Source organism: Doryrhamphus excisus, linkage group LG18, assembly GCF_037039965.1.
Source record: "Doryrhamphus excisus strain RoL-2023G ecotype Guam linkage group LG18, RoL_Dexc_Guam_v1.1, whole genome shotgun sequence".
Taxonomy (NCBI): domain Eukaryota; kingdom Metazoa; phylum Chordata; class Actinopteri; order Syngnathiformes; family Syngnathidae; genus Doryrhamphus; species Doryrhamphus excisus.
In genome coordinates, this window is record NC_136374.1 from 9,193,557 (window position 1) to 9,253,545 (window position 59,989).

The window sequence follows — 59,989 nt, forward strand, 5'->3', positions numbered from 1 at the left end:
AACACAAATGCACCGTTCCTCCTGTTGAGCGACTAAACATTCGGAATGGCTGACTCGCTCTATTACTCAATACTGCGCAACTGCAGAGGAGAGTCTCACTTCTGCTATTTTTGAGGCGATGTGCAGTTCAACTTGCTTTGCAATTTCAGCCTCTTCTAATGAGACTTGAGTTGTATTTTGCACAATTTTCTACCTGAAAATTCAAACCGCCTTTACGCAATAATCACTAAATATTGGATTTTGTGTCAAAATAATCATGTGCATGAATCAACATTATGAGCACAACAGCATAACAGACTGGTTAGTTTGTCATACTGACTGGTTAAGGTTATGTAAACAAAAAAGCAGCTCATGTTTTCATGTTAGCATGTTAGCATGTTAGCAGTCAGCAGGCAGGCACATGTCTGAGCTTCTTTTTACACTTGATCTTAATGAATACAGAGCCTGTACATTTAATTGATATATGGTGGTGACAGTTTGACTCTGGAACAGATTATTTTTATTTCCATTATTCTCTGTAAGAAAAAAATATTTCATTTATTTAAATATATTGTTACATTTTTAGTTTATTTTTGTGCAAATGCAAAGATTTTAAATGAAATGTAATTGTAATTTTTTAAATTAATTTACTTGTTTATTTTTATTAACTTTTAATTATCAATAACAGACTTACTGACAGTTGCCATTGGAACTCATGTTTTTCCCCTATTATTGTCAATTGGAAACATTTATTTAAGTTATTTTAATGTCTTTACAGAAATTTTATTAAATTTAATTGTATTTTCATTAAATGAAATGTAATTAAGGGCAGCACGGCGGTCGAGTGGTTAGTGCGCAGACCTCACAGCTAGGAGACCAGGGTTCAATTCCACCCTCAGACATCTCTGTGTGGAGTTTGCATGTTCTCCCCTTGCATGCGTGGGTTTTCTCCAGGTATTCCGGTTTCCTCCCACATTCCAAAAACATGCTAGGTTAATTGGTGACTCCAAATTATCCATAGGTATGAATGTGAGTGTGAATGGTTGTTTGTCTATATGTGCCCTGTGATTGGCTGGCGACCAGTCCAGGGTGTACCCCTCTCGGCTGGGATAGGCTCCAGCACCCATGAGACCCTCGTGAGTAAAAAGCGGTAGAAAATGAATGAATGAATGAAATGTAATTAAAACCTGTACAATTAATAAAGGTTCGACTTTATAATTTAAGAACTGATTCTGTCCATTGTCCTTGATTTAAAAAAAAAGTGTTTTAATTGACTTTGCGACCAACGAATGTTATTTCACCAACTACGTGTCCAGTTCATAAAAGTGTTACCATAATGACAGTTTGACCATGGAACTGATTATTTTTATTTCCATGATGATTTACAGCCACATCATTCCCAATGTATCGCCTGTGACTTATTGGCAAAGATGCAAAGATAATTGCACTGTTCTTTGCTGTGAAATGGGCCGTGATGTGATATCAGGGAGGCAATATTGCAGTCTAATAAACAAACCAAATGTGGATGTGCTTGTGTAATGCGTGTGGAGAATCATTTTAAATATAAATAATAAATAAGAGAGCGAGAGCAGCTTAGACAGCATGGAGACCTTCATATTCTGTAATTGAATTAGTACTCCTCTTGGGAATACTCACTGCCTGTGTGTGTGTGAGTGTGTGTGCTTTGGGGTACACGTTGTCAAGATCATTTAATTGAGAACAGCACGTTCAGGAAAAATGTCACTTGTGACTTGAACAGAGTCTCCTAGGTAGTTTGCACAATAAATAAACACATCCGCTTAAATTAGGGTTGCAATTCACCTAAGCTCGTGAGGACTTTTTATTCATCTTGATTATTTTCTACTTGAGTAGCACATACTCTCTCAGGAAATGGCATCAGGTATTCATAGTGGTCATTAGCACATGATGGAGAAAGATAAGAAATAATGCATGTGTAGCTCAATGTGTGATGGAGTGAGCACAGTGGAAGAGGCTGCTGCAGAGTGAAGCGGAGAGGCTCAGATGATCAAAACGAGGGGGCTCTAAATATAGGATGCTGCTGCTGCTGCACGATTTCTTCTGCTTGAGCTAGGATTCACCCAGCCACAGCTGAGGATGGGAGGAGAAGAAGATAAAGGCTACACAAATGATAGGTGGCAAGGTAGACGCAGGAGGGGTCAAAACATTAGGTAAACCTGCTACCTTAGTACGCAATCATTTATGTTTTACTTAAATCCCTTTCAGTAATACATTCATTCATTCATTATCCTCACAAGGGTCGTGGGGGTGCTGGAGCCTATCCCAGCTGTCTTTGGGCAAAGGGCGGGGTATACCCTGGACTGGTTGCCATCCAATCATGGGGCACATATGGACAAACAACCATTCACACTCACATACATAATGATGCAATTTGGAGTCACCAATTAACCTAGCATGTTTTTGGAATGTGGGAGTCCCCAGAGAATACCCACGCATGCATGGGGAGAACATGCAAACTCCACACAGAGATGGCCGAGGGTGGGTGGGATTGAAGTCAGGTCTCCTACCTTTGAGGTCTGCGCACTATCCACTAGACCACCGTGCAGCCCGGATATAACACTTGTTTCATTAAAAAAAAAGATATAATTTACAAACACACTAATGTTCCCTTTATTGTTATAATGTGCAATAGTTTCCAACTGTACTGCGTCATACTGACTGTTTCTAATATTTTGTCCCCTCTTGTACCTAAAACAAAGTAATCAAAATAAATATTAAATTAAATGTTAAATATATATTAAATTTTTCTAAATATAAATATTTAATTCAAATCAATAATATTAAAGTAATGTTACAAAAATGACAGAATAGTACAGTAATGCGAACGCACAGTGACATCTAGTGGTTGGCCTGGATGCTTTACTTCCTCTTATCCACCCATAGAGGGCGGTGTCATGATTCCTAACAGACATCTCTTCCTCCCTGGATGCAGTTTTATTTACTTCCGGATTTAGCCTTCTTTCTCTTCCGGTTGTCGTCTGTTCGTGTGGCAGGTACTCTTTAAGTTTATGTCGATGCACTTTTGAAATCTTCAACCATCTATTTATATTACTGAAGTTTACATATGTTTAATAACTGGCACTGATAGGGAACGTTACAAAGCACACAACCAGTAGTTTATTTTGTCGATACCAACCTTATGGAAGGGAGGAATGAGTAGTTTGTGTGTAGTAGTTGTGTTAGCGCGTCTAGCATAGCTGACGTTTAACGCTAAAATACTAATGTCATTCAACTGATGACCAAATACGTGTTATAATCATTATACATCCTACCCTGTTTACGAGTGTGTAAAATGTACCACATTAACAGTAAATTTGTGTATTTTCCGGTCTAGTTCGATAGCAATGCTAAAACACGTCAGTACATGGCTGCTGGTGCTCTGATTATTTATGTTCTTTTTTTTTTTTTTACAAGATACACCACAGTCAAAATGGCAAAGTCGAAGAACCACACAACCCACAACCAGTGTAAGCATGCATTTGCGATCATTTGTATGAAAGCATGTATTTATTGTGGTGTTATGTATGACGTGTTTGTCTCCTGTGTGTTTACAGCTCGTAAAGCCCACAGAAATGGAATCAAGAAACCCAGAACTCATCGTTATGAGTCATTGAAGGGGGTATGTATATGTGCAATGCTGTTTGCATGTAATGTTAGGTTAAGTGTTTCATTCAAGGCTAGCATAGTATAGCTTGATTGGATCATGAAGTAGCAGGGTTTCCGCTACATGTAAATAGATCTTGGTACACCGCCATGCTTTAATGTAAGGAACGTTTTACAATGTCTGGTGAAGATGTGCAGATTCGACAAGAACATTGATTTTTGAATGCAACTCATCATTTATTCTCCACACACACTTCCGTGACTGCCATTCAAAATAAGGGTGTCGTTTGCCCCATGTCCGCGTAAACAAAACAAGAGTGTCATAAATATCTTCCATCTGCAGTTGAATTTGCATGGGTGACTCAGTCGTCCTTAATCACGAGCACAGGCATTAGTTTGTTGAAGATTTAGATGTGTGTATAGGCTGACATGCGCCAAGTTTGTTGCCAAAAAATAATTTAGTAACATTCATTTTCTACAGCTTGTAGAGCTTTAAAATTTGAGACAAGTGTTTGTAGGTTTTTATAAAAGACCCTGCCGAATTAAAATTTTATATCATATCGTGATTCTTCCCATAAATATTGTGATATATGCTAAGGTCCATATCGCCCAACCATAGTTACACTTGTCATTTAAAAAAAAAAGGCATGTACAAACACCCGAATGCTCCTTTCTATTGTTGTGGTTATAGTTTGCAATGGTGTCCAACTGTTTCTCATATGTTGCCCCTTCTGTACATACACACACAATTCATGGTTCGATACGTTTGTGTTACGGTTTATTTTTTCAATTCAACAATTAAAAATAGTTTTCCTGTACAGACTTGGCACCATATAAGACCATAAAAAGCACCATGTAATATAAAACAAATGTATCTGAGATTCATGTGGCGCATTCTCATCAGCAGAGTATGTATTAGAAAAATTACAAACAAAATTTTGTTTGAGCGTGCTGGCTATATGCAAAAATGAGGAAAATTGCAAGAAACACTACATTGACCAACCACAGCAGTGGCTCATCCCACAGCAGACGCCATAGCCCTCCAGCTGTACACTCAGGTTCTCCCCGCCTTTGTGACACGGTGAATAGTGTATCTGACCTTAATGTGCCTTGCCTGGCCACAGGATGATGAAGCCTATCTATGCCACTGTGAATAATCGCTTACCTTTGTACCTTTACATAGTATGTTCCTAACTCGTAGGGGTAATGGCTTTGGATCCGTGTATTGTGCTGCTTTGATGTGATACAATGTACATTTTAAGACTGCACTGGAGGCCACATACTCAAAGTGTGGATTTTGAGGTAAATTCTTTCTAAGCTTCTTTTTCATTGTGTACAGGTGGACCCCAAGTTCCTGAGGAATATGCGCTTTGCCAAGAAGCACAACAAGAAAGGCTTGAAGGCAGTGAGGAAAGCAAAGGCAGCAGCGGCCGCTGCAGCACCAGTCGCAGCAGCACCAGCCCCAGCCGCACCATGAGCCGCTTTCTTGTCACACCCCCACACCTCTGTGTTACCATCACAATAAAGCGATGCTTTAACGAACATCTGTTTTTCTCATTTCTTTAATTATATTCAGTACACATAATCTTGCTGTCAAGTTGAATCTTTTCAGTCTTGTGCCTGAATTTAAATTGAGGTAGTAAATTATTTGTATACATCTCAATGACAATATTGACCAGAGCATTTTCACAATGTCATTTTTATGAATTTGGTCTCTGTATTAGCTGCAAACAAAATAATTTTAGTGAATCTCTTTATAATATCTAAGATGCACCTCTATGATAAGTAATTAGAATTTACTTCTGCAACGTTATCTATATAGAGAATGGTAAGTAACATCCAGTAATGGTGGAACTTAACCATATTTGCCTCATGAGTCCTCTGGAGTAACTTTTCCTACAGTACTCTTGCTTTTTCTTTCGTGTCCGGCATAAACAGTTACACGAGCAATCCTTGACAAAGCATTGTATTTTTAAAGTAGAGCACTTTAGGTGCATATGTTGTAACTGCTTGTACATACAAATAGCAAAACATTCGTAATGATATGTGGCCGAGTGGGTTTGGAGCACCTCGGTTATCGAGGCTTCACTACTGCAATTAAAAACATAATCTATGCATAGCAACAGATCGAAAGACACGTGTTGGGATACGTGAATGTAACCGATTTTATGACTCCAAAATTTATCAGTAAGGTCGACGGGTAACGTTTTCCCACTTGGAATCTACAAAATTCCCACTTCGCTTGTAGTTCTTGAAGTTACCAATCACGATGACGGAAACGTCATTTCCGCTTACGCTGACAACGACTTGCATCATTTCTTGTCTTCCCTTGTCAGCCGGCTGTCGCACACATGTGAGTACATCTATTCACGTCGGTAAAACTTCAAAGAACGCACAGACAGCGCCTTACTTCTCACCAAATCCGCGACTATGCACGGCTTTTGAAACGCTTTCACTCACAAACGCCTCGGTGTTTTTTCTTTCGTGCAAGCTAACTCTAAACAGTAAGCGGCTAACTTAGCATGCTAGCTTGGTACTGTAGAAGGAGGCGTCATTGCCATCTGAGTGACTTCAGTAAACATGTAATTAAATTGTTTTTGTGCATGTATAGAAGCGTTTGATTTAATATGTCATGTTAAAGTGATCTCAGGACTGAACAGCTGTTTTATACTTGTTAGTCCAAAACTCGAGCGATTACTTGTATTTTAGGTGATCAAATCTGATAAATCTGTGTTTGTTCATGTGTTAACCCATGGCATTCCGGGATTTTTTAGTACTCAAAAAGTCACACTCAAAGCAAATGTAAAGTTGTCATGGCATGTCATTGTTTTGGGCTCTTTTGAAAGCTAACAAGCTTAATTTTTATCCCCACCAGTTACAGTCTAACTACTATTTCACTGTGCAATACGAGTTTGAATGCACTGAGATTAAGGGTTGTTTTCCATGAAAATCTGCACAACTCAGTGGGGCTTTAATTTACATAATCCCATTTTAAATTTGACAGTGATGCCACGAAAATGTGTTTTACACATATTTTTGTAAATATTGCATCAGGCATCCTTAAGGTGTCCCATTTGTAGAACAGTGGTCTAACTCCATGAAAAGCCAGCTCCATGACTTCCTGACACAGCTTTTCATTCAAGAGCAAAGCACCTTTGATGATCAAATTTGTGTGATGATGTAGTGATGTATACCAGTCAGCTTTTCAATGATGTCTAATTTGTATTGGTATGTAAATGGGGGGCACTGTAGAACCCGATTTAAACAGGTGAAATGAGTACATGAGATATGTAGAACTTGAAGAAACATGCAATTTCCTTGTCTTGTGTTGATGGCCAGACACCATGGTGGAGCCGGTGCCTGAATTCATCAACTTTCCCTCAGAGGAGGAGAGGATCCTGCAGCTCTGGAAGGATAAGGACTGTTTTTACGAGTGTCTCAAACAGTCCAAGAACCGGCCCAGGTCAGTAAATGAATGAGTGATTGAATGAAAGCTGGCAGTAAAGCATCTGACGTTCTTCTTGTCTAACCAGTTGCTGCTACCAGACATGATTGACATTGCTTTGTTAAAAGTGAACACAGCCTTAAGAAAGACATGTCACTCTTGTTTTTCATGTATAACTAACCTAATTAATAAAAAGTATTGTCTCCCGTTTCTACGCCAGGTACACCTTCTATGATGGCCCACCTTTTGCCACGGGCTTACCCCACTACGGTCACATCCTCGCGGGCACCATCAAGGACATTGTCACCCGCTTTGCCCACCAGAGTGGCTTCCATGTGGACCGGCGCTTTGGCTGGGACTGCCATGGCTTGCCAGTGGTAAACATACTAGCATTATTACGATATGAGGCAAAAATCCCACACTTTCCTGTGTTTGTTTTTTTTTATAGGAGTATGAGATCGATAAAACTTTAGGCATCACTGGTCCTGAAGATGTGGCCAAGATGGGCATTGCAGAGTACAACAAGCAGTGTCGTAGCATCGTGATGAGATATTCAACCGAGTGGGAGGTGAGCATGTAGATATATAATAATGACTGTGGGAGCCATACTTTAGAAAAGTTTTGACAACACGTTTGCTACTTTTGGTTGTTTTCAGACCTCAGTGAATCGAATGGGCAGATGGATCGATTTTAAACACGACTACAAGACACTCTACCCATGGTTCATGGAGACTGTCTGGTATGTGTGGCTTAAGAAAAAACTGCACTTTTTGGGGGAAATTTTGCCCCCACAATAGTGTGTATTGTAGATCACCGCCTCATGTGGACAGGCAACAATGCACGTAATGAAGATTCACCCATTTCACTTATAAAGTCCTCTCACAAAACCTTAAATATGCCGTGACCTGCATATTAACCAAGCCATAGCACAGCTAGCACAGAGGAACCGCCTTTCTGGTGTAGATGGACTGAGCATTAAGTGCTTCATTTATCACAATCAATATCATGTTGACTTACTCTATGGACAGTCTGTCTGGTTCAGCTGAGCTGGGGCATATTTTTCAGTTGATTTTGGGTACGTGGGAAAAAAAAAAGTTTCTACCAAGGTTTAACGGTAACAATTACTTTTTGGTTGTGATACAGTCTCTTGGGGCATCAGATACAGAGTCTTTCAATTGATGGTGACAATGTGTGCAGCTCAGTGCAGCAGAAACACCCGATTTGTGCTGCTGCTGTTGACGGAAATAGCATTAGTTCCTATGGGCTCTGTGAAATCTATGCCTGTAGGAAAGAAGTTCCGGTACAGCGTAAAATGACCAAAATACTGTTACATGTTATTTCAATGTGCCTCTTACATGGTCATGGCATGTTTATAAAACACTGTTAGAGATTCGTCCTCCGTATGACGTTTTGTGGTTGAAAACACGATGAACACGCTCCCATAAATTAATTATAAACATAATCTGTGTCTATAAAAATGAGACTCGCTCGAGAAGTAGTTACAGCGTGCCCCGCACGGCCACAATACAGTGTGTGCCTCAAGCATGCCTGTCTGACAGCTTTGGATCGATGAGTGCGAGCTGGATTTCTTTTGGAACCAAAGCGTCACCATGGCAACCGCCAACCACAGCTAAAATCCACTCTCAGCTCACTGTGATTTTTTTTTGAAGGATTTAACCTTTCACCTTAAATGTTCTTTTACAACAGAAAGTAAACTTTGCAATGTTTACCATCAATTAATTCAGTTACTAAAGTAGAACCTCTCAGATTAAACGCAATAGATTGTGAAATATCGGACAGCCTCTGATTTTGTTTGGATTTGGAAACCGTTTTTCCCTATAGGAAATAATGGAAACAGAATTCATCTGTTCCCAAACTGTCATTGTGTCAAACTGTTGACACAATGCCATAATAAAATATTACAGACGCTACAGGCAATGGTTTAAGTCAGTGTTTTGCACCCTTTATTGAGTACATATTTTACATTAGAAAAAGCGACTTATAGCAACTGGATAATTTCCACGCCACAACTGATGATATCCCAGCACGCTGAGGTGCTTTAAGTCACATTTGAAATGTCATACAAGTACATAAATATTAAAGAAGAAACTCTACATCATGGAAATCAGGAACCAATTAACAGATAAACGAGGGGTTACTTCACTTCTCGTAAAAGCATATGCAGTCATACACAATTTTGTGCTGCGTTTTGTAATTGAGTGCCTATTTAATTCTTTCAGGTGGGTGTTCAAGCAGCTCTATGACAAGGGTCTGGTGTATCGTGGTGTCAAGGTCATGCCTTTTTCCACAGCCTGCAACACCCCGCTGTCCAACTTTGAGTCCCACCAGAACTACAAGGTCCAAAAAACCCACTTGAGCCATCTTTAGACATCAAATGAGTGACAGAAATTCACATTTTCCAACATTTGCAGGACGTTCAAGACCCTTCGGTGATTGTGAATTTTCCACTGCTTGAGAATGAGGACGTGTGTCTTATCGCTTGGACCACCACTCCATGGACGCTGCCCAGCAACTTGGCCCTGTGTGTCAACCCTGAGTTAACTTATGTCAAGGTCACAGGTGAGAAACCTGACACAAACGTCTGCCTAGAAGACTATTCCATGCAGTATATTCTGGTTCTTGAATGCACCAGTGTACTCTCTTTAGAGCAATTGAATAAGGAAGTATGACATCACTTACATTCTGCCTGCAAACATGTTTGTTCTCAGCATCAGCCATTTTTGTCAAGCAATGTTGTTAAGTGCAGAGTCCTGGGGCCATTGGAAATCCTGTTTGTGTCTGTGCTTGATTGTTGTTGTGCACTTCAGCTGAGTGCTTTCATTTTTTTTTTATTATTCAGACCAAATTAACAAAGGAGAATCTTAGAAGGGCTCTGCCACAACAAAAGTAACTTCATGTTGTGTATGACTTTTTAGCCTTAACACATGTTTTCGCTGATGGATGCTGACAGTGGCAGAAAGAAGCCCCTCTCTCACACACACACACACACAGAGTTCCCATTAAGCATTAAGCGCATTAACTGTAGATGCTGGATTTATTTACCCGAGCCCTGGGCACAGAATAGTTTTAGGGGTGCATAAAAAATTGCTATTTGTATTCACACAAACAATCTAAACAGTCTAAATGCTGCACTGATGTTGCTGTGACGGCCAACACGTTCTCCTCACTCTCCCCTTCCTCTGGTGCATTCAGGGCAGGTTGGTTCCATTGCCCTGGTTCTACCTGCTGACGGCAGATGCCCACCAGCAAGTCTTGCAAACTACCATTATTTAGTTAGCGGCAGGAGCAATTGCATTAATTAGTTGACTTATCTTTTGACATGTATTTGTTAAATGCATTAATTTATTGTCGAGGTGGATATTTTTAACATGCAGTAATGCGTAGCGACCTCCAGATGTTTAAAGTGCTCAAGAATTTCACGTGGACTATTAAAATTATAGGCTTTAAAATGTAACCGAATATGGCCTGTGAGTCAAAAAGTTCGCCCACCCCTGGGCTTGCAGCCAGTCAGATTTCAAGGGCTTTTATTTTTTTTTTCCCTCTCTCATACTGCAGGGGGCACTGTTGAAGCACTATCTTAGCTCATGACTTGCACCGCCTGTGCTGTGCTGCATGAGAGAGCGCCTTGGAATACCAATGATTTTTTTTGGGGGGGCTTTGCATCAGTTCAGCCTCTTTCTCCACCCCCCCCTCCCTTCCATCTCTCATCCTCTCTCGTTTCATCTCCATCCAAAATGTTCTGCCCATTTGACTTCCACCATCCACCTGTTTTTGACCCGACGTTGCTCTGATTTTCGCTGTGTCTGTTTTTATTTCTCGGGGGGGTTGGGAGGGGGGCTGTCAGCTCCTGCAGGTCTAAGCTTCGCAGCCATTTGTCACACCAACCAGACGAGAAAACGTCTTTGAACTGTGCTGCTCCAATCTCTTTTATTTTTTGGCCTTTATGATTGCATAATGCAACTTTATTTTCCTGCTTGACCGTTTTTGTGTTTTGGGACCATCGTGGTTACCCCTGATGGCAACTTCTTCGCCTGAGCAGCCTCATTGCTCCGCCGTGGAATCCTTACCTGACCTTGACATAAATGGCTGGAGCCATTGTTACTTGAGCAGGCTTCTACACCCCTGTTAAAGGCGTCGCAAATCCCAGTTACCAGTTACATGGAGCAGAATGTGTTTTTTTTCCCCGTCGCTGTTTATCATACATGATGCTGGGATCAATAAACATAAATCAGTCTGTCAGGGCCATTTGTTACAGCCTTCAAAAATTAAGCAGAGCATAAGAAAAATCATTATTCACGTTGCTGTGAACACAGACAGCTTAGAAGACACTAACGATGAGAAATTGATTTGAAATGGCCGCTAAGCATTATATGTCACACTAGATGCGGGATAATCATTCTTTGGTGTGTATCCCTATCGCTCTCCTTTTTGGTTTTATGCTTTTCTAATGCACAGATTTGTCTTGGCGAGTACAGTCAAACCTTCAAAGTGGAACACATTTGCTTTAGCGACACAAGTTCACATGCAAACAGTTATTCCCTTAGGAAATAATGGAAATATATTTGTTACTCGGTCATAAAACCTTTTATTAACAGGCTTTATTTCTTCCTACTCCTTTTAGACACGTGGAACTGTGAATTGGCATATATAATGCATTCCAATGTAACTTTTACATATGTTCAAATAAATTAAACTAGAACTATATGAAGTAACATTTTGACGTTCCTAACAGCCATACCTGTCGCCATATCTGTCATTTCGGTCTTGGTGGGTTTCTTTTTTTATGTCACAAGCATGATGGAGCCCTCTGAGTACTGCTCGTTGAGAAAAGCGATATGTGCTGTCATGACAGACTCTAAAAGTGTCCAATTATACCAGAAAAAGTCGCTAGATGGGTCTCGCTAAGTTGGCAACACTGATCCCTCCTGCTATGTCTTTTTATTCTCTGGCAGAACATCCTCATTTATAGGAAAGTGCAAGGATTGCAGCGCAAAACATTTGTATGCTCATAAATCCCAGAATCTGTGTACTAGGGGTCCAACTGTACAGGTATCTTACGGTATGGTCTGTATCCCGGTATTTGGACTACAGTTTTGGTTCACTTTTTACACAATGAGGGCATTTTTTCATGACCAAATGTCTCTGTTATTAGGACTAATAGGATCTTAATCATTGGACATGGTTATAGATTAGTTTGTGGTGTAATTTACAATGCAGTACATGACAATGTTTGGTTAAAAACTCTTCAAAGCACTACTAAATTTGTGATGGTCCCTTGTATAAACAACCAGTGGTTACAGTGGCGTTTCCCATGCAATCGCCCCGCACCATGACACAGCAGTCGTATACAGTGAGGGGGAGCTACCGCTCTACCTAAGGAGCTTAATGTCCAACGTGAAACTAACTAACCACCAAGTAACCACCTTGGGCATGTCTGCATGGTGGTGTTGCGTTTTCTTCTTGTGAAAACCAGATTTGAAGTAAATTATCGTACCTACATGTTAGAGTGTTACCCGGCAACCAGATTGGGCCATTCTCGTGGTGGAAGCCGACATTTTACGATCTTCAAAATACAGCTGATCGTCAGCCGATCCCCATCCTGAATATTGGTTTGGGACATTCCTAGTTTGCACAGTGTTACCTAGTTTTGTGTGTATGTAACTTTTTCTTTCCTGTTCTGTGGTTATCACACTTTTGCTTCGCCATCACTGATATGCTTTGCAAAAAAAGCCAAAGAAAAAACACAACACTCTTGTGCAATTCATACTTACATGCTCACTGAGCTGAGGTTTTAAGACTCCCATGGTGATTGATTTGTTTGATTACTATTTTTATATTTTCCATTGGTTGAATTTACACAGTGAAAAGCTCTGTCTTCTGCATTTTCATTTCCTCAGATAACACCACAGGCAAGACATACATCATGATGGAGTCTCGGCTGGGTGCTTTATTTAAGTCGGAGAGCGAGTACACGCTCATGGACAAGTGAGTGCTAAAGAACCTCTTCTTTTTTCCAACATGCATGAGACAGTCATCATCCCTCCCTTTTTAGATGGGGATAATTAAACACGAGTCTCACTCTCTAAGCTGCTGGCCAGACCAGAAATAACACCACAGTGCATTTATATCATGTTATATTAAAATTGCAAATCTTTTTTTGACCGATTGAAACATTTTGGTTACAACTTTGTGATCCACAAAAGCTGCGATTGAGCATAAATGCTAATATGACCCACAGAATACTATATAATTATGTGTAACTTGAGGTAAAACTTGATGTAACTTGATACAGTGGAACCTTGGTTTGTGTTATATGTTCCAGAAGGTCAGTCACAGCTGAAACGTGCTCTATCTCTTCCATAAGAAATAACGTAAATCAAAATTAATCTGTTCCAGAAGTCCAAAAATGTTCACACAAAGCAATCAATTTACCAAATTGGCTGTGCACAGTGGTGTAGTGGACCAAAATCACCAGTGTGTGGGTTATATACACAATGTTGTCTTCATTGGAGGTAACCTCACTGGCGGCATATGCTAATTGAGGTTTCACTGTATAATACATAAAAGTCTTCGAAGATATGCATATATAAGGTCTTCTGCTGGATTTTGTTTTGTAAGTTTGGCTTCCTCCAACTTCTTCCTTTAAATTGTTTTCTGCAAAGTTTTTATTACGCTCTGTGCAAATCCAGGACATCCACTTAAAGTGTGTTCCTTGCTTTTCCAGATTTCCTGGCAAAACACTGAGCGGAAAGAAATACAAACCTCTTTTCAATTACTTTGCTAAGGTTTGTAAACTTTGTGGCTTTTTCAAGCTTGTATTTTCTCCCTTTCCTCCACTTAACTTACCTGTCCCATTGCAAATTGGCATTTATATTTACGATTCTTTCCATATCTGGTTCTTTATGCACTGTTTGCACTCTTCCTTGTTTAGTGTGGCGAAAAAGGAGCATTCCAGGTGGTGACAGATAACTATGTGAAGGAGGAGGAGGGCACAGGAGTGGTCCATCAGGCACCTTACTTTGGAGCTGTAAGTATGGATTTAGATCTGTACGGAAATGTATAGCTGTGCAGTCTTCAATACTTGTATTGAATACGCTCCCAGAGTGGAGAAGCCATGCTATCAGAGGTATTGGGTCATTGCTAATGGAGTTAGATGACCTTGTTGGGGGGCTTGGTTGGGCAGCTGTGAAAACTACACGTTGTCTTTTAAGCCATCACCACCACAGCCACCTCCAAGCCATGTCTCTGCCTATTTACCCACCTGACTGTCAAACACAAGGCTTAACAATCCTTTTCTAAAATGTTTTATACATGCCACAATTTACATATTTAGAGATGGCACATACAGCGATGGAATTCTGTGAAAATGACAATGCAAACACCAGTTAATTTATTTCCCTTTTGCTCTGAAGAAGCAGAAATGCAACACAGATTTACATTTTTACACGCTCATGTGCTGGTGACAAGATGCGAAACGACCCCGTTAGCCATCTCTCTTGGCCGCTGACAGGCTCTTTGAATAAAGAACGCATTTACAGTTGGACCGCAGTCAGTTCCTTCACTCTGAGTTGTCACATAGCAGCAATATTTGTTTCAGAGGATCCAGCCAAACAGGGAATTCAATATGGAGTCATAGCCTATCTTTATGGTTTCAGAAACAGCCTGCTACAGAGCTTGGGTAATGATTTATTTGGAGTTGAATCTATTTAGTGGCAATTATTACAGGGGGGTGGGCGCTTATAATGTAAAAGATTGCTGTTACTGTTGAGGTAATGTAACTATAGAGACACAACCGTACGTTGATGAAAGCAGTCTTTAGCAGTCCATGCTGTTTTTTGCAGTGATGAACAATATAAAAGAAATTAATCATAATCAATGCTTTTTCCGTCTAGGATGATTACAGGGTGTGCACCGAATACAACATCATCCAAAGGGACCAGGCTCCTATCTGTCCTGTGGATGCTTCCGGCTGCTTCACTTCAGAGGTCCCCGACTTTGCAGGACAGTATGTCAAAGTGAGTGACAAGTCAGACAACTATTAATTCCTTAACAGTATTGAGAGTCATTTCAACATTTATTTATCTGCACGAAATAACACCCCAATTGTCACCTTTTACACTTGGATTAGCCAGTATAGTAGACATTATAAGTGAAAATAAGCCATTTAAGACATGAATAAGACTCATGCTAGTATGTTGCTGTGCTGTGTGTTCCAATGCTAGGTAGTTAAAGCATAGAAAACCTGTTTATGAGTTCTAGATATTTAGTTTTGACACCCCAATAGTCACCTTTTACTCTCCTATTCTTTGTTTACAATTGCTAATTCGCTATTGACGGGATCACAAGTTAACCAGTTAGCCTCCAGTTTATTCATTCTGATGTTAAGAAATTGTTTCAAACCAAGTGGGGAAGAAGAACAAAGAAGCCAACAAGTTACCACTTCCACACGAAATGGGAGTACAACTGACTCCATGCACTATTAACGTAATGCAATGTAATGTCCTGTCTCATCAATATTACTAACACCTAATGACCACAATACTACATATGACTAGTCTGTCAATATTTGTTGACTTATTATGGGAATAATAATGTAACTTTTCTGTGTATTCTTGCGTTAGAAACCTAGTCAATATGAGCTAGCTAGGAATGGACATCATGGGAAGTATGTACTGTATTTTGTGCCTAAAGCTCCCTAAAACGGCAACAATGTTCCATTCACATAATTCTATAATTCACTTCTATATTGACCAAGGTACAGCAATATTGTTATTTTAGCAGCTAACATGAAAAAACATATTTATCTGGCGGATTAACACAACGCCTCGCTAGTTGCTCATGTCAGCCTCACTCACAGACGAAAGAATGGACCAGCTCTGTATTTCGCTATGAAGACTCAACAAGATGCTTGTTTGCTGTTAGCGGTTTTTACCTGAGGACCGGAGCACACATCTTGTGCTAAAAGATACAGCCAGAGGGGACATCGTAAGTGTTGTTGCTGTAGCTATGCTGCTGTTATTGACGGAAGTAGCGTGAGCTTTATGCGCAATGTGAAATCAATGTGACTCAGAAAGAAGTTTCTGTAATGTTTTAAATAATCAAAATACGGAAAGAATTTGTATTATTAGAAGTATTATGGGTTATCGTCAGACCTGTTCTGGGTAGAGGGCTTCGTATTCCCAATGACGTGCATTGTTAGCTAGCTCATATTAACTTTTTTTTAATGTGTTCATGCACAGAAAAGGGAAATAAATATGAGGAAATATTATTAATTGTGAAGGATGGGCAAAATTCCCCCCAAAAGTGCAGGTCCCCTTGAAATATGTTACTGAGCGCTGATGAACCGGGCTGCAGAGTATCACACATACCTAAAAGAACTTTTTCATAAACTAATTTTACTTGGATGTTTGAGTTGACTCACTGTATTGACACTAGTATAATTTGTTTGCCATCTCAATGTTGGCATGAGACACCTGATTCTTGCTGGTTCCCACCAATGCTTGAAACGTGATGACCAAACATAGAAACAAACATAATGACTTAAAGTAATCTGAAAAGTCAAGACAGTTGCAGGATTTTGATGTTGTGTTATCAAGCAATGGCACAACGAAACATGCCCAATGACCACAGTGTGAGTGCTCAAGCAGGCCTAACCTTAAAGTTGCGTGAGAACCTGTTGCCATAGCACAGTTGCTTGCTGTTATTGACTTAATAATATAGACATTGACTTTGTGATTTAACTATTTCACATCCTGCCGCAAAAACATCAGGGAGTGGACTCTTGACTGACGCTAACAGTCAGATGTTAGCTAATAACTTTTACACAGCCGCAGCCCTCTGAAAGTCCGGTGTGAGTTTAAAGGCTGTCTGAGACATTCTTGGCTGGTTTATAAAATCACTGCTGAAATTCCGGACTACATCAGCCCCATTGAGGACCTCAAGAAGAGAAGTCACAAGGAAAGCGGTCGCTGCCAACATGAGGAGTGGATCTTGCGACCAGAAGAGCCTGCGGGTCAGCAGCGGGAGAGTCAGGGTCCAGAGCCCATCGCTGATCCGAGTCAGTGGATCAATTAGGGACGGACTCTGCGGGGCTGCCGTGAGAACAGAGCACCACCAACACCTCGCCAACGAGAAAGAAGAGATGCAGGAGTTGAATGTCATGTTTGCTGGATACATTTCGAAGGTGCAGGCACTGGAGCAGAAGAATGCCGTGCTTCAGGAGGAACTGGCTACGCTGCAAGGTGGTGGCAAGGGGGTCTATGCGGGCATCACAGAAGAGTACAATATGAAGTTTAAAGAGGTGCGTGATCTGATTGAGGCCCTGACGAATGAGAAGGGGGCAGCTGATATTGAACAAGGCTACATTGACGAGGAGGTGCAGATGTGGAAGCTGAAGCTGGACGAGGAAGTGGCTCTGAAAGAAGATGCAGAACTTATCCTGAGTGAGTTTCAGCAGGATATTGACAATGCCACGCTGCAGAAGGCAGAGTTGGAGAAGCGCATCGAGCAACTTGTGGCAGAGCTGGAGTTCCTAAAGAAGCTGCATGATGAAGAGGTGGCCGGCCTATTGAAGCAGATACAGGACTCAAAGGTCACTGTCGAGCTGGATGAAGAGCGCCCCCATCTCACCGCCTACCTGCGTAACATGCGGGCGGAGATGGATGCTGTCGCAGCTCGCAACGTCCAGGAGGCTGAGAAGTGGTACAAGAGCAAGTTCGACACACTCAAGGAGCACGCCGGCAAGAACGAGGAGCAAACAAAAGGCATGAAGGAAGAGATCACAACCTTGTACAGCCGGCTGACAGACCTCCAGAGCCAGATTGACGTCCTGAGGGCGAGCAACGCTGGCCTTGAGCAGCAGCTGGAGGATATGGAGATGTCCCATATGGAGAAGGCGGACAGCCTGGATGATGTCATTGCTCAGTTGGAGACCCAGCTCTGCGAGACCAGACTGGAGATGACCAAGTATCTTCAGGACTACCAGGAACTTCTTCACACTAAGCTCAAGCTGGATGCAGAGATTACCACCTACAGGGAGCTGCTAGAAGGGGAGGAAGTGAGGTTGGGAGTCACCATAGATGTGTAATTTTTTTAGATTAGTGCTTCTTCAAATACATGCAATTCAAAAGAAAACCTACAGAGCTGCGTAGTGGGGAGAGAGAGCACCACCGATTGTCCTTCCCTACTTCACCCTGCATACTCTATCTAGGAAGGATGCAAATGCATATAGACAAGCAGTTCCATGTTGTTCATTATGTAAATGAAGGTAGGCATGATGCCCAGGCCCACCTACTCACCTTCACTTACACATTGACCTCATTTCCAAAAACAGGTCCCCTTGCTTCCCAACCTGTCCTCCCTGCGTCATATTTGACACTGCTTCCAAAAATAACCCCTCTTCCATTTAGTTGCCTCTTCGGTCCCCCACCCCTCCTTCCATTTGTCATCTTTGGCAGCCCTACTGGCTCCTTCGTCCCACCTGATACTGTTTCTTTCCGATGGTGGTCGCACTCCTCACGCTTCCTTCAGCTTCTGTGTCATTCTTTTGCAGTTAGCGCTTTGTTTGATCCAGGTTTATGATTTAACTTTCTGAAAACACTGCTGAGCAGCTGTTATCTAATAAAGATTGACGTGAGAGCATACCAAATCACTGTATTGATTCTTTTTGTTGTGTTGCCCTCTCTCCTGGTGAGTCTATCTATCCTCTTCAGGTCCACTGTCCATATCCTTACGGCTTCATCTGCCTTTAAGTTATCATCAATGTGTAAATTCATCTTGGTGGGTTAACTCAAATTATTAACCCTTCAATCCCAGCTGTTTTTCCAAAGCCATCCCTCTTGGTGCTGGCCATTTTTGATGATTTTGACTGATTTTTCAAGGCACACAGGATATTGTGTTCTAGGGCTATATACCAAACCAAAGGTTAGATTTTAGTTTTTCATCAGAAATACAGTATTTGTTCTACCTTTTTCCTTCCTTTAGTAATCACCAGTAGAACATAGGTAAGTTTCATATATATATATATATATATATATATATATATATATATATATAAGCATAACTTTCAATTTGACACAAATTTAGCCATATATATTGACCCAAAATATGTAAATAAATACGCCACAACAACACAAAATGTTTTTTTTTTTTTTTTTTACATGTATGCTCTAGCATACCCCTGCAACCATAGTCAGGATAAGCATAATAGAAAATGGATGGGATGGATTGATCACTGAGTCGAGGCTGCATATGTCCAGGCCATGCGTGTGCGCACAGGAAGAAAAAGCTTTGACTCGCTTGGGGAAAAGTTGTTTAGCTGCGAGTGATCAAACACGCTGGAATCAGTTGGCGTAGCCTCAGTCCATGAGGTTTTATAGACTAGTTTTGAGTCTCGCTGCAGTATGGGACAATGTGCGTCCGTTGTCTGCTCAATACAAGTGTTGGCAACCCAATGTGACGTAGCACACATGTAGTGTTTACCGCCACACAGTAATCAGTGTTTGTGATGATCTTTGAGTTTCTTGGATTATTTTAACATCTTTTATGGATCTTTCATAGTTTTTGCATAAAAAAGGTGTGTACCATTATTGACCACTTTGCTTCCATTTATGTGTCTTTTTTAATCCATGTTTCCCACATGAATTTGCATATTTTTTTGTCTTTTTTGGTTATTACAGGATGCTGACAAGAATATCATGAAGTGGCTGAAGGAGAATGGTCGCCTGGTCAACGCCAGCACTTTCAAACATAGCTACCCCTTCTGTTGGAGGTAAGACACAGCTCATATACTAATGTGAATATACATACACATACATGGTTTAAATAATTAAAAAATCCCAATCGGTTTTTAAAAGGCTATCCTTTAATTTATACCCTCTCAGCTATTTTTGGTAACATACCAATGTTACAATACCAATGAATGTGATTGTGTAAGATAATCATTGGACACATACATGTAGTAGTATTTAAGTATGTACTTTACCATACTGTAATGTTTGTTCGTCAGCCTCATGTTTATTCATTTATGTGCAGGTCAGACACTCCCCTGATCTACAAAGCGGTGCCCAGTTGGTTTGTCCGGGTGGAACACATGGTCCAGAAACTACTGGACAACAATGGACAGTGTTACTGGTGAGACGAGTTCTATAGAGTATATGCTGCTGATCAATGAGTACATTGCTGATGCCTTCCATATTGAAATACTTGAACTATACTACTAGCACAATGCTAAATAGGGATAGCAGAATGTGGACTCTGTCTGCATGATGGCTCACCAACCAAGTAGTATTACCACAGGTGCTCCCAGTGCTCTTTTCTGAGCTGCTGGTAATGGGACTGTCAAACTGAGATGAATGACTAGCCGCTAGGAACGTGAAGACGCACACACACACGCATACACACATATATATATATATATATATATATATATATATATATATATATATACATATATACACACAAATGCCAAGACTGATGCAGACACATAGCTACTGTAAAGGATGATTTTTTTTTCCTGTGGGGTGGGTAATTTCACAGCAGCCAACCATCTCTAACTGTATGTTATACAAATTGACAACATTGAAAGACTTGTGTTGTGCTCCAGAAAGCAGCTAGTCAAGCTCAGACAGACATACTTTATTAATCCCTTTGGGAATCATGTAAATACAATGCATTAATATGGACATTTTTATACTCCTCCATTTCTTAACCAATTCAAACAAATCTAACGTCAAAATATTCAGTTCATGTGCTACCAATTCATTCATTCATTTTCTACCGCTTATCCTCATGAGGTTTGCGGGTGTGCTGGAGCCTATCCCAGCTGTCTTCGGGTACACCCTGGACTGATCGCCAGCCAATCACAGGCCACACATAGAGAAACAACCATTCACACTCGCATTCAAATTCACACTAGCATGTTTTTGGAATGTGGCAGGAAACCGGAGTACCTGGAGAAAACACACGTATGCACAGGGAGAACAGAAAAAGTTTTTGGTTTTTTTCTTGTTTCTTGTTCTTTCTTGGTTTGTTTTTCATGTTTATTGCTCACCATTTCTCTCTCCCACAGTGTCCATAAAAATTACATGCACATTTGCTTATTAGGGTGTATTTATCTCACAGCCAGTTATGCAGGTTACAGCTTAGTTATGCGGATCCCCCAAGCCCCTGAACTCAATACACAGTAATCAGTAACACATTTACATCAATACTAGCATGAGTCTTATTTTTTATTATGTCTACTATGTTGAGTAATACGGGCGTAAAGGTGACAATAGGGCTGTTATTTCATGTGTAGAGGGTTCTAATGTTCAAAACCGTATTTAGAAGGTTTTACACAGGCTTTCTATAGTCTAAATACAGTGTTTGATTTCTAAATAAGTACAACTTGGTGGAAATTCACTCAGCACGGTGGGGTCTGGAACCAATTAACCGTCATAAACGAGGGATTACTGGGTCTGAAGAGTCACAAAAAAACAAATGTTTCAATTATGAATTCAGCTGACATGCTCAAGAAATTTTAACACACACGTTTTTGCAACTTTCCAATTAAAAACTTTCCTCCAGCGCCTGTTAAATGATTTGAAAAGTCTCATTTTGATTAGACCACTTTTGGTCCCATTGAAGATTTTCATTGTGGAAAGATTGTCGAGCGTTGCCCAGTTCATCAGCATCCTTATAGTATGTTTAAAAAAAAAAAAAACTCTTGCAGAGGACACTGTGCTCTGTGCTTCCAAATTACATTCGCACTCGTTGATCAGAGGCTAAAAAGAAAAAGAACCCCCTTCAGAAACGCAAAGTGCTTGTTACCATATCTCTGAAGTGATTTGCTCTGCTTGTCTCTCTTTTCCCGCATTGGTGCATTGGGCAGGCGAGGACTAAGTATTTATTAAGACCTTATTCTGGTACATGTCTGAGTAAATCAGTGGGAAACCCATGCTTGGCCATACATTGCTGAATATCATGACAAAATTTCCGAATCAGTTCACTCCTCCTTGACAAAATATGTTTTCTATCTTTTAGCATGACTAAAATGCACAGTTGTGGTGGTTATACAAATATATATTAGGTATGTCCCATTCAGGATCGGGACTGGCGGCCGATATGCTGTAGTTTTGAAGATTGGATAATATCGGCTTCCGCCACTAGATCGGGCAGATGCGGTTGCCGTATCATGTTCATAACAGGCCCCTCAACTGGGCCACCTGCATGAAGAAGAAAACACAACACCATCATGCAGACATGTCCGCGGTGTACTTTCGGTAGAGCAGTCGTTCCACTCACTGTGCGTGGACTGCTGTCACATGTCGCTCTAACCGCTGATTAATACTTCAAGTCGTCAATAAATTACTATTACGTTGAAGAGACTAGTTTAATAAAAAAAAAAAGTGATTATCACTTTTTCACACAAGGCTGTAGGTTTGGATTTTTTGTTTCATTTAAAAACTGCATTTTCTGTTCAGGTGTTTTTGCACTGACTAATATTTACATTTGTTTGATGTTCCACTGTACTTTTTCATGCCACTGTATATTTTTATTGTGTTCATCTGTTAAGATGGCTTTGGCACATTCCTATTCTGAATAGTGTCAGGCAATGCTTGTCATTCATTGCTGCTTCACTCGCCGAGCAATTTAAGTGTATTTAAAATCGTTTTACGCCTGTTAAAGCAACCTCCGAGTCCCCTCTGTCTTATCTCTCCCGTTTGCATGCAGCCCCAGCATCTCTGCCTTATCTGTCACGGTAGTGCATCCTTTAATGGCACTTCTATAAGTCTTCAGGACAAGACAACACACTTATACAATTCTACATTTAGATTAAGCAATGAAAAGTGGAGGGTATGAGGGATAGGAGGGGATCGGGGATAGGTGAGTAGCAAAAAAATCATTAAATTGATATATTGGGGCCTAAATAGAAATGCCTCCTACAAATGGGAATTGATGAACTCGTTGCTTAGCACGTGAGGGGGAGGGTGCTGAAGACAATTTATTCCCTTCCACCAGCATCTCGGATTGTGCTCCTGAGCAGCACTGCATGGCACAGTGGAGAGGATAAAATAAAAGGAAGAGGAAGGAAAAGTAACTAGCTAGCAGAAATAAAACTTGCACATATTCAAGCACAGAGCCTATTATGGTCCCCATATTGCACCTCAAGTTATATGCTCTTCTCTGTGGTGATTTGTGTTGGATGTTTTTAAAGGCCAACATTTCATTTTGGTAGCTTTTTGTCCCATTATTTCCGCATCCCCATGCAAAACCACATTGCTCTTAAAATGAATAATGACATGCAGCTTCTGCTCACCACAAACTTCCAAATTGCACCACGTTTTGTGCCTTTGATCGCTTGCAACGAAGGAAGTTAAGACTGCATAGAAGCGTAATCTAGTCATAACCCTTTAAACTCAAAATTACGACAAGGAACATTGCTGAATTTAACAAGCCATTTCAGCAAGTATAGTATCAATAGCAGTTGATGCTTTACACCAGAAGATGGTGGACATATGTAACAGTAATCTAAACTACATTTGTGGGCATGGTTTTATTCATAGTGTAGACGTCAATATGCTTTCAACTACCATGTACTTTCTGCCATCACAGTCCACAAGCAGCATATACTTTCGCCGATGCTTTGCATGACCGTGTTTGGGTTGGCAGGAGGGGTGTTTGGTCTGTCACACGGAACATCGGCATAGGTAATTAAGTGCTGCAGATGTTGACAAGAAAGCCAATCTCGAGCACCTTTAATGATAATGAAAGATGATCTATTGGAGAACAGATGGAACCTTGATGAAGGCGTTTCCACATACCTACATAATAAGCGTCTTTGAGTACTTTATATATACATATAAAAATAAATAAATGTATTATTATAATCCACACTTTTTCTGCCTGTTGTAATTCTATTGATGATTTTTGATCATATATTAACTTGTGTTCACCCCGCTACAGGTTTTGAGACAAGATATGAATTGACTGTCCAATCTAGTGCTGCTGCAGCCACTGAGGCCCATACATAGTGAGACACTTATAAGCTGTGCATTTTGTGTTGGTAACACTTTTAACACTTTTTGCGAATATGTGGGGATCAACTCTCATAGCATTGACCCATCCCAGAAGTAGGTCTCTGGCTTCCTCACAGAAAATCACGACACAAGAACACTCATCACGCTTTTTCCCCATGTCTTGCAGGGTTCCAGATTTTGTGCGCGAGAAGCGTTTTGGCAACTGGCTGAGGGACGCTCGTGATTGGGCCATTTCGAGGAACCGCTACTGGGGCACGCCAATCCCCATGTGGGTCAGCGAAGACTATGAGGAGGTCAGAAGAATGCACAAAACTGCCAAGATATGACTTGGAGCTTAAAGGGATAGTTCCTATATTTTGACATGAGGTTGTATGACATCCCCATCACCAGTGTCGTCCATTAGCAGCGACTTGGTGATGGAGTTCTGCTTAGTTGCTGGAGACATTTAAGTTGTAAAAAATATCCATACAAAAGAATAATACATTTGCGTCATAAAAATGCCTTCCAAAAAATCACACCTCACAAAACACTCGGCGTTATGTATGCCTCCTGCCCTATCCCTGTGTCCTATCCTAACCCTAACCCTAACCCTGTCGCCCATGCATTCGTTAGAATATTTCATGAACACACTCGAATCTTCTTCCGAGATGACTGCGGCACTTTGTGATGGAAGAAGTGTGGTATTACCTCGGGTGTCTTCAGCAGACTGACCATGACACATCATTTTTATTAATCACTTGATATAGTAAATATTGTATTGCCCCTAAAACATTTTTTGTTCCATTAACCTGCATCATTTCATCACCAATTAGAATTTTAATAGTATAGTATCCAAACTTATATCCAAGTTACACCCTACTGATAACTCATGGCATCTCAAATGAAGCTATGTTTGTGGAGATGGTTAAAAAAAAGGGGTTTTCATACAGCCACAGCAGTTAATGGATATTTTTGACCCAGCACTCTATGGTTTTGTAGAGCACGTGCTGTAGTAAGTACTGTGTAGGTGTAAAGGCAAGTACAACCACCCAATGTGCAAATGTGAAATGTCAAATCCAGCTGACGCCATGAAATGGACTGGACTGGATAGAGCTCTCAGAATTGGGTTGTTTGAGGTTTTTATTAAAAAAAAAAAAAGGAAGGAAGAGCTTGTCCCTGGGCTGAAAGAGGGACAGCTCGCAACCTGCTTGCTGGAAATAGCACTGTGACTGTTTCCAGAACACTGCTGCTCCCTGGTGCCTCCCTTGCACACACCCCCGAATAACGTATGATCTTTGTGGTCACCTGTATTATTTCTATTACACCAGTATCTGTTACTCTGAGGTCCAATGTGAGCCTGCCGCATGTTTCTCTTCTGGAGGTTTGGTAGTGCCAGATGAGCTTTAGCAGTGTCTATCTGGGCCATCGTACTGTGTGCTTCCAAAAGTAGAGCAGAGCCCATAGGTCAGCTCTCTGCGGAGACCTGATTAGACACTTTACCTTACTTCATAAAGTCACTCTGAAGGTGTGTTAAAATGGGCCTAATTTTAAATATGTTTCAGGACAATGACAGAAACAATAAACGGTATGTGCTAGCTACTGAAAATGATCTGAATAATGCCTCTATTTCTTTGAGCTTGTAGTCACTGGGTGTATGATCTTCAAAAGCAAATAACCACCGGGTGTTGTAATTAATCCATAAGCCAAAAACACTTGTTACAGGTAATCCTTTGGTTACAAATGAAATCTGTTTGTTCTGTCTGTGATCTAAGTCGAGTAAAACTCTGTCACTCACACTACACACAGAACACATGAAGGCACTGCAAAATGCATTAATAAAAAGTTGAAATACATGAAGTAAATGGAACTGTACTAATAGAACAACCTTTACATTTATTCTTGTGGCTGTCTTGTAGACCTTTTTAAATATTCCTTGGGTAGTCTGGAAGCAAACATAACCTACTACTTTTCTCCCAGATCTTCCTGTAAACATGCATGGACTCCATGTTCCCTCTCATTCATTCATTCATTTTCTACCAAATTTTCCCCACTCACAAGTTTTGCGGGGGTGCTGGAGCCTATCCCAGCTATTTTCGGGTGACAGGTGTGGTACACCCTGAACTGGTCGCCAGCCAGTCACAGGGCACATATAGACAAACAACCATTCACACTCACATTCATACCTACGGAGTTGCCAATTAACCTAGCATGTTTTTGGAATGTGGGAGGAAACCGGCGTACCCGGAGAAAACCCACGCATGCACAGGGAGCACATGCAAACAACACATAGAGATGGCCAAGGGTGGAATCAAACTCAGGTCTCCTAGCTGCGTGGCCTGTGCAGTAACCACTCGGTCGCCGTGCAGCTTCCTATTCATTAACAATCAATATTCATCCCTAAAGAGGACCTGTTATGCTTTTTCCACTTTTCTTACCTATGAATGTTGTTAGAATGTTGTATTCTTGTGTTAAACGATGCCAAAGTTTCACATAATGTGGTTTGCGCATTTGGAAAGGAGACCTGAAAGAAGTTTGAGATGGCTCAAAACGTTGTTGTTTGAGTAAATAAAGTGATTTAAATGATTCACAGTGCTGTTTCCAATCACATCTCAGTTCCTGTATTTAATCCTCTCATCAGGTGGTTTGTGTCGGGTCCATTGCCGAATTGGAGGAGCTGACTGGCATCCATGTAACTGATCTCCATCGGGAGAGGTGAGTGTAATTTACTTCACACAGGAATGTGTTGGTAAAATAACCAAAACCGTTCTAGTCTTTGTACACTGGTTATTTCATGGCTCATGCACTTATGCCCCCCTCTAGCATTGACCACCTGACCATTCCCTCGCGCACTGGCAAAGGCGTCCTGCGTAGGATCACTGAGGTGTTTGACTGCTGGTTCGAGAGTGGCAGCATGCCCTATGCCCAGGTCCACTACCCCTTTGAAAACAGGAGGGAGTTTGAGGACTCTTTCCCGGCAGACTTCATCGCTGAGGGCATCGACCAGACCAGGGGATGGTATGACGGGGGAGTGAAATGTTGATGACTGTTTAGCTTGTATGCTAGCATTGAAATTTAAGATAGTATATATCTAGCACAAAATTTGGATTTACCTACCCTGGTAGCCATGAATACACATAAAGAAAGTGGCATTGTCACAACAATAATAACATTAGTTAATATTGTGTTTTGAGCCATGTGATATGTTCTACTGGCAGTGATAGCTACACCAGCTTAGCCGCCTGGCTTTCGTGTCAGTTTGAAATGATCACTACATTAGGGCCAGCAGTAGGCTGGTTACCATGGAGAGTCTCAGCAGGAGAAATGTCACAGTCGAATGTCTTGTGGGTTTTTGACTTTTTTTTTTTTTTCCATCTGTGGGGCAATAACGTGCCACATTTTGCCGATCTGATGAGTTGAATGGTATCTTTAAGTTAACAAGCTTACTCTGTCTCCTCGAGTCTTCCAACAAAATACAACGAGCTGACATAATATCATAAAATATAGAACAGAAATTAATCCAGAATAGCATAGGAATTGACGTAAAGGACTGCCTAGGACCGTCTGGTAGAGAAGTTACGTGCGCCACTACTCTCCGGAAGAACTTCCGGTGCATTTCAAAATAACAGTCTGAAAACGCTTTATTATGTCTTTTTTTATTGGATACAGAAAAAAAAATCCATGACATCACAGCTGCACAGTCTCTTTGTGTCAGTGGGTGGAGACACGGCTGTTAGCATACATAGGCTGCAGAAAAATATAACATAGTAGAAATTAAATTAATTCAGTTTACCTTTCATAAAAGTATTGTTAAAATCCCATCTCCTAACATCTAGTCTCATGAACTGAGAACCTGATTCCCTTCACGGGTCGCCACAGCAAACCAATGTCCTCCATCCAACCCTGTCTTCTGCATCTGTCTCTCTCACACCAACTTCTCTCATGTCCCCCTATCTCTCCTCTGGACATGTCCCAACCATCTCAGTCTGGCCTCTCTGACTTTATCTCCAAGGCCTCTAACATGTAATGTCGCTGATCCTATCCATTCTGGTCACTCCCAATGAGAACCTCAGCATCCTCATCTCTGCTACCTCCAGTTCAGCTTGTTGTCTTTTCCTCAGTGGCACTGTCTGTAGACCAAATGTTGGTGACAAACATATTGGTCAACTAAATTAGAGAGCAACATTTACTGTACCACAATAAGTGGCAAGTTGTATAAATAAATAAAAGCCAATAGTGTAATGAAAGACAACTTTAATTTGTTTTCAGAGGACATTGTTGTGTTTTATTCTTGCTGTGACCTTTTAATGTTTCTCTGTAGGTTTTACACGCTGCTGGTGCTCTCTACAGCCCTATTTGGCAAACCACCCTTCAAGAATGTCATCGTTAATGGCTTGGTGCTGGCAAGGTCAGTAGTCTGACTAGTGTAAAATGTTTTTTGTTCTTGCAAACATTGTTATTCTTGTAGTCGTCACCTGCCTGTTCATCTGCTGCTGCTGCTTCAGATAATGCTTGTACTGTATGTGTGCTGGTATATTTTACTAGTTGTTAGAGTTGTCAGTAGAGCTTCTCCTCCTCCTCCTCCTCCTCCTCCTTCGCTTCAGCCCAGGGCCCTAAAACGCTGCACAGCGCTCACAGGCCTGCTGACCTGGAAGGGCTTGGCTAATTTGAATACCAAGTGCACGGTTGCAAGATGCATTCTAATGCCTGCATGTGTGTGCGTGTGTGTATGTGCATTAATGCCTTTGTCTTACCTCCCCCCCTGCAGCGATGGACAGAAGATGAGCAAGCGCAAGAAGAACTACCCGGACCCGGGCCTCATAGTGCAGAACTATGGCGCCGATGCCCTCAGGTCAGCTCTGCGCTTGATTGTGAGCAAGTGTGATTGTGCGTTTCTGAAGCATGAAAGCCTGCGTGCCGGTGGCAGAGTGGTGTGTGTGTGTACGCGCGCATGTGCGTGTGTGAGAGAGAGAAAGAACCTACCTTATGTCATTCATTGGCATGGTTTTGAAAGAATCACTAGCTACAACTCCAAACTGTCAAAGTCCTACATACTGTATTCACACATGCACGCAAGCGGCTCATACATTCTCACGTGCACATTCTTACATTTGCCCTGAGCGGTAGAAGCGCCGTGGCCATATGGCCTAATGAATAAAGCACCACACAGTTGCACCATATGTTCATTTACACTGAAAAAAAGAGTTTCAAAGCGAAACATCACCGCTTGTTTTACTCTGGTGCTGCCATTTTGAATAAATGTATTTTTTTCTTAATGCAGTACATTCTTAAATCAGACACAAATTGCGACTGTCATGTACAGACTGTGATGTCTTGTAAAAATGCTAGCCTAAATCATCTTCTGTCCTCATTTCAAGTGCCAAAATGGATTTGACCGCATCATGGTGACACTTACTTGCCATAAAAGTTGGTTATTACGTAAAATTGCATCACCTCACCTCTAGAATCCTCTAAAGCTCACATTATTATTTAAATTATATTTTTTCATTTCATGCCTATCATTGAGTAACCAACTGTCCCTGCTTTTAAATGCAAAGGGGTATAATACAGCCTGCGAGCATTTGCACAGTAAATATTGAAGGGCAACATATAGCTTCAACTCTTATCAATAACCAACTAGGATGTCTTTGATGGCACAATACATAAACAACACATTTACTGTATGTCCATCCGTACACTGTATTGTTTAACATTTTGTATTTGTATTACCACCATGATCCATTACATATAGTGGAAACTGCTTTTATTACTTATTTTGTGCTACGATGGGCTGGCGATCAATTCAAGCTGTACTCCGCCTCTCGCCCAAAGTCAGCTCAGAAAGGCTTTAGCATGACCCTCAAGGGGATAAGCTGTGTCGAAGATGGATGGATACTTATAATGTAATGTGGAGTGAAAAGCCTTGATCAAGTCATATTACTCAGACAGACAACAGTAATCTACAACACTAGTTATGGAAAAATTGACCCATATATTTCTTTAAGCATCTGGATGATAGTTTTATCCGCAATGTAGTGGCGGCTAGGCATCACTCCTTCTCCTTGATACTCTGTGAAAACATTAGCACACACTGTTGTTGTGATCACGCAGGCTCTACCTGACCACTGTTAGATAGACTTGCTGGGGCTCAGTCTGGAAATGACTTTAGTGCCAAAATCTGAGATTTTAGATGTACTCCAATTGAATCAGGACACCACTAGGCTTTTTATAGTTTCTATTTACACTAGGAATTAGGCCTGTCACGATAATTCAATTTTGGTTTGTATCATAACAAATGTGTAGCATTATTTACATTTTTCTACCTTATGTAGCAACAGAACATGAAGTTAGTGACTTATAAGTATTTTTGTCATGTGCAGCAGTAGACGTACATGTGCCTTATAAAACAATAATAATAAAAAAAAAAAACAATCATGTTTCCTGGGCTCCGTGTAAGTGTGTGCTGATTTTAAAGATAGTTATTGTACACCATTCAGTTTCAATGCTGTTTATCTTCACTTGGGTCGCAGGGATATCAGTTACAGTGTGTGATCCAGTTTGCTATAGTTTGTGTGCATGAGGTGTGTTAAGAAGCAGAGTTACGATGCTGTGTACTGTACGGAGTTGTGGAGATAAGCTACACAGACAGTTCCATTATAATGTGTTTGTGAGTGATCTTAAAAGTGCTGCCAAATTTATTAGTGGTGTGCCGTCACAGATAAATAAACACACTTTCTATGAGAAACCATGGTGTAGGAAGGAGTGGCACAAAGGCAATTGAGCTAAGCTTTTTCATATTACACTGTCCCATCGTCAAAAAACCCCTCAAAACCCCTTCGAGTGTAGTCCATCCTGCAGCAGAAAACACTTTTCTCCATTATTTGGAACACTCCTCTGTGACATTTCAATGCAATGGCAGCCCGTTTAGGCAGCAGCCAAAATAATTGCAGCCATTCTCTCCCAATTCCACTTGATTGACAAAATGCCTGAAGTGTCATTGATAAGTAGGGGTAGGAGTGCAGAGAACATGAGAGGAATTGTGTCGTTCAAAAAATGGTCCCTTGTTTTCAGCAGCCGTTACCGCTTTGGGCAAAATGCCACAAGATTCTAGCTGCTCCAAGTCTATAATGAGTGAAACCCTTTTGGATGTTGGCAGCGCTGCTCAAAACCAATGTGTTGATTGGAGGGGCAATAAAACTGGCCATTAAATTCCAAACCAAAACATAACTTCTCATGTTTATGCCGGCCCATTTAGGCAGCAGCCAAAAATAATTGCAGCCATTCACTGTCCCAATTCCACATAATTGACAAAATGTCTTAACTTGATATGAAGGGGTAAGATTACACACAGACAAATTGAGGAAAATTGTACTATTCCAAAATGAAATGATGGCTATTTTCACTAGTCATCGCTTGCTTGGGCTGACCGCCATGCGATGTTGGTAAATCCAAGTTTATTGTGTTAACAAACAAGTCTATAACCAGCGAAATCCTTGTGTATTTTGGTACTATTGTTTAAAACTGACGTGTTGATTGAATATGCCTTTATTTAGATGAGGAGGAAAGACCACACATTGTAGTCTTGGACAAACGCAATACTTAAACCTCTATTCCTTTTTTTGTCTCTCTGCAGACTCTACCTCATCAACTCCCCAGTGGTAAGAGCAGAGAACTTGCGTTTCAAAGAGGACGGCGTTCGGGATGTGCTGAAGGATGTCTTCCTACCGTGGTATAATGCCTACCGCTTCCTGGTGCAGAATGTGCAAAGGTTACAGAAGGTAGGTGCGCTTTATGAACATCACAGAATGTCACTACTTGCTTTTCTCAGCACCTGCTTCTAAAAAAACAGACATGTTTTATGGCGGAGCAATTTCATACTAACAAATCCATTGCTCATCAATCCAGAACACTAATTACCTTTGATTAATAGCGGTAAATAATGCTGTAAAAAGGCACAGTAATTTGTCCCTGTGGTGGTGTATAACTGGGAACTGTGCTTTTGGGTGCGGCTTTAATACTGTAGTAAAAGGAAAAAAAGAATAAAGATATTCTCTAGTCAGCTGTATGATCTTCACTGTGACGATCCAATTAGGTTTTGGCCCCATGACCATTTCTATGCACAAGACTTAACCTAAAGATACGAACCTTTAAGTGCAGTCTCTGCTACTTGCACGACCTGCCGACTCAGGAGTGTTCATTTTTATTGAGTGGAAAAAAACTCAAAAGAACCCAATTTTAACTACACTTGCTCTATCTAAGACTGTTCCCTGATGTTGTGGACATTGAGTGATATCTTTGAGTGTGCCAATGCTTGCATGTTGTGGTGGTAGGAGGAAGATATTCAATTCCTGTACAACGAGAACACTGCCAAGCAGAGTGGCAACATCATGGACAAATGGATCCAGTCCTTCACGCAGTCCCTTATTCAGTTCTTCAAAGCAGAAATGGACGGTAAGAAGACACATCGGCAACTTCTTTCTCTTTGATTACATTGTTACTGACATGGATTGCTGTCACTTTTACCGCAGCGTACCGCCTCTACACTGTAGTGCCTCGTCTGGTCAAGTTTGTGGACATGCTCACCAACTGGTACGTCCGCACCAACAGGCGTCGTCTGAAGGTGAGTCGACGTGCACGTGAGCAAGCGAAGTCCTGAGGCACCATATGAAGACATTAAGACATTAACAAATTTGGACTGCCGCAAACAGATTTGCTATAACCTTTAGAAAAAGTATAATTAACGATTTGCTGGTACCTGTGGGCTCTCTGTATATCGGTACAAGCTCTGGAGTTTGGTTTTCCAATGAGATTGTAACATTATATCATTGTTTGGTGTGTGGGTGACACAAACATTAATTAACATGAGGTTGTGCGATGAACAAATGTGCACAATAACATAATCAAACCTTACATTTCTGCATTTACACACAGAATCAGCATTTATGAACAAGCTATTTACAAAATATTAATTTTTATCATAAGGACCCCTGATCCACAAAACTCTTAACGACCAATTATCCATCCTTTTTTAGAGTTTAATTTGTAATACAGTTTTCTTAGCAGTGGAGGTTTTCATGGTGACCATTTTTGGCAACATTCAGTTAAGCTGCATTGGGCATTTATGCCATTCCTGGCGTTGTTCTCTTCTCTCTTTTCCACTTCTCCACGGGGACATGTTATATTGACATGTGTGTGAACTTTGCAGGGCGAGAGTGGCACCGAGGACTGTCTGTGGGCGCTGGAAACCCTCTTCAGCGTTCTCTTCTCCATGTGCAGGCTGATGGTGAGTCATAACGAGCTTACTATGTGTGTGTGTGTGTGTGGAGTCTATTTATGTGACAAAGTCATCATACATGTGTGTAAAAGGTCGGTGTGCTGTTTGCACGCTGAAAGCCAGTGAACATAATCCAGATCAATAAAGATCAGTTGTGAGCTTTATGAATTAATTAGCATGCTTGAAGTGCAAGATTCCTCTGGCACAACTCTGTTTGAACTTTTAGCTCTTAAAATCTCTGGAAAAATTTGTTGGATCTGCTTTTTTTTTTTTTTTTAAAGCTCTCACTGACTTTTGGACCTCTGCGTCAGGAAATGTAAATTAGCTACAGTTGCGGAGCATCAAATAATTTTCTTTCTTCCCCATCTCTTCTTCTCCTCTTCTTCTTCACCCCAGGCTCCCTTCACACCCTTCATTACAGAGATGATGTACCAAAATCTGCGTAACCTCATCGACCCCGCCTCCCTGGAGGAGAAGGACACCGGCAGCATCCATTATCTCATGCTGCCCCAAGTCAGGTGGGGGAAGAATGCCTCCATCTTGGGTGAAGGGATTACTGCATCAAATATAAAATGACCCTGACCCTAAGACTTGTAATAGCGATGTTGTGGCATGGTGTAGGAATAAAATTAAACACTAAAACAACAGCAACAATTGGGAAAAATAGAGCAAAAAGAGGAGAAATGATAGTGAATAATACATGAATATAATAATGAAATGATAATGAACCCAAACACCAGCGAAGAAGCGGCAAAAACACTTGGTTTAGCTCCATGAAGAAGAGTGGTCGACTCAGTGCAACACAGTGTTATCCAAGGAGGCTACACGGTCAACATGATTAATGTTCACACATTTGTTCACACATCTTTGATTTGCTACGTTGGACTTTCTCAAAGCAATCACAATCAGGGAAGTCAAATAATAAATGAAGCCTGGCTCATGCCAATGTAACCCAGGGTTTCAGATTGATCATTAATATGGAAGTTCAGGGTCTATACTAGGTTTAGTATAGTTAGTCTAGTATACTAAGTTTATCATTTGCACAGGCGGTCACTGTTAGAAATAGCCAAGAAACCAAGAAATAAACTCACACAACAGACCTCCGGCCTTCAAAATAAAAGCATTTTGGTTTTATCCTGTTAACTTGTACTAACAAAATATAGCTGATGCCAACATTGAGGCAGCAAACAAAGTATATTACTTTTCAAAGGTTAACGTTGTTTTTGTAAGTTTACCCCTGTAATAGACACTTCATAACATTTATATTCTAATTTAATGATTAGATTTTTATGTACTGGTTGAAAATAGCCCTGTAAGAAATGAATAATACAGTTGATAAAAGTTAATATCACTGAACAATCCATTGAGAAGTTCAGACATTTCATACAAAAAGAATTCTTGGTAGCACCCTCATTTTACAATGCAAACGTATGACCCTGCTTTTTAAAAGTGTTGGATGGAGACTCGTTAGGAATCGAAACAGAAACTGTTCAAATTCAAACCATGGCCAACCCTAGTCAAGACACACAACAACATGAGTGCAGTATCTCTATTAAATAAGAGAATAAACTCACAATATCAAAATGAAATGATGCATAAATGGAGGAAACAATGTCCACACTCTTTGATCGCCTTCTCCTTATGTTTCAAGTCACAAGTAAATTTTAAAGCAATGGCTGAATTAGTTTTGCTAAGATAGCTTCTATAATAATGCCTCAAATTATTTCTCCTGTCACTCAATTTGCTGTGCTGCTTTCTTAGATGCTTGTGCCCCCCCCCCCCTCCCCTGCACTCAAATGAAACCATTTGAAATCAACCCACCCTCGCTTCAAAGCTCATTCTTTATTTAGATGTGTGCCGCTCATATTGTCATGCTTTGGTCTTCATTATCCTCAGAGGACCCGTGTACATTTCTACATCACCCTTAATCAGGAAGCAGTCAAATACAGCATGGAATGTTACATGTAAAAAAAAAAAAAAAGATGATTGATGATGCTGTGAAGTTGTTAAAGTTGGACATACGCTAAAGATTTTGTTACTGTTTTCATTTTTCAGGGAAAATTTGATTGACAAGCGTATTGAGAACGCTGTCTCGCAGATGCAGTCTGTGATTGAACTGGGCCGAGTCATCCGTGACAGGAAGACCCTGCCGGTGAAGGTAAATCATCCACTTATAGACTAGTCCAGCTCGAACTAACACTGCAGTATGAACACATATCATGTTTGTAAACATGAACTCTGCTGCTGATTGATTGCAATGATTGTCATGTGCCTCAGTACCCGCTGAAGGAGGTGGTCGTCATTCACCAGGATCAAGAAGCTCTGAAAGACATCCAGTCACTGCAGAAATACATCCTGGAAGTAAGTCCAATTAAACAAGATAATCCATGATTGTTGATGATTAACAATCACATACATGAAGTGTAAATGTGTAATACTACCTATAGTAGGCATCACCAAGGTGTTTTCTTGTGAGAAATAATTTTACATAATGAAAATGGCCAAGAGCTACCCATTTATTTCTAGTCTTCTCGCATTATTAACTGAAAACCTGAATAAAAAGCAGATTTGCCCGCCTCTGCTGGGCCCCTCTTGCTGCATCCGCTACCTTCTGAACCACAGATGCAGCCCGGAGAGGAGACAAAATGCCGGCACTTGTCCGTTAGCTTGGTGAGCTGTGCGCGCTCATTGGACCAAGTGCAGAGGGCACACCCGTAGGCAAACTACAAAAAAGAGAGTAGACAATGTGGGAGAGGGAATTGCTGACCAGAAGACGTCACTTAAGGCGTGATGATCACTCAACAGAGGTTCACAAAAAATATCTAAGAGGCTTCAGAAATTACTTGATAATTCCCTTCACGTAGCTCCAAGAGGTGGTGGAAAAGTTAAGCCATTCATTTGATCACATCACATAACCCAATTCTTCATAAGCAAAAAGCCCTCGTTGTCCATTCTCCATTGCACATCAGTTTCAATACATTTGTTTCCCACCTGTTTTCTACTGTACTTCTTGCCTATTTTTGTTACCTAGGAAAGTCTGTTTTGAATGTCGTTTTCCGATAACCAATATGCCGATATCGTCAAACTCTCAATTTCCGATACTGATATGGGTAATATAACAATAACAATCTTCTTTTAAATACAATAAAACCACCAAACACTTAGTCAGCAGAACAGTGGCTGCTGAATATGGATGGCAATAAGTTGATAGCTGAAATGTGTAGCTGGCCAGTGGCCTACAAGTTGCCTACAGGTTGCAGTAATTTGTTTGTGTCCTTATTACAGAGTCCAGACCAAAATTAACATTTCACATATTTCAGATTTTAAAGTAATTTAATCTCCAGATAAATATTTAAGTGAATTTATATCCTTACATACCTTTTATCTTGTTGTGACAAGTGTCCAACACTATTGAAAATACACCCCATTTTGTTCTTGTTCTTCTTCTTCTTTCTCTTTCGGCTTTTCCCTTCAGGGGCCGCCACAGCAAATCAATTGTTTCCATCCAACCCTGTCTTTTGCATCTTTCTCTCACACCAACTCCCTCCAATGGGGTACAAGCCAGTGCCATGTTATGCCAGACCCAAGCCTGGATAAATACAGTGTGTTGTGTCAGGAAGGGCATCCAATGCAAAATTTTTGCCAAAACAATTATGGTAAGAACTCCATATCATATGAAAAGCAGCATTTTCATGGAAGTCACCACAGACTCTCCTAATTGAGCGCACACACAGCGTCAGATTTTACAGTGCTTACTTCTGGGAATTGTTACATTCCTACTGAGGATAGGCGGCATATCTAGAAAATAGATGGATGAAAGGAACACGTTAGTTTGCTACTATTCACTCATGTATGTTTACATGGTCATCTTTCGCATGCCAGCAAATGCGGGGTGCCATTTTTGCACAGTTGCTGGAAATGTGCATTTCTCTTGGAGAGTACATATGTTGTGGGATTAGCAACGCCACCACTACTGGTTGTCTTTCAAGCAGCTCTGTCTGTTTATTCAAGCACATTTATACATGCCATGAGAGCAACATTGGGTATTGGCGTGATTCCCTGTCTACCCATTGATATGGTGGTGTCAGCTCCGCAGCTAAGATTAAAGTCAGGTGGCTAGCAAAGTAAGTGGAAATCCAAGCCTTCCGTACCTTCTGGTATCGTAGGAAACTTGAATTCACTAACAAGCAAGATCAAGAAGCTGGCAAGAATGTCATAACCTTCCAATTTGTGCTTCATTGCATGGCTAAGAGCATCCCAGAGGCTAACGTGAGGCGCTAGCAACCACGGAGACAGTAGCCTGTGGGGAGCACAGGAAGTGGGCTTGCACTGTATGTGAACAAACTTGGCCATATGAACATTAAAATGACTAGCTATCTTTATGGGGGAAAAATCTGATACCGATGTCTACCGATATCACATAAGGGCCAAGGGCTCTCTTCAATTGCCATTGTTCACTCGCGACACTGTCCAGTTTTAAATCCTAATAAATGGTCATATATGATGATCGGTGGAATTGGGGTCACGGTGTAGCTGTCAGACAACTACGATATGTTCAAGGACCGCTGAGCAAATTGTGAAATCTCATCGCATGACGAAAACACATTGTGAAGACATAAACATGGAAAGATGATGGTCTTTCTAACAGTTGTGTACTCATTGAATGTCAATTTTAAGCTCAATGAAGCAATCATCAAACAACGGTCCAATGGGAAATCTGCTAATTCTTCACTTCTCTGGCAAAGGCCAGTGGAGCAGCACAGGGCTGGACTGTGGGTGTCTGTTCTGCTTGTACATGTTGGAATCTCACGCCACCCATATCGAGTCTGTTTCCAACACTCCAGACAGCTAGTACTCCACCTGTTCCACACTCCTGCCACCTGCACCTCCGTGGGTGTACTGGCCTGTCTCCTGCTATCTCCTCTCCACTATCCTATACTGTGAGAGCAGAAAACCTTCTGGCCTGAGTGTATATCGATGTTCCTATTAAAATTCTCTGCAGGCAGTTAAGTACTCCATTAGTGGAGTCCTGAATCTCTCTTTTTCTCCTCCTCTTCTTCCTCCAGGAGCTCAACGTGCGCCAGCTGACAATATCGACGGACAAAGACAAGTACGGCATCCGTCTAAGAGCTGAGCCGGACCACATGGTGCTGGGCAAGAGACTGAAGGGGGCATTCAAAGCTGTCACCGTGTCAATCAAGGAGCTCAGCAGTGAAAAGCTTGAGGCCTTCCAGAAGAAAGGTACTGCATTTTTAATCCACTTAAGCTGCAAAACTTTTTATCCACCAGGTTTAAGGGAGACATTATAGGAAAGTTTGTGATAGATAATTTAAAAAACGCTCAGTCGGCACTGCTCTTATGTGCTTGTCCTTAGTCCACAAATGTTTCACCACTAAAGTAGGTGTCCTTATTCGGAGCCACCTAATGACTGAACAGTGTGAACTTTTAAAGCTATGTCAATCATCATACAACACTTAGGGTATCTTACAAGACTTAATATCTATCTTCTAAAGTAGTTATGGCTATGATATTACACAATTGCCCATGCATTTGATTATTACGTACTTTTACTAACAAATGAATGGATGTAACTGGCCCCCCACCTGTCTCAAGGGACAGTACAACCTTTAAGGCTCCACCATTTATGTCGAAGGAAGGAATGAAAGTTGAGGAGCATAAGGTGTCCAACATCCACCAGTGATGTCATTATGGAGGAGTGGAAGAGGATTTCAGTAACAACCTGTGTAGCTCTGCTCAATTCCATGCCCAAGAGGATTAATGCAGTGCTAGATAACAATGGGGCTCACACAAAATTTTCACACAAAGGACACAATTTGTGTTTCCAGTAGCTTTGAGTATCTTGTAAATCTTCTATACAAGTTATATACGGACTATTCTAAAGTAGGTCTATGTTTATTTTTTCTTATATTGTCCTGTATTTGCTGAAATGTGAGTTGTGTTGTCACTTTTGTGAGATACTGCAAGAGTTCTTGTGCCAGCGAGCTAACAAGCGACTGTCTGGATGAAAGCAGTACAAGGTATTTTGTGCCTCCAATTAGACAATGAAAGAGGCCAGCAGAGCCTCCTGGGAAGGAAGCTGCCAAGGTCATCTCGACTGTGAGAACTTAGCATTTTCAAGCACTAAGGTGGGATGTTTTGAAGTCTACCCAAGTGGACGGGGGGGGAAAGGTTGGCTGATGGATAGCGATGCGGATGAAGAAAGTGCGCACAGTGGCTCTGAGTGACATGTCATTGATCAATATGTGTCTGAGTGAAGAAAATCCCATTTTAGGACACTGAATATTTCAGCGAGGCTTACAGGAGTCTTGTGTTGATCAATGAGCGCTCGGTTACTGCATCTGTGTTGCAGATCCCGAAAAAAGAAGTAGCCACTCAGATTCAGTTTGGTGCCTACGTCTGACATCTCGTTCAGGTCTATCAATCTGGCTGGAAACTTCATTCGGTTTTCGTCTCTTTGGCTAGAATACCTTTTAATCCTGACATTTTGACTGGGCGTACTAAAGAGGTGACTGGTGCAAGAGAGCAGAATAGAGGAAAATGATTCAGGAAATCAAAGCGTGGAGTTGAAGGATTAGACAGATGGAGTGACGCCCCCAACTTCCTCCTCCTCTTGCCTCAGGGCATGCATAGAAGTGAAGAGGAGGACATGGTCATGGTTTTTTAGCAAGAACATAGAGATGGTTAATTTCTGCCACTGGCAAAGTTTTAGATCTAAACCTGAAGAGTTGTGATCAACATTTTATGTTGGATTGGAAGCATATCCTAAAATATGCAGGAGATCCCACCTATTTGTGAGGATTATATTCTGAAACCACCTGCCAATGGCGAAATTGAAAACTTCTACTAGTTGAGACATAAAAAAGTATATTTTTGACACTCTTATCAAGCCTGAGTTATGCTGCAGTGTCTGTCACATCTTTTTACCTTGACATTTATGGCCTTAAAGGGGAACTGCACTTTTTCTGGAATTTTGCCCATCATTCACAATCATTATGTGAGCGATGAACACATATTTCGTTCCCTTTTCTGAGCATTATAACATGAGAAAATTGGTTAAAATGACCTAGCTTACATTGCTGTCATTGGGATACACCTATTACGACTATGAAGCAGCGTTGCATCATTTGATATACAGCGGGGAAAATAAGTATTGAACACGTCAACATTTCTCTCAAAAAACATATTTCTAATCGAGCTATTGACATGAAATTTTCACCAGATGTCGGCATCAACCCAAGTAATGCACACATACAAAGAAATCCAAACATTTATGTCCATAAATTAAGTTATGTGTAATAAAGTGAAATGGCACAGGGAATAAGTATTGAACACATGAAGAAAAGGAGGGGTAAAAAGGTCTGGAATGCCAAGAAAGCAGCTGGAGTTTGTCAGTATTTAGAAGGTTAACCTGTCCCCTATTAGTGCAAAGTAATATCGGCTGGTTTAGTCCTGATTAATGCCTTTTAAAAAGGTTTCTCACCAGCAAGGTGTTAGACAAGAAACATTGCATGATGGGTAAAAGCAAAGAGCTGTCCAAAGACCTACGCAGCCTTATTGTTGCAAAACACACTGAAGGCATTGGTTACAGGCGCATTTCTAAACTTCTGAAAGTTCCAGTGAGTACCATTGGGGCCATCATCCGGAAGTGGAAAGAACACGGCATTACCATAAACCAGCCACGGCCAGGTGCTCCTCGCAAGATTTCAGACAGAGGAGTCAAAACAATCATCAGAAGGGTTCTCCAACAGCCCAGGACCACTCGTGGAGAGCTTCAGAAAAACCTGGAATCAGCAGGTACCGTTGTTTCAAAGAAAACAATAAGTAATGCACTCAACCGCCATGGCCTCCATGCACGCACACCACGCAAGACTCCATTTTTGAAGAGGAAGCATGTTGAAGCTCGTTTGGAGTTTGCGACACAACATTTGGATAAACCCATGACATTCTGGGAGAACATACTCTGGTCAGATGAGACCAAAATTGAACTCTTCGGATGTCATAAGACACAACATGTTTGGAGGGAAAATGGCACTGCACATCACCCCCAAAACACCATACCAACAGTCAAGTTTGGAGGTGGGAGCATCATGGCGTGGGGCTGTTTTTCAGCATGTGGTACTGGTAGACTTCATATCATTGAAGGAATAATGACTGGAGAAAAGTATCGAGACATTCTTGATCAGAATCTGCTGTCATCTGCCAGGCTGCTGAAGATGAAAAGAGGGTGGATCTTTCAGCAAGACAACAATCCCAAGCACACAGCTTGAAAAAAGAAAATAAAGCTGCTAGAATGGCCCAGTCAATCACCAGACTTGAATCCAATTGAAAATCTTTGGAAAGAACTGAAGATCCGGGTTCACAGAAGAGACCCCCGGAACCTTGAAGATTTGAAGGCAGTTTGTGTGGATGAATGAGCCAAAATCACACCTGAGCAATGTATTCGACTGGTTTCTCCATACAGGAGGCGTCTTGAGGCTGTAATCACCAACAAAGGTTTTTGCACTAAGTATTAAATAAATTTCAGTACGCGTGTTCAATACTTATTCCCTGTGCCATTTCACTTTATTACACATAACTTAATTTATGGACATAAATGTTTGGATTTCTTTGTATGTGTGCATTACTTGGGTTGATGCCGACATCTGGTGAAAATTTCATGTCAATAGCTCGATTAGAAATATGTTTTTTGAGAGAAATGTTGACGTGTTCAATACTTATTTTCCCCGCTGTACATGCTGTGATCATGCATGCACGGTGAAGAAATATGTGTTCCTGTTTCACATGATTGTGAATGATGGGCAAAATTTCCCCAAAAAGTGCAGTTCCCCTTTAAGCGTTGTTCACACATGTATGCATTTTACCCACACAGTGATACACAATTTTACCTGCCAATGAGTAAATTAGTCGTAAATCAATGTGCAAAGCAAATTTTGAAATGTTGAAAATCTGTGGTGTGCATAATTTCCGTGAACGCACCGCAGTCTATGCCGAAACAGGGTGGGCAGTGTGTATCAAAGCATGTCTCAGCCTGTCTCATTCACATGAAGAGGTTAACTTTTCCACCACCTCTTGGAGTACGTCGGAGTGAATTCACAAGTAATTTCTGTAGCCTCTTGGATCTTCCATGTGAAGTGATACTAGTGGCCAAATCTTTGTCTTCTAGTCAGCAATTCAACATTATTGAGCAGTTGACCCCTTTAAGTTTGACGGACTGACGGACCACTTGGATTAACATATTGTGACATTGACATTGCCTAGACATTGAAATTTGCTCATGATTTTCCACACTCAGTCACAGCTGACAATATCGAAGGCTCCTGTCAGGTCAACAAAAGTGGTGCAGAAGTCAAAATTTTGTTCCTGATATTTCTCCTGCAGCTGGCATGCAGCAGACATGTCAGTGGTCTGCACGCTCTTGAAGTGACTTTCTGCGTTCAGGACTGACTAAAGGGATTCTTCAGTTATGAGACGTTCAGCTGCTTTTCATTCCCTGACTACGTAATTTGGAAGAACTTTCATTTTGGAGACACGGGCCAGCTCAAACTGCAGTAGTTGGAAGCCTTTGCTGTTACATCCACTTATGTCGTTCTTGCATTTATAACCCACAAAACATGCTGGATAACCTCCTGTTGGGAAGTGTGTGTGTGGGGGGGGGGGGTTGCCAGCATGCATTGCGGATTGTATATTAGAAGTATAGTACATGTATATTAGTGTGTATGTATTTATTTTGATGCCGGCATAGTCCCTGTGGTGCAGTTAGATTGTGTGTTCCACATGTTACTTGCTGTGTTACCCCGATGTGCTTCCTTTCAATACAGTTCCTTATTATGCTGACACTATATAATTTATTACCACATTTGTATAAATTATTAGCAGTGGTGGGTAATTATTTAGGGCCTAATTATGGAGATTACAAACACATCCACAACCTTGGTATCCTCCTGGACCCCAGCCTTTCATTTGAACCCCACATCAAAACAGTTAACCCGGACTGCATTTTTCCATCTTAAGAACATAGCCCGACTACGTCCATCACTTACTTTCTCTGCCGCTGAATCCCTGATCCATGCATTCATCACAACCAGAATCGACTACTGTAACAGTATTCTCTACGGTACACCTTCCAAAACCCTCAATAAACTACAATATATTCAGAACTCCGCTGCCCGCCTCCTCACCTCCTCCCGCTCCCGTCAACACATTACCACGGTCCTTAAAAACCTCCACTGGCTTCCCGTCCCCCAACGCATTCACTTCAAAGTTCTTCTCATTACCTACAAAGCCCTCCACGATCTGCCCCCCCCCCCCCCCCCCCCCCATATCTCACAGACCTCCTCCATCCACACAATCCCCCTTCGCTCCTCAGACTCCAACCTCCTGGCACTCCCCTGTAAGACCAAGCTCCGAACCTGGGATGACAGAGCCTTCTCCATCGCTGCCCCCACCCTCTGGAACTCTTTGCCCCATTCACTCCGTGCTTGCCCTGACCTTCCCAGTTTCAAAAAACAACTAAAAACCCACCTTTTTAAATCTGTTTTTAATGTCTAACTTTTTATATCTGACTGCTTTGCCCCGCCCCGCTTTTACTCATGTTTTAACTGTGTATAAACGAATGAATGTTGTATTTTAACGTATCTTTTACACAGTTTACTTATTTTTATTCAACTCCATTCTTCTGTAAAGTGTCTTTGAGTATTTTGAAAAGCGCTATACAAATAAAATGTATTATTATTATTATTATTATTATTATTATTACATAAGAGCGTGATTTTTCACAAATAAAAAGTACATTTTAATCAGAAATCTGCCGGGTCATGAAGGCTGAAATGCGATTATGTGGGGGATCCACTATATTATGATGCAGCCAATATTGTTTCATATTGATATTAGTTTTTTAGGCTCTTCAGCTCTCTTTTTCTGCAAATGCAATCCGAAAAGAATGTAATCACAAGCAAACAGCTGAGATATTGAGCCGCTCAACATTCAAATAGCTTAATTGGCTCTGGAGCACAGTACATGTGGTGTCAATGAGAATATCACCCCACCCAAAAGGGGAAATCCACACATTTGTAGGCTGATTTGTGAACGTAGAGTCATTATGGTGTATGTTACTTTCTTGCTGCCCAAACCCATTGGTGTGTACACTGGAGATGAGATAAGCTCTACTGGATGCCGCTGCCTGCTGATGGTGTACATATCCAATGAGACAATTGACATATGCTGTGTTTTAAATGCAGGGTCCATCGTGGTGGACGGCCATGAGCTTCACGAGGAGGACCTGAGGCTGATGTACACTTTCAACCAGAGTGGTGACTCAGCGGCGCAGTACGAAGCGCACTCTGACTCACAGGTGAATTGTCCTGTAAACAATGGAACACGACCTATGGGGAACCTTACAACCATTGGGAAATGTTATTTTATTTTGACTAATGCAACTGTTAGGCACTTTACTGGACTTCATCATGGTGCTTGAACAATTAAACTGTGAATTTTAAGTAAATGGATGGGAAGTATGTGCCGCTTATCCTCATTAGGGTGCTGGAGTCTATTCCAGCTGGCTTTGGGTGAGAGGCGAGGTACACCCTGGACTGGTTGCCAGCCAATCACAGGGCACATATAGACAACCATTCACACTTGCATTCATACCTATGGACAATTTGGAGTCGCCAATTAACCTAGCATGTTTTTGGAATGTGGGAGGAAACCGGAGTACCCGGAGAAAACCCACGCGTGCACGGGGAGAACATGCAAACTCCACACAGAGATGGCCGAGGGTGGGACTGAACTCGCTGTGAGGTCTGCGCGCTAACCACTTGTCTGCCGTGCAGCCCCCCCATGAGGAACATTTGAAATGTAACTGACACAGTCGTCATGGTGCACACACACCAACTTGCTCTTTGCAGCTACATTAAGGTTGTGTCGGAGAGAGAACAAATGACTGTATAGTGTGTCCACGTCTGACAGTCCTCTCACACACACCAACCTCCTTACCAGGAGTGCAATGCAGGAAATCATTTCTAAGCTAAGTGGAAACCAGCACGTCTGGCTTTCCCACAGGCCATCACTAATCAGTGCTCCACCAAGCGTGTATACACAAACACACACACACACACACACACACACGGAGCGCGCGACTGCACCTTAATACCAGTTTACAGAGCGGCCTTTTTAATTTGCTGCTATTCTCGTTCACTCTCTTTCCCTCTCCATCTCCCATCTGTCTATCGTGCTCTCGGCTCAGTGTTGCCTTCACCCGCCGTAATTTCTGTCCATACCCACACTACCGTGACACACTCGAGTCTCTTTCTCAGAGATTGCATAAAAACGATGAATCTAGCATTTAGTATCTTCCTGTGCCTTTCACACAGAATCTAGGGAATATTGGTGCGACTGGGCAGTATCCATACATACAAAAGCTAAGGCTATATAGGAAATATTGTACTGTTTTGAACATAAGACTAGAAGAAAGTCTGAAAAAGACAGATCATATATAAAAATGTATCCATGCAAACGTACAGAGTTCTTCCTGTCACTTACACACACACACACACACACACGCACACCGGTGACCTGGAGAACCACGCAAAAACGTATGGAAACGCCCAGGCAAGTTGATATTTGACTTTGTTTGTTTGTTTCGGATTTTTCCTGATTTCACAAATTTTGAAATGATATACTCTATGATTGGCTCAAACTGTTGGAACCAATGCGCTGCTGAATTCTTGTCGCTCGTCACCAACAATCTATCGTTCTCTCGCCCTCTTCTCCCGGCTGTGCTGAACAGGTGCTGGTGCTGTTGGATGTCAGTCCGGATCAGTCCATGGTGGATGAGGGCGTGGCCAGGGAGGTCATCAACCGTGTTCAGAAACTACGCAAAAAGGTGAGGCGGCTTTATTTAAGGACCACACCTCACCTTGGAAACTAATTATGACACACACTCCACTTGGATATTGCCATCTGGTGCTTTATGAATGGCTTCAGGTTGAGTTATTAGTACAATGATAACATGTGATAACATCTGACACTGTCAGATTTAACAGCAAAGCTAAAATTATATATTTTTTCCCATAAGTAATTAATTCAATTAATCTGTTCCATAAAGCCAAACATGCTAAAGGGGACCTATTATGGCAATGTTTCTGCCGTGTATTGAGTTGTGGGCTCTCTATAGAGCAGCTACACATAACACGCAAATATTATTATATTATTATTATACTATTCCAGCTGTATTTCTTTGGATTTCCAAAACTGTTTGTTTTAATTCATTCCACCCAAGGCCCTCATCCGGGCGCACCCACTCTGCTGTGATTGGTCACACTCCCAAACGCTCCCGAGGACTTCTGGACTACAGCCGAACCCAACTTTTAAAATTTTGTCACTATAGAAGTTCATAATAAATGAATAAACCCTTTAGAGAGCTTCTTGAAAAGTGGTTAGGAGCTATTGGTAGCTCATGAGCTACTGGCTGGCGACCCCTGACTTACTGTATGAAGTCAAGAGGGGTAATGTATAGGTCCGTGTTTACTAAGTGCATCAATACTGTAAATTTGGTAGTTTAAATGAATAAATATTTAATTTTTAAGACTTTATTAGAATCCTACTTCACCGAAATTCACTATCACATTGGCACCAATTAACCATGATATCAGGAATTACTGTATCAGTTAAGCAGAAAGACATAACCATGCGATGTTCTAACCATACAATCATTTTTGGATCAAAAATTTGCATACTGAATGTGAATGTGAATGCTGAATCATGAATATGTGGGCATTCACCATATATTCATTCATTCATTCATTTTCTACCGCTTTTTCCTCACGGGGTCGTGGGGGGTGCCGGAGCCTATCCCAGCTGTCTTCGGGCGAGAAGCGGGGTACACCCTGGACTGGTCGCCAGCCAATCACAGGGCACATATAGACAAACAACCATTCACACTCACATTCATACCTATGGACAATTTGGAGTTTTTGGAATGTGGAGGAAACCGGAGTACCCGGAGAAAACCCACGCATGCACGGGGAGAACATGCAAACTCCACACAGAGATGGCCGAGGGCGGAATTGAACCCTGGTCTCCTAGCTGTGAGGTCTGCGCGCTAACCACTCGACCGCTGTGCCGCCTCTCCGCCATATATATGAATTCAAATTTTTGCAATGCCTAGTTGAGTGTGTGTGGTGAATTGTCAAAGTTCAAATGAAGTAAGCATGATCACTTGGAAGTAAACACACACTAAATTGGTTGCATAATTAAAGCAAATATTCACTTTCAAGCCTACAATTTCCATCCAGCATAAACTGAGGGGTTGTTTGTTTTTTTTCCCCCTGCTTTGATGCACTCCCCCCAACACAAGTTCATTTTCACGGCTCTCATGCTAATTTGATCGGTTGTGGAATCTTTCCATTGCCGTGTCACAGTTAGACGTTTTTCTCTCCATCGTAAGGCAGGATTAATGGCAGCTTAATTACAGTCTGGCCCCTTTCAGATTCTAGCACTGGAGCTTTGAAGTGCTCTACGAAGTAAAGACGGATTAGCCAGCAGCCTCTTGTTTTTTCAAGAAACAAACAAGTTTTTTTTTTTTTCCGTCCGTGCAGTAGTTGTAGTAGCAGCAGCAGCAGTGGCGTTGTTGGCTGGATCCCGGCCAAGCTGCATTCCAACTCTTATTTCAAACCCCGATCTGTGAGGAATTTTCCACCGCGGGGATGGGAATTAATTTACAAGCGTTCATTGACATGTTGGTTAGTCCTGCGGTCTGTTTGTGTGCATGTACAGTGTTGTTAGGAGCTTATGAAAGGGTGAGAAGCAGGTCAACCCATTCTTCGTCAGGATCCTCTGCTAACTGGAGTTCTGTCTGTTTTTATCTACACACATGTGCACACACACACACACAATCAAGTGGTAGCCCCCATCAGCAGTGGGTCATCGCCTTGACTTGGCAGCAAAAGCCTATAAACCTTCCTCCATTGATTGAATGCTCCTCTGTATCTAACTTTATTCCTCTGCCCTTGAGCCGCATACTGCAATTGTAGTTTGTGTGTGTGAGTGTGTACGTGGATGTGTTGTGTGTGTTACAGTCATGAAACTGCATCGGTCTGCACATGTAGAGTGTGGCAGGGTAAGATGAAATCAATGAATCAGTGGTTTTCAGCGTGTCAAGGTTCATCCAATAAATAAAGACAGCTCTACACAAAAATTCTCACACTCTATTTTTCTTTCAAATCCCACCCTCACATCCTCATCATGTTAATCCCTTCATCCTTACCTTCCTCCCTGCAGGTAACTGCTTCCTCCAGATTTAGTCTAGTTAAAAAATACCTGCTGCTTAATTTTCTAATCAGAAAACACACTTACTAAACATCAAATCAGGTGAACAGCCTTATTGCCTGCCTTATTGTCTGTTTCATCTCACCCAGGGCCATTTGGTGCCATCTGATGAGATAACGGTGTACTACCGCTGTCAGCCAGAGGGGGAGTACTTGGACTCTGTGATCAAGGCTCACACCGACTTTATTCTGGCAACGACGAAAGCTCCCCTTGTGAGCTACCCTGTGCCCAAGACTGCTGGCGTCATCATTGCAGAAAAGACGCAGGTATGAGTGCAAGTGTTGCCTCAAAAGACTTTGGCTTTTTTGTGGTGCCTTATTGATGGCAAGGAAGAAAAGTACGATGCTGAGCATAAATTAGGTGCTATACAGACAATGGAACCTCCTACAATTTGGACTTAAATCACAATTTTTGGGGAGAAACATGCCTCCAATTACATACACATGATTTAATCTGGTAGAAGTGATATGCATACACAACACCAGTGGTTCTCAAACTTTTTACAATGGCGTACCTCTTCGGACATTTGACCTGAAGCCATGTACCCCCTACTTCTGCACACTTAAAAAACATAAACCTTTTTTTGTGTTAATTAACTTGAAATATTGAACATAATTAATTTTCTAGTAATTCCGGGTATTAAATGTGTATTTTGCATGGTCACATTTTTATAAAGTTTCACATGAGCAAAGATAACTAGAATCATCCTACATATCTTTTGTCCCAGTTTGATTTTGGCATCCTTCCATATGAATGGATTGAATTTCTGCATCACTTTGTCTGCCATTCACGATGCCTATGGTTTAAGTCTGCATATTAATTTTATACCAAATAAAGGGGAATGTTCACAACATTCACAATAAAATAGTTGCTAAAGTTAACAAAAATAAACATGCACAAACGATAAAGTCAATTTTTTGAGGGAATCCCCACTCACAGGGACAACATACAGTATCCTGAAGTCAAAAAATACCCGACATTATCATTCAGTATCAGGCATCTTGAAAAGGTGAACCATTTTAATTAAATTCTGTGTTATTACACAGTGGTAAACTTATTTGGACATTTTATAATGGCAATAATATAATATTTAATCCTCTTGACATTGTTTTGAAATCACAATGACATGAAAGTTAATTGTGTTTAACATTGGAGGTTCAACTGTATTAGGAAAGAGACATGTAAGTGTCAGAATATACTGAATTGTGTGTGTTTTTTTCCCCCTCCCTCTCCTTGGCCATGTTTGGTGCAGCTGAAGGGCTCGGACTTGGAGCTAACGATTGTAAAGGGATCTTCGGCACAGCGGGCTCCTTTGAACGGTCCAGCTTGTGCTTACGTCAACCTCAGAGTGACAGTCAAGGGCAATGAACAAGGTATAACATGACCAGGGTTCAATCCCACCCTTGGCCATCTCTGTGTGGAGTTTGCATGTTCTCCTCGTGCATGCGTGGGTTTTCTCCGGGTACTCCAGTTTCCTCCCACATTCCAAAAACATGCTAGGTTAATTGGCGACTCCAAATTGTCCATAGTTATGAATGTATGAATAGGTATGAATGAGTGTGAATGGTTGTTTGTCTATATGTGCCCTGTAATTGGCTGGCGACCAGTCCAGGGTGTACCCCGCCTCTTGCCCAAAGACAGCTGGGATAGGCTCCAGCACCGCCACGACCCTTGTGAGGAAAAGCGGTAGAAAATGAGTGAATCCTACTTCAAGGAAGTTCATTTATCGTGGTTGAGTCTGGAACCAATTAACTGGATAAATGTGAGATGACTGTATAGCCTACATGACTGCTTTCCTGTTCAGAAGGGGTGGTGCTGCTGGAGAACCCCAAAGGTGATAACGGTCTGGATGTGGACAAGCTGAAAAGAGTGTGCAGCAACATCTTTGGAACCAACAATGTCAAGCTTAAACTCTTTAACGATGGAAAAGGTGAACACTTTTTTTTTTTTTGTGGAATTTTGTTTCATTTGTCACACGATTCCATATTTATACATAAACCGCATTTGCATGTACAAAAATGCTAATATGTAGTGTTAATTTTCTCTCCACAGAGTTGACCAACAAAACAGACCTGTTAACCCTGACTGGCAAAACCTTGTTGGTGTCGACAGACTCCTCAAGCCCCGGCTCCGCCCCCACCATCAGCGCCCTCTTGTGTCCTTACGTGAACCTGGTTCTCTGCAATGCACGGCCAGCTGGTAAGAGAAGACACAAAAACACAAACAGTCAAAAGTTAAAGCAGTCATCTTGCTCGTGTCATACAATGGGCAGTTCAGGCATTGACCGCCATCATGAATGATGTCACAAAAGACCTTTCCAAGTTGTAGCGATTCTCTTTTAGCACAGTGGTGTCCAAATCTTGTCCACGTGGGGTTGCATAAAAATGGAGGAAGAAGAAAAAATGGATGGAGATTTAGTGTTGTATTGTTCCCAAATCTTTCATGATGGTGACAGTTTGACCCTGGAACAGATCATTTCTATTTTCATTGTTTCTAAAGGACACAAATTGTTAAATTATAGCACCTCTTTCTGGTCCGCTATATCAATGTTGTCATTTGTAGACTCATTAGTTAAGTGTGTCTCCCTCCTTGCCTCCTGCAGAGTGCCAAACAGGAGAAGTGGGCACCCTCCTGCTGGTCAACCCAGTGGGCCAGAATGGGCTTGACTACTCGGGCATGCTGTCGGAGGTCGCCAAGGTGTTTGGCCTCCGCGGTAGACGGCTCAGACTCTACTTGGACCAGGAGCTCAGTCAGGGTAAGACGCAAACATGACTGCTTTTTGCTATCTACTTAGGTCACAGTTTATAAATTGCACCCATTCAGCAACAGTGGTGAGGGAAATCACGATGTTAGTGTTATATGTTATATTGTATACTTACACTTAATCTTGATAGATTAGCATTAGTGGTGTAACAGTACGCCATCAACAAGGGTCTGTACTTACCTGGGTTTTTTGTTGTCACGGTTGCTTTTTTGCACAGGGAACATAATGCAAAACATAAAACCGCTTTGATTTTTTTTAAATGTAAACAACTTTAATGATTAAAAATACAATGAATTACTGGCAAGTAATTAATTATCCAATAATTAAAATTCTCAAATTAAAAAGTAAAGATAAAAGAATATACAGTGGTGTGAAAGAGCATTTGCCCTCTTCCTGATTTCTTATTGTTTTGCACGTTTGTCATGCATGTCAGCAAACAAATTTAAATATTAGTTAATGACAACACAAAATACAGTTTTTAAATGAAACTTCTTATCATAATGGTGGGGAAAATCCAAACCTTGTATGGCCCTGTGTAAAAAATATATATATTTTTTTTTAAGTGATTGCCCCCTAAAAAAAATAACAGGTTGAGCCACTCTCTGTAGCAACAACTGCAATGAAGCATTTGCCACAACTTTCAGTGAGTCTCTTGTGGAGAAATTTTGGCCCACTCGTTTTTGCAGAATTGTTGTAATTCAGCCACATTGGAGGGTTTTCCCAGCACGAACCAACTTTTTAAGGTCATGCTACAGCATCTAAATAGGATTCAAGGCAGGACTTGTACTAGGCCAGGGGTCGGCAACCCACGGCTCCAGAGCCGCATGTGGCTCCCTTCACAATGCTGAAGTATTTTATTTATTTATTTTTTTTTACGCGCAGATGGGTAAAATGTGCATTTTTGGAATGAGTTTGTAAAAAATTTACATTTCTGTGAGTCCTTGAATGAATTCTGAGTTCTGAATGAATGAGTTCTGACTAGTGATAGGATGGGCTTGAGGAATGGAGGGGAAGCGGGTGTTTGGCTGCCTACTTTGGTTGGGATGTTACTGGTCTTCCCCCGACGTGGTAAACTAACCATGAATATACCCGCCCTCAGCCACCTCCCACCCACCTAAAAGGAGCATTGGAGTTTTTAATTCTGCATGGGCAGATGCCTTTGTCTTCTCTGCTTTTCTGGCTTCCATTTATGTTTCACATGTGGTGAGAAACAACAGGAAATGCTTTAGATGTTCTGAAAAGTTGTCACACGAAGGGCTCTCAGGCGAGCGACCACATCTCATTGATGGGTGCCACACACAGGAGGTAACATACGTCGCCTCTAGCCATTAATTTCAACAGAATCTTTGTGACAGGGTGATTATTGTGAGTCTCGGTCCAGCCAAGTGACACAGGAAGTACATGCTTGTGCATGTCGTCATGCACATACTGGCTTGCAAACCGCGACGCGACCCCTAGATAGCTGACAAGGACCAATCAGCAGGAGTTTTATTTGACCGAGCAATGAGCGGACAGGATGCCAGGTTCTCACAGGTTAAATTTCCTGGAGCTATTTCAGGCTGCAGTTGTTGTGGGGTCTTTTGTAACCGCATGGATGAGTTGTTGCTGCGCTCCTGGGGTAATTTTGATTGGATGGCCACTCCTGGGGAGCTCCACATACATTTTTGCCATTTGTGGAGAATGGCTCTCACTGTGGTTTGCTGGAGTCCTAAAACAATACAAATGGCTTTATAACCTTTTCCAGACTGGTAGATCTCCATTAATCTCACTAATCACTTTTTCATGTAGGTTTGTTTTTTTTTCCTCCCTTAATAATAAAAAGTTTCATTTAAAAACTGTATTTTGTGTTCAGTTGTGTTGTCATTGACCAATATTTAAATCTGTATGATGATCTGAAACATGCAAAAAAAAATGGTCACCTTCTTCAGTGGAGCATTTTTACCTGAACATTAACATGTCTTTCCTGTGTTATGGATACAATTAAGATTGTTAACCATGTCACTGTTGTGCCTTTTTCTTTCAGCTGTGCCGGCTGATTCGCCAGTAAAATCTCTGGACACCAAAACTCTCTTTGTGCGAGTTCTTCCAACCACGGCAGAATCGTAGAATCCCCCCACCTCACCAGTTACTCATATACATATTCATCGTGGTTACCACACAGTTTTTTTAAATCCAAAAATCCAAATAATCATGTGTGTACATACACTACCAATTTGTGAGACTCCTGCTCACTAAGAAGCACACAGTTAAAGATCTTTGTGTTTTTTTTCCCACTGTGGAGATAGGTGAGGCTGCAGAGTCATTATGACTGTGGCAATCAGGGAGAACCATTTTATCCCATTTTGTACACACACACACACACACACACACACACACCATGTTAGTATTTAACAGATAAACCTTTCATTGCTTTCTAAATCCTCGTTTGAAAGTTGAAATTACATTTTTGGGCCGCTGAGCTTTCGGGACTGTGTGGAATATGCTGCTTTCACTGACAATTGGAATAAATCAATGGTGATGAAAAATTAGCTTTTTCCAAAAAATTATTATTAATTCCTCTTCCACATTTTCTTTCAGGCTTGTTCAAGGAGAGCCCGTCTGGTCCTGCAGCTTAACCTCATTTGCTCTTGTAGTTTATCTGCTCTCCCGAAGACACTTATTGTTCCCATTTTCTTTGCGTTACTTTCTTTCATTGCAAGGTCAGCCATTAAAGGCAACAAAGGGGATTAAAATGGCGGTAATGAGGTAGCAGAGGGAAAAAAAAAAAAAACATCCCACACACGGCTACAACCACCACCACCACCTACCTGCAACACAACATTAAGACTTAGTGTAGCTATTAAAAGCACTTTAATACCTAGCTAAATATAACATCTCATATATATTGATATGTTAGTATGTTGTGGGTGGTGTTCCCACAGTATGTCAATATTGTACAGCAAAACCTGAAAAGGGATACGCTGTTTGATGTTAATCTACACGAGCTAGATTTGCCTTTTTTGAGTCACTAAGCCAGCAACACTGAATACCGTCTTGCTACGTTTTGTTATTCTCTGCCAGACCTGGCTAAATGAGATGTGTTAAAAGGTCAAGTGACAAGCTTAACACTGTGTTAATGAGTGAGAGAATGGATGGGGAAACACTGTCTTCTCAGAGTACAATACTATAATACTATACGAAGTAAACCTGGATATACGTTAGAGTCGGGGGTGTACAGCTTGGATAGCAGTATACCATAAATTTCAGGTGTATAAGCTCTACACATTAAATGTGGAGGAAAAACTGATTTGTCCTTATAAGATGTATTAACATCATAAAGTGGCATATTTTCTGTATGTTCTCCATAAATAAACATGCCTTGCCTATTTGATAGCGACCAATGATCGGCACAAGTCTAGTGCTTATGTCTCATCAAACAGAAGCAGTAACATTACTGACACCTAGTGACCAGTGCTAAATATCATACTAAATATCATAACATCTTTTAATGTGTCTTCTGAATGCCTTATTTTTGTACTTTACTTAATTTAGTCATTTTTATGCTGGAATATGCAATTTAGACATACATAACATTTACTTAATAGGTTTATTCAATGGTTGTTTGTCTATATGTGCCCTGTGATTGGCTGGCGACCAGTTCAGGGTGTACCCCCCCTCTCGCCCGAAGTCAGCTGGGATAGGCTTGAGGCTTTATTCGACCATGACAAAGCACGATATATTAATATATTTTTGAGAAATATATATATATATATATATATATATATATATTAGGGTGCATCAAAGTTGAATGGGAAATTTTAAATTCATAATTTGGCTGGAATTCCATTTTTTTTTCTAATGAACATAAAAATGTCTTTTGCAAATTTTGAGGAAATCCATTGAGATTTAGGGGTGCCACCTCGCACACAAACTTTTGTAAAATATCTGAAAATGTGCAATTTCTAGTCTCATTGCCAAAAAGTTGACCTGGAAATGTTGAGTACAATGAACTTATATTATATGACTACAAATCATTCAAATTACAAAGACAAAATCACAAATTTGGTAGTAATATGTAATAGGAGTATAAATACCAACTAAAACAAAGATCACCTCAGAGTTCTTGAGCTGCATTCTTTGCTGACCTCAAATCTCCATGGCGACCATTGAACTGTTCACCACTTTATTCCACAAAAACAAATGTATGGTGGCACCCCTAAATCATGTATTGGAAAATTATTTTGTATGTGTTGTTTCTACATATATTGGAACACTTTTAGTACCCAGCCATATCAAAATTCAATAATTGTTTTTTGATGCACCCTAATATATATATATATATTTGAGAAATACATTTTGAGAGCGAAGCCTTAAAATTAGAACTGAATTCGAAGGGATTACTATACTGCTAGACAAGCTGTACACAAAGGACGCTGAAGTATAGCTAAGTTTCTTTTCTATCCTTGAGAAGATATACGGTCATAAAGTTAGCCTAGCCATTGTTGGGAGTTGGGTACATACTGTATATTTCCAAACACATTTTTAGTCCACTAATAGGTGTCGTAAAGTTTGGGATAATTTAGCAGAATTAAAAAAAAATGAGAATGTGGACTTGGAAAAACAAAAGGTCACATTTGAATTTGCAGAACACAGCATTTGGGACACAAGCACTGTTGCACTGTTAAAAAGTGGAATAGGTCACATTTGTCTCTTTGTTATACCCATGACATTCTCTAACAAAGTAGTCGACCTTGAAGAAGAAACACGACTGACTGACTGGAGAGCGTGTGTTATTGATGAGAACCGATGGCCCTCGGTTGGGGACGTAGAATCCCTCGCCTGCTTTAGTACATTAACATGACATCAATTTGCTGCTGATTTGCATACAAATGGGCCACGTAACTGCACTATTAAATTCAACACCTATCATCAGTATTAGTACCAATAGTGGTGTGTTCATCCAGATCTGCTGACTGCAGCGCCCACCCGCTTGCCTCCAACCTGCCTCACCCTTTTAAACAAGAGCAATTAACAATTTCAGCATAATTCATTATTCTGCAGGCCTCTCTTTTACTTTACAGCAAAGTGCTAAAGTACTGCTTGCTATGCGGTATCCTGTGCTGGTGACGCTGTAGATATAAACCGGTGCTTCTGGGGGTGCTAATTTGCATAGTTGGCTATGGCCCTTGTGCATGTAATAGTAACAGAGGCAGTAGGAGGGAGGAATACAGTTGTGGGAGAGAAGAAAGTAAAAGTACATGAAAAGCAAAACAAGTATATTTAGAAATACTAATTAACTCTAGTCTGCTTATTTTAGACTAGGGTTCGATTCCACCCTCGGCCAATCTCTGGTTCCGATTTCCTCCCACATTCCAAAAACATGCTAGGTTAATTGGCGACTCCAAATTGTCCATAGGTATGAATGTGAGTGTGAATGGTTGTTTGTCTATATGTGTCCTGTGATTGGCTGGCGACCAGTCCAGGGTGTACCCCGCTCCAGTACCCCCCCCCCCCCAACCCTTGTGAGGAAAAGTGGTAGAAAATGAATGTTGCTTCTTTTTGTTCATTTTGATTTTAAACGCTAGCCACCTCAAATGTGTGCATGATTTGCAGTATAAGTTAAGGTGTGACAAAAATGCCCTAAAAGTGTATTAATATAACTTAAATCTCACTATGGTTTTGGAATTTCCTACTCTCTGTACCAAGCTAATACAGTAATCCCTCCTTTATTGCGTTAATTTGTTCCAGACTATAAGTGAAATTCACTGATAGAAAACCTAAATGAGATTTTTGCCATCATTAGAGCCTCTAGACATTAAATAACACATCTATAGTCGTCTTCATATTACCCAATATAATAGATATGATCAGAGGAAAAAAGCCATTTTAACACAAAAAAATAAGACTCCTGCTGTGTCTTTCAATAAATGTCTTACAGGCATGTGGACAGGAAATGACGTTGGGCATTTAGTTAAGTTTTAGCTGAAGTACAGCCACAACAGTAGCTAGCCCCTGTTATGATGATGACTTATCCTGTTATTATTGTGCCATTTATGGGGTAAGTATAAAATAATTGTTGCCGATCAAGTCTAGTGAATGGTACTACTGACAATTAGTGGCAAGACTAGATAGTTAAACTTAAACTGTAGTTGTATTCTAGTTTATTTGGAACATTTTTATGCTTGAAAATGCTTAGGGCTAAGCATACATACTATATGCTTAAATGTGCATTTTTTGAACTTATAATAGAACGTCAACCACAAAACAGCAGTCATTAATTTTTCTAAAACCTGTTATAGAGTGAGGGAGCGATGTTTAAACTGCAATGGAGAGAGAGAGACGACTGCATATGTGGTGAAAGTATATATCTTTATTCTACCATTGTTTCTGTAGCCTTACGTGAAAATTCCTAGCGTAATAAACGTGCATTTCCAACTCATAGACACATGGAAAAGACACTTCCCCGTCCGTTGTCACTAGACCAGTGCGTGGTGCGTTCAGGGATACTCCGTACATTACAACTATATTTTTGTATGTGTGGTCTACATAAAAACACGAACAAAACTACAAACATTTTTTTTATCAGAGTAATGTACTGTACCTACAATGTGCTGCACTTAAATATGGTAAGTAATCCTACATAATACACCGACACACAAGAAAATTACGTGTTGTTATTGAACGCGCCCCTTGTGGCTCATAATAAAAGGGTTAATGTGTGATTCAAATGTTCTATTATTGGAGAGACTAGTGTGAGGCAAATAGATTTTCAGATTTTGAATGTAACTTTCTGTTCGTTGGGATCTGTAAATACATATTTAATACATAGTATATATAACTGTTAATAATAATTTATGTTTATAAAATACAGCAACATGTGCATGTTTCACATGCACAGTGGGATATGGTGATGGATTAATTTGAAAACTGACAGCTCTGCTTTTTAAGTTTGGAAAAATGGGAAAGGACTACAAATATGTCTGCTGTTCTACCATTTATTCAATGTTACTTCCTGTGTTACAGTAGTTAGGAATTTATTTAGGCTTAACATTCCTGGTACGTATGAAGCACAGCAGCTCTATTCTGTGAGTGAGGTGGGGGTCACCTAAGTTCCCCCCATGCTGTTGTACTAGTCAGCGTCCACAGAGCAAAAGGATGTCACAGCACAGTACCAGTCAAATGTAGAGAGAGCCTTTCTTATGTTATTCAAGAAGGTGCGTTTGAACCCCTGACTGCTATAATGTTTGGTTCTGACTATTAATAGCAATAATTGAACACTGCACACTGTACCCACAGGGGTGGGTGTGGGGGGGCTTCCATGCATGACTGCGTGTGTGTGTGTGTGTACAAGTGTGTTTGAATGTTTTGGGGGTGCAGTCTATTTAGAGCTCAGCCTGTGGGAGATGCCTCAGTCGTAAGAGAGGGGCAGGAGGGCGTGGGAAGACCTCCATGCTGCCTCCTGTGTCAGTAGTGTGTGTTTGTGTGTGTGTTTCTTTATTGTCATGCACAAACCGTAAGTGAATATTTCTGGTATATTATCCCTACTTGTGTTCTTTTAGTCTTAAAACAAGGGTGTCCAAAGTGTGGCGCACAGCTGATTTTTTAAATTGGTCCGCGCTACATTCTAAAACTAGAGAAGCATTTGAGAGAACGCAGACCTCCGCCAAGCACCATAATCCCCCTCTCCGATCCTCCCATATCGTGGTTCACACCAAAATGGTAATTTTTTTAGATCAGTCTTTGATATTTTGGACAACCTTTTGGAAACTACAGATCAATGCCGGAGCTGTGCTTGCGCTGCACAACAACAACAAAAAAAACAGCAGTAATTTTCCAAGAATAATGTCAAAATATTAAAAGAAAAAAGTTGTAATGTAGCCATTTGTAATGTGAGAAAACGTTTTTACCAGAATAACGAAATAAACATTTATGAAAGTCAAATATTATGGCTATAAAGTCATAATTACAAAAAAAATTGAAATAGTTTGAAGTAAAAAAACAGTCGGACTGAATAAACAGCTGGAATTTTACAAGAATAAAATCAAAATATTATGAGAAATGTTAAAAAGTTGTAGTTTGATGCGAATAAACTTGTAATATTATGAGAAAAATAATGTCATTTTATTACCATTGAGTTGAAATATTAAAAAAAATTAAGTTACAAAATTATGAGACAAAAAACTAAATCAAAGTTGTAATTTATGGAAAATTAGATTATATATAAAGTGTATATATATAAAGTAAGGAGATCGGGTAGACCTGGGTTTGATTCCCTGCTACGACATCTCTGTGTGGAGTTTGCAGTGTAGAATCAGAGTCAGAATGCCCTTTATTGTCATTTTACATTAATATATGGCTGCATGGCGATAGAGTGGTTAGCATGCAGGCCTCACAGCTAGAAGACCCGAGTTCAATTCCATCTCTATGTGGAGTTTGCATGTTCTCCCCGTGCATGCGTGGGTTTTCTAAAGGTACTCCAGTTTCCTCCCACATTCCAAAAACATGCTAGGTTAATTGGCGACTCCAAATTGTCCATAGGTATGAAT

General features: G+C 40.9%; 3 protein-coding genes across 4 annotated transcripts; all 3 read left to right on the forward strand.

Annotated features, from left to right (window-relative positions):
* The first annotated feature begins 2,904 nt into the window (after positions 1-2,904).
* Positions 2,905-5,163, forward strand: rpl29 (ribosomal protein L29). The gene is made up of 4 exons (XM_058055086.2): positions 2,905-3,011; positions 3,433-3,485; positions 3,573-3,637; positions 4,961-5,163. Exons 2-4 carry the CDS (start codon positions 3,449-3,451, stop codon positions 5,096-5,098), a joined length of 240 nt encoding a protein of 79 aa, XP_057911069.2. The 5' UTR covers positions 2,905-3,011; positions 3,433-3,448; the 3' UTR covers positions 5,099-5,163.
* Positions 5,164-5,852: 689 nt separating this feature from the next.
* On the forward strand, positions 5,853-53,828 carry iars1 (isoleucyl-tRNA synthetase 1). Of its 2 annotated transcripts, none has more exons than XM_058055051.2 (34): positions 5,853-5,974; positions 6,961-7,084; positions 7,287-7,443; positions 7,515-7,634; positions 7,723-7,805; positions 9,307-9,424; positions 9,499-9,646; positions 12,985-13,072; positions 13,812-13,872; positions 14,019-14,114; positions 14,980-15,102; positions 19,765-19,856; positions 20,120-20,218; positions 24,272-24,398; positions 26,723-26,796; positions 26,905-27,099; positions 28,403-28,489; positions 28,850-28,933; positions 31,715-31,859; positions 32,412-32,532; positions 32,610-32,701; positions 33,287-33,364; positions 33,752-33,873; positions 35,411-35,513; positions 35,633-35,716; positions 38,422-38,596; positions 44,614-44,726; positions 46,161-46,256; positions 48,790-48,966; positions 49,953-50,073; positions 50,505-50,630; positions 50,753-50,899; positions 51,303-51,455; positions 53,488-53,828. In XM_058055051.2, exons 2-34 carry the CDS (start codon positions 6,966-6,968, stop codon positions 53,568-53,570), a joined length of 3,807 nt encoding a protein of 1,268 aa, XP_057911034.2. In that variant the 5' UTR covers positions 5,853-5,974; positions 6,961-6,965; the 3' UTR covers positions 53,571-53,828. The 2 variants fall into 2 exon arrangements, with proteins under 2 accessions (XP_057911034.2, XP_078654734.1); XM_078798608.1 differs by lacking the exon at positions 5,853-5,974 and adding an exon at positions 5,981-6,125.
* vimr1 (vimentin-related 1) lies at positions 17,064-18,803 on the forward strand. Its single transcript, XM_058055052.2, has one exon. The coding sequence runs from the start codon at positions 17,064-17,066 to the stop codon at positions 18,171-18,173; it is 1,110 nt and encodes a 369-aa protein (XP_057911035.2). The 3' UTR covers positions 18,174-18,803.
* Positions 53,829-59,989: the final 6,161 nt, after the last annotated feature.

Excerpts from the sequence above, each read along its gene's own strand:
- vimr1 (XM_058055052.2), top strand. The coding sequence starts at position 17,064 with ATGAGGAGTGGATCTTGCGACCAGAAGAGCCTGCGGGTCAGCAGCGGG.
- iars1 (XM_058055051.2), top strand. The coding sequence starts at position 6,966 with ATGGTGGAGCCGGTGCCTGAATTCATCAACTTTCCCTCAGAGGAGGAG. Across the intron at positions 19,857-20,119 it reads AGCTACCCCTTCTGTTGGAG|GTCAGACACTCCCCTGATCT; the intron begins GTAAGACACAGC and ends ATTTATGTGCAG. Across the intron at positions 50,900-51,302 it reads CTGCAATGCACGGCCAGCTG|AGTGCCAAACAGGAGAAGTG; the intron begins GTAAGAGAAGAC and ends TGCCTCCTGCAG.
- rpl29 (XM_058055086.2), top strand. The coding sequence starts at position 3,449 with ATGGCAAAGTCGAAGAACCACACAACCCACAACCAGT. Across the intron at positions 3,486-3,572 it reads CCACACAACCCACAACCAGT|CTCGTAAAGCCCACAGAAAT; the intron begins GTAAGCATGCAT and ends GTGTGTTTACAG. Across the intron at positions 3,638-4,960 it reads GTTATGAGTCATTGAAGGGG|GTGGACCCCAAGTTCCTGAG; the intron begins GTATGTATATGT and ends CATTGTGTACAG.